Source organism: Oryx dammah, unplaced genomic scaffold, assembly GCF_014754425.2.
Source record: "Oryx dammah isolate SB20612 unplaced genomic scaffold, SCBI_Odam_1.1 HiC_scaffold_28, whole genome shotgun sequence".
Lineage (NCBI taxonomy): Eukaryota > Metazoa > Chordata > Mammalia > Artiodactyla > Bovidae > Oryx > Oryx dammah.
Window position 1 is genome coordinate 104,295,675 of NW_024070212.1, and position 71,017 is coordinate 104,366,691.

The 71,017-nt window shown below is 46.1% G+C and overlaps 1 protein-coding gene, 1 non-coding gene and 1 pseudogene across 6 annotated transcripts; 2 read left to right on the forward strand and 1 right to left on the reverse strand.

Annotated features, from left to right (window-relative positions):
• The first annotated feature begins 21,781 nt into the window (after positions 1 to 21,781).
• PABPC4 (poly(A) binding protein cytoplasmic 4) lies at positions 21,782 to 36,021 on the forward strand. Of its 5 annotated transcripts, none has more exons than XM_040231648.1 (16): positions 21,782 to 22,922; positions 25,601 to 25,794; positions 26,517 to 26,632; positions 27,860 to 27,999; positions 28,340 to 28,434; positions 29,091 to 29,228; positions 29,757 to 29,852; positions 31,589 to 31,861; positions 32,211 to 32,298; positions 32,445 to 32,564; positions 33,066 to 33,152; positions 33,247 to 33,374; positions 34,493 to 34,586; positions 34,713 to 34,843; positions 35,101 to 35,203; positions 35,712 to 36,021. In XM_040231648.1, the coding sequence occupies exons 1-15, from the start codon at positions 22,730 to 22,732 to the stop codon at positions 35,188 to 35,190; spliced, it is 1,983 nt and encodes a 660-aa protein (XP_040087582.1). In that variant the 5' UTR covers positions 21,782 to 22,729; the 3' UTR covers positions 35,191 to 35,203; positions 35,712 to 36,021. The 5 variants fall into 5 exon arrangements, with proteins under 5 accessions (XP_040087582.1, XP_040087583.1, XP_040087587.1 ...); XM_040231649.1 differs by having other exon boundaries at positions 35,101 to 35,160; XM_040231651.1 differs by having other exon boundaries at positions 22,178 to 22,922; positions 32,445 to 32,516.
• LOC120857138 lies at positions 30,123 to 30,257 on the forward strand. Its single transcript, XR_005719608.1, has one exon. It is a non-coding gene; the product is annotated as a small nucleolar RNA SNORA55 (small nucleolar RNA).
• A 22,184-nt stretch (positions 36,022 to 58,205) lies between the features above and the next one.
• On the reverse strand, positions 58,206 to 58,889 carry LOC120856609 (annotated as a pseudogene).
• Between the last annotated feature and the right edge of the window lie 12,128 nt (positions 58,890 to 71,017).

The following is a 71,017-nucleotide window of genomic DNA, read 5'->3' on the forward strand; positions in this document are numbered from 1 at the left end:
GACTCGACTGAGAGACTGAACTGAACTGAACTGAACTGAACTGAAAGCCAGTAGTTTCTGCAGGTAAAATAGTCCAGGGTTCTTGACTCCTTTGGTGTCCTAGATCCTATTAGTCTTCAGGGGCTAAGTGAAGATGAGGCTTTCCCAAAGGGAAGCAGAAAGGACTAGCCCAGATGGGTCCCTCAATGGCAGATTGACTCCAAGGACATGATCCTCATGAAAAATAAGTCACCCTAGGGACTTCCCTGATGGTCCAGTGGCTAAGACACCACCTCCCAAAGCAGGGGGCCCAAGTTCAGTCCCGGATCAGGGAACTAGATCCTCCTTGTTACAACTAAGAGTTAGCATCCTAAACTAAAACATCCCGCATGCCACAACTAAAGATCCCGCGTGCCACAGCAAAGACAAAGATCTTGCAGGCTGCAACTAAGACCCAGTGCATCCAAATTAATAAAAATAAATATTTTTAAATAGATAAATAAAATAAGTTATCCCACCTCTCCATCCAAATGTGCGTGTACTCCGTAGCTCAGTCGTAATCTATTCTTTGTGACCCCATGGACTGCAGCCTGCCAGGCTCCTCGGTCCGTGGAATTTTCCAGGCAAGAATATCTGAATGGGTTGTCACTTCCTATTCCAGGGAATCTTCCCCACCCAGGGATCAAACCCACATCTCTTGTGTCTCCTGCTTTGGCACCCCCTGGGAAGCCCCATCCAAACACACACACACAAAACGGTGGCAGGTTTTACAGTTGAGTTTCTCAGACCTTCCAAGGACATATTCTCCATGAATGACAGTTAATTTTATGTTAACATGGCTGGGCCACAGGATATCCAGATATTATTCTGGGTGTGTCCATGAGAGTCTTTTGGGATGAGATTAACGCTGGAATTGTTAGATCGAGTCAGCAAATTGCTCTGCATAATGCAAGCGGGCCTCATCCAATCAGGTGAAGGCTTGACCTGAGCAAAAGGTCTGAGTAAGAGGGAACTTGGCCTGTCTGACCGTTGGGCTGGACCATAGGCCCTTTTCAGCCTCCAGAGTCAAGCTAAAATGTCAGATCCTTCTGGGCCTCAAGCCTGCTCCTTTTAGACTGGAACTTATACTATTGATTGTTCTGGTTCTCAGGCCTTCAGACTCAGAGTGAAGCCACCAGCAGCTCTCCTGGGTCTCCTGCTTGCCAACTGCGGGTCTTGGGACTTCTCAGTCTCCATAATCATGTGAGCCAATTACTAAGAATAAATCTCTTCCTCTCCTTAAAGATAGATAGATGGAGATAGGTAGGTACACACACACATACATACTGTCGGTTCTCTTCCTCTTTCTCTAGAGAACCCTGATGATTTTATAAAGACTGTTTTAGGAGATGGAATAAAAGGAAAACTACCGAACTCATCTTCTAGTGTTAGTGTGACCTCGACAGCAGACCAAGGCAAGGGCACGTAGGGGCACGAACACCAGAGAATAAGCCTAATTGTAATTATAAGATGCAAAAATCCTAGGTGATAAAACAGAAAGCAGAATCCATATTGTACAAACATATAGAAACATATAGTAGGGTTTAGCCAAAAAAGTGAGGGTAGTTTAGCACCAGAAAAAAATTCCTATATTCTGAACCTTAATATATTAAGAGATAAAAAGCATATTGAAAAAGCCCCTGATGCTGGGAAAGATTGAAGGCAGGAGGAGAAGGGGACGACAGAGGATGAGATGGTTGGATTGCACCACCGACTCAATGGACATGAATTTGAGCAAGCTCTGGGAGTTGGTGATGGATAGGGAAGCCTGGCATGCTGCAGTCTATGGGGTTGCAAGGAGTCAAACGTGACTGAGCGACTGAATTGACTGAAAAAGCATATGATCACTTTAATAAATGTGTAAAAATCATTTGATGAAATCACTCATTTTTTAAAAATCTTAGCAAATTAGGATTAATATGATAATAAGTCAACCTGATAAGATATTCAACAAACATGTAGACATTTTACTTAAGGGTGAAACTCTACCATTCTAGAATAAAGATAAAAAATGAGATAAGAATGCTCTTTATTCTCAACTCTACTGAAACTTCTAGCTAAATGTAGTAAAAGAAAAGAAGAGGTTTAGAAAATAGAAAGGAAGAATTAACTCCATCCTTATATGCATACGGTTTATTCTTTTTCCAGTAAATAAAAGAATCTGCATGTAAAGTATTAGAACGAATAAGAGTATTTAGCAGAATTGCTGAATACTAGAGCATCCTACATAAATCAATGACATTTTATTGAATGCTTACTGGATTAGCAACAGGAAAAGAGAAAATGTAGTTAAAAGGATATCATTTCCTATAGCAACAAAAATTACAAGGCATCTAAGAATATATATACAAAAATTTCTAGATTTTTTTTTCAGAAAACTGTAAAACTTTTCTTAAAGAAATATGAAAATAAACATACTCTTACGTTTAGTTTAATAATAATTTAATAATTTAACAATTTTTCTCCTGGATATTTACTCATCTGAGCTGAAAAAAGCTCCATACAAAAACCTGCACACAGGTGTTTATAGCAGCTTTATTCATAATTGCCAAAACTTGCAAATAACCAATTTGTTCTTTAGTAGGTGAATGGATAAAGTGTGGTACATCCAGCCAATAGAATATTGCTAACTCTTAAAAGAAATGAGCTGTCAAGTTATGAAAAGACACGGAGAAAACGTAAACGTGTAGCATTGCTAAGTGGGAGATGTTAATTTGAAAAGGCTACAAACCGTATGACTTTCTGGAAAAAGTAAAACTATGAAGACAGTAAAAATCAATGGTTGTAAGGTGTCGGGCAAAGGAGCAGGTGGGGAGAGGCAGAGGCCAGAGGATTTTTAGCACAGTGTAACTGAGAGTTGGACTGTGAAGAAGGCTGAGCGCTGAAGAATCGATGCTTTTGAACTGTGGTGTTGGAGAAGACTCTTGAGAGTCCCTTGGACTGCAAGGAGATCCAACCAGTCCATTCTGAAGGAGATCAACCCTGGGATTTCTTTGGAAGGAATGATACTAAAGCTGAAACTCCAGTACTTTGGCCACCTCATGTAAAGAGTTGACTCATTGGAAAAGACTCTGATGCTGGGAGGGATTGGGGGCAGGAGGAGAAGAGGACAACAGAGGATGAGATGGCTGGATGGCATCACTGACTCGATGGATGCGAGTCTGAGTGAACTCCAGGAGTTGGTGATGGACAGGGAGGCCTGGCGTGCTGTGATTCATGGGGTCACAAAGAGTCGGACACGACTGAGCGACTGAACTGAAGTGAACTGAACTGCTCTGTATGATACTATCACGGTGGGTATATATCATGCATTTGTCAAAGTCCATAAAAACAAGGCCAAGGGCGACCGGCTTAGGCTTCCCTGATTGCTCAGGGGTCAAGAATCTGCCTGCCAATGCAGGAGGCACGTGTTCGATCACTAATCCTGGAGGATCCCACCTGCCACGGAGCACCTCAGCCCGTGCGCCACAACTGCTGAGCCTGTGCTCTAGAGCCTGCGGCCACAGCTACTGAAGCCCTCCAACCCTAGAGCCTGTGCTCCTCAAGAGAAGCGCTTGGATTAGTATGGTAATAAGTCAACCTGATAAGAAGCCTAAATATGGTAACCAGAGAGTAGCCCCCACTTGCTGCAACTAGAGAAAAGCCCTGGCAGCAATGAAGACCCAGCACAATCAAAAATAAATGAATGAACAAACACTTTTTTAAAAGGAGTGAACCCTCATGTAAACTATGGATTTCAGATGATAGCAATGTGTCAGTGTAGGTCCACTGATTGTAACAAATGGACCAGTCTGCTGCAGAATGTGCAGATGGGCAGGATGTTGATACTGGAGGAAGCTGTGCATGCAGGGAGGCAAAGAATGTTTGCGAACTCTCTGTACTTTCCATTCAATTTTGCAGTGAACCTAAGTTACTTTTTAAAAAATGAAGTCTATTTTAAAACATAAAGGGAGGGACTTCCCTAGTAGTCCGGTGGCTAAGACTCCCAATGCAGGGGGCCCAGGTTCCCCCTCTGGTCAGGGAAATAAGTCCCATGTTCTGCAACTAAAAAAAAAAGGTCCTGCACGCCACCGTGAAGATCAAAGATCCCACGTGCCACCCTAAGCCCTGGTGTAGCCGAATAAATAAATAATATTTTTTAAAGTAAAGGAAGATCTATATAAATGGAAAGATATTATTTGTTCATAGATGGGAGTTGCTCATAGAGTACAGATGCCAGGTAACTTGCAAGTAAATCTATGATCTCACATCTGTTCCAGTCAAAAATCTAACAAGGTCTTTCATGGACCTAGACAAAGTGATTCCAAATCCATATGGAGGATAAAGATTCAAGAATACTCAAGAAAATACCAAAAAGGAAAGGAAAGAAGGAATAAAGAGAGAAGGAGGGGGACAAAAGAAAAAATAGCTAGAAATAAAGGAAATACTAACACAAATTAAAATGGGACAACCATCAGATAGGTAAAAATCAAAGTTGGAAAATAACAAGGGCTTGGAATACTCGCAAGCTGCCAATGGGTGTGTAACTGATACCACTGACTATATTGTGAAAAGTTGTATTTCCTACAACCCAGCAAAGGTATACCTTAGAGAAATTCTCCCCAAATGGGCCCCAGGAAACTGTCAAGGCTGTTCCTGGGAGCACTGCTTGAGTGAGAAAAAAGAGAAACATTTTATCACCAATAATGCCCACCAGTAGAAATAAATTATAGTATGTTCTTCCAATAAAAGATAGTTTAGTTTGGTCGCTCAGTCGGGTCCGACTCTTTGCGACCCCATGGACTGTCGACTACCAGGCTCCTCCATCCTTGGGATTTTCCAGGCAAGAGTACTGGAGTGGGTTGCCATTGCCTTCTCCAGAGGATCTTCCCAACCCAGGAATTGAACCTGAGTCTCCCACATTGTATGCAGACGCTTTACCGTATATGTAGCAATATCATGCTGAGCAAGTAAACAGGGTGCAGAAATATATCTGCAGTGGGAAATCACTTAGGAAGATATTTTAAAATCATGTTTCTTTTTTCTTTTTACTGAGATAAAAGTCACACAGCAAAATTTACCATATTAACCATTTTAAAGTGAACATTCAGTGATTTTTATTCTATTTACAGAGTTATGCAACCATCATCACCATCTACTTCCAGAACATTTTTATCACCCCAAAAAGAAACTCCATACCTGTGAAAGGTTACTTGTCCCTCCTCCTTCCTCCCCACCTGGTCTCTGGCCACAGTTCAGTTCAGTCGCTCAGTCCTGTCCAACTCTCTGCGACCCCATGGACTGCAGCACATCAGGCCTCCCTGTCCATCACCAGCTCCCACAGCTTGCTCAAACTCATGTTCATTGAGTCAGTGATGCCATCCAACCATCTCATCCTCTATCGTCCCCTTCTCCTCCTGCCCTCAATCTTTCCCGGCATCAGAGTCTTGTCCAGTGAGTCAGTTCTTCATATCAGCGGGCCAAAGTACTGGAGCTTCAGCTTCAGCATCAGTCTTTCCAGTGAATATTCAGGGCTGATTTCCTTTAGGATGGACTGGTTTGATCCACAGTTCATCTCTTATCTGCATCTGTGGACTTACCTGTAGATAAGAAATCATACAATATGTGGCCTTTTGTGTCTGGCCTCTTTCACTGATAATGTTTTCAAGGCTGGTCCGTGTTAGCATGCTACCAGTGCCTTTTTCCTTATTGTTAAATAATATTCCATCATATGGACATACCACATTAGTTTATTGATTCATCAGTTGATAGACATTTGGGTTGTTTTCCACTTTGGGGCTGTTGTCAATAGTCCTGCTATCAACATTCTGTTTTGTGCATAGAAACAGCTTAGGAGGATACACATTAGATTAATAATAACAACTGTGCCTGGGAATGAAAGGGAGGAAGACAAATTGCACCGGGGAGGGGAACAGAGTGACCTTCAGCTTTATCTGTGATGTTCTACTTATTTTATACAAAAAAATCTATCTGAAGCAAAAATGTTAATAGTTGGTTATGAGCACAGGGGTTTTCAGTACATTATTCTCTGGGCTTTTCTGAAATATTCTTAAACGTTTCGAAGTAAAAGACCTTCTGGCATCAGGGGACTGTGGGGGAGGCCAGGAAAAGCCAACACTGAGCAGTGGGGAGAGGCCAGGAGGAAGAAGCCCAGCCTAAGGTCAGGAAGGAGTGACCGGAGGCCCACAGAAGCCTGGGGCAGAAGCCCCTCACCCCTCCTGCAGGTCTCTCCTGGGCCCTCCAGGGAAAGAGCTCAGATCTGGTCTCTAAGACCCCTGGTGGCATAGCCACGGCCGGGGAGAGAGAGGAGGAGACGCCCTCTCTTCCTTCCTTCTCAGCCATACTTGTGGAAGGAATCTCTATACCGGAATCCCACCCCCTTGTCCCCCAAATTCCTCAAGCTCCCACTTGGGGCTTCCCTGGTGGCTCAGGTGGTAAAGAATCTGTCTGCCATGCAAGAGACCTGGATTTGATCCCTGGGTTAGGAAGATCCCCTGGAGAAGGGAATGGCTACCCACTCCAGTGTTCTTGCCAGGAGAATCCTGTGGACATACAAGCCTGGTGGGCTACAGTCCATGGAGTCACAAAGAGTTGGACACGACTGAGCGACTGACACTTTCACTTTCAACTCGGCACCAGCTAATTATGAGGCCCAGTGCACAACGGGAATGTGGGGTACTTTGTTAAAAGACCGGTGAACTGGTGAGGAGCGATTCCTAACTCCACAAAGGCAGCCCCAGCTGGGCAATATCAGCATGCAAGAGCCTCTAGTCACCGGGCTCATTCATGCTCTCCTGCATCTTTAATTCAGATGAGTGCTTAGAACGAGCCCGCTGCTGTGTTAGCTGCTGGGCTTACAGTGGTGAGCAAGGCACACTCAGCTTCAAGAAGCCTACCTTCTAGCAGGAGCCTCGGATTTAATCCAAGACGCAAAATGGGAAATGGTATGAAGGCCAAATAGGGGGCCCTGAGAAATGATCACCACGGGCCCCCGACCACAAGATGCCCCCCACAAGAGAATGACACTAGAGTGGAGGTCTGAAGGATGTTGCTGTTGTTGTTCACTTGTTCAGTTGTGTCTGACTCTTCGCAACTCCATGGACTATAGCACACCAGGCTTCCCTGTCCATCACCAACTCCCACAGCTTGCTCAAACTCATGTCCATCGAGCCGGTGATGCCATCCAACATCTCATCCTCTGTCACTCCCTTCTCCTCCTGCCCTTGATAGTGGATGTTATCTTAGCCAAAGAGGGGTGGGGGCAGTGGTGTGGGGGTGAGGCACAGGGCTAGTAGATAACTGGGTGACATCTTCAAGGACCTGCAGGCAGCCCAGCTAGAGCCAGGGAGGGAGGGACAAGAGGCCAGATGAGACTGGAGAGGGGCCTTCCGGGGCCTCTGCCTGTACTCTCTGCCTTACATTTTTTCTTTCAGTCGGCTCCCCTTGTATCCTTATCCTAGGCAAAAATATGCATGACATCAAAGGATTGGCATACCACGTAGTTTTCCTAATACACAGTAGAAATTTTTTAAAAATGTTCCTCCCTGTCCCACCTAAAATCATCCCCTTTCCCATCTGAGTTTGGAAAATAACATTTTATCACCAGCTGTATCTTAAGAGCCATTGGAAAACTTTAACAGTATTTTGACTGGGTAAGGCCAATAACATGGTCTCATTTACATATTTTTTAACGGGTTCTGGCTGCCAAGTGCAGGGTATATGGCAGCGCCTCCTGAAGGAGACAGAGGAGGAGGCAGGCCTCCAGGGAAGAGCCATGGGGACCTGAGGGGAGAGGGAGCTGGCCCTGCCCACCAGCGCCCACATGAGGCTCATCCTCCGCCCAAACCAAAATCTCTTTCCTTTTATCTCTCTGTGCTGATTCAAGGTTTTCCCAGATAAGTAGACTCTTCTGTGATCCTCCCATTTCATATCAGCCCCAGAATTCTGGACTACTTGCTCATGAGAGCCCAGCTTCCTAGACTGGTTCAGGCTGATCACAGTTAGGATTCTGGGGTCGTGTCTAATCAGGCCCTATGGTCTCCAGTTCAAAAACGAGAGACTGATCACTCTACATGTGCAGGAACTAAGTGGGTTCCATGGTTTCTATCACCTATATCTTGATGGCAAAAGGAGAAGAGGGAGACAGAGGATGAGATGGTTGGATGGCACCACCAACTCAATGGACATGAGTTTGAACAAACTCCAGGAGGTAGTGGAGGACAGAGGAGCCTGGCATGCTGCCATCCATGAGGTCACAAAGAGCCAGACACAACTTAGCAACTGAATAACAACAATATCTTGATGACTCAGGCCCTGCCCTTAACCACTGAACCCCATTGCTTCATTCATCCTCATGCCCTACCCTCCATCAACTGACTGCCTTACTCAAAAGCCTTCTGCCTTCTGGAAGACTTGACTCTCTCTGCCATTGCCTCCTTGAGGGGCTGTCTGCTCATCCTCCCACTCCCTCTAGAAGTGGCCCTTCCCCATTGCTGCTGAAAAACCATGGCTCCTCAAGTCTCCTTTAAAACAAAACTGCCCTCCCTGCCTCCAATTCGTTAACTATTGGATTGGGAAGGGAGGAGCTTTTCCGATGGCTCAGCAGGTAAAGCATCTGCCTGCAACACAGGAGATGCAGGGGACTTGGGTTCGATCCCTGTATCAGGAAGATCCCGTGGAGTAGAAAATGACAACCCGCTCCAGTATTCTTATCTGAAAAATTCCATGGACAGAGGAGCCTGGCAGGCCACAGTCCATGGGGTCACCCGAGAGTCACTCAAGTCGGACACAATTGGAACAACTGAGCATAGCACACAGAGAAGGCGGATGCTCCATAACACCTTCTGCTAAAAACCAGAAATACGGTGGTGAGCAAGACTGACAACCTGGCATTCCTAGGCAGTGGGGGAGGAGGCCTTTCCAGTGTAGCCGCAGGAAGAAGGGAAGGGAGAGAGTTCTGAGCTGAAGATTTCAAAAAGGTTGGAACTATAATGGAAGGTGAAATTCAAAGACGCATCCTCCTTGGAAGAAAAGCTATGACAAACCTAGATGTTGTATTAAAAAGCAGAGATATCACTTTGCTGACAAAGGTCCATATAGTCAAAGCTATGGTTTTTCCAGTAGTCATGTACGTATGTGAGAGTTGGACCATGAAGAAGGCTGAGTGCAAAAGAATGGTTGCTTTCGAATTGTGGTGCTGGAGAAAACTCTTGAGAATCCCTTGATAGCAAGGAGATCAAACCAGTCAATCTTAAAGGAAATCAACCCTGAATATTCATTGGAAGGACTGATGCTGAAACTGAAGCTCTAATATTTTGGCCATCTGAAGCAAAGAGCTGACTCATTGGAAAAGACCTTGGTGCTAGGTATGGCATGAAGTCACTTTAAGATTTGGCCCTCTCTTGGACTTCCCTGGTGATCCAGTGGTTAAGAGTCCACCTTGCAATGCAGGAAATAAGGGTTCGATCCCTGGTCAGGGAACCAAGATCCTACATGCTGTGGAGCAACTAAACCCACACTCTGAAACTATTAAGCCAGGGCACTACAGCCAGAGAGAGTTCAAAAGATCCCTCATGACACATGAAGATCCTATGTACTGCAACTGCAACCAGCACAGCCAAAAAAATAGATCTGATCCTCTGTCCATATATCCAGCTTTTGTTTTTTTGTCTGTTTTATTCATGGCTGTGCTGGGTCTTCATTGCTGCGAGGCACTGGGGATCTTCCTGGACCAGGATCGAACCTGTGTCTCCTTCACTGGCAGGTGGATTCTTCAGCACTGAGCCACGAGGGAAGCCCAGATTGATCTGTTTTTGTTGCTGTTATCTTGTCGATAAGTCATGTCCAATTCTTTGCAACCCCTTGAACTGTAGCCAGCCAGATTCCTCTGTGCATGGTATTTCCCAGGCAAGAATACTGGAGTGGACTGCCGTTTCCTACTTTGGAGGATCTCCCCAACCCAGGGATGGAACTTGAGTGTCTTGTTTGCAGGCAGATTCTTTACCACTGTGACACCTATCGACACTGCGACCTGGGAAGCCCTATCCAGTTTTTTTAAGGTATGTCCATTTTCATTTCTTCTCAATTGTTTGTTTTTTTTTTCTTCTTTTTCCTCCATACCTTTCACCTTGTGGGATTTTAGTTCCCCGACCAGGGATCGAACCCACATCCCCTGCAGTGGAAACTCGGAGTGTTGACCACTGGATCCCCAGGGAAGCCCCACATATAGCCTGCCATTTCATCGTTTTATTTCCTGCCATTCTCATCATCCTGCAAAGTTTTCGACGTTAAACTACTCATAATTCTCTCAACAGATTTCCTCCGCAGCTCTTTGCACAGACTCTCTGCATGGAATGTCTTCTGCTAAGTGTCCCATTTACTTTCTCAATGCCACTTACTTAGTTCAAAGCCAGGCTCAGTCACCTCACAAATAAAGACATGGAAATGTCAATAACCATATGAAAAGGGAGTGACCCTAGTAGCATCGACAGCACAACAAAGAGATACCATTTTGCCTATCAGCTTGAGGAAAATGTTTTAAATTGATAACATTCAGAACTGGCACAGATGCAGAGAACTGGGCCTTTTCATACATTTCTCTTGGGAGACTGAATTAAAGAAAGCTTTTGGAAAACTCTGGTAGTGCCTCTTGAAATTTAAAATACATGTGCTCGTTGACCCTTGTAATCCTTTTGAGACTCTGTTCAGTCAAATTAAAAGCCCTGCTAATTAAGGTCAAGATGTTCACGCAATATTTTATCGTGGCTCCAACCTGGAAACACTGTGTGTTTGTGAATAGAGAATGTTTGAGGAATCATGGTTCACTCTTATTGACGAGGAATAGGTTAGATCTACCTGGGTTGATCTCAGTGTATGACGATCTCACATGACACAGTGCCAAGTAGATACACATTTGTGTGACCACAGAGAGAAAGTATAGAAGGAATTCACAAAACCATGATTCCACTGCGGAGAGGGAAATTTGCCTTCGTCTTTATTCTGTTCCTTACAGTTTGGCTTATTTCAATAAGCAAGCATTGCTCTTTAGTTTGAAATGATAAGGAGGTTATATCAGAAACAAAGAGAAGGGCCCAGCTGTCCCCTTTTGGAGAGAACTTTTCCGTCTTTTTAGTTAGTCAGTTACACCCATCTTGGACTTACACTATGTCTTCTCCAAGGCATTTACCATTCTATGATGGAATGTATATGTTTGTGTGCCTACTTCTTATACTATTCATCTCTGCTCCCCATATCCAGCTTATAATAGGTGTCAAGCAATTGCTGGGTGGATGGATGCATGGATGGATGGGTGGAAGGACGAATAAGCAAGTTACTTCTCTCTTTTATGATCTGCCCAACATGGTATCTATTCCTAATTTAGAGATCATTGTCCATTCATTTCTGGATTTTTTATATCATATGCCTTTGTCATTTATTTCACTAGACTATGAGCTACTCAAAGATAGGGTCCGTGTCTCCTCCACAGTAGCTACTCTTGCAGAACCAAAACTCTACGCACATGAGTGTGTTATTGAGTTCTCATAACAATTCTTTGAGGCCAGACCTTCTCACATATATCCCAGCTTCACTGAGCTATAATTCACAACTCATGGAATTCACCCATTTAAAGTGTACAGTTTAATTGTTTTGAGTATAGAGTTGTGCAAGCATCATCACAATCAAGTCTAGAATATTTTTAATCACCCCAAAATGAAACCCCTTATCCCTTAGCAGTCATTCCCCATTTCCTCCTACCCATCTCCCTCTCCTAGCCCTACATACCACTAGTGCACTTTCTATCTCTATGGATTTGCTTCTTCTGGACACTTCACGTAAATGAAATCCTACAATATGCTGTCTTTTGTGACTGGCTCTTTCACTTAGCATGATGTTTTCAAGGTTCTTTCATGGAGCATGTAACAGTACATTATTACTATTTTTTTTTATTATTAGCTGAATAATATTGAATTGTACGGATATCCCAAGGGCCTGATCCCTGGGCAGAGCAGAGTGGTGGTAGGTGGGCACGACAGTATATAGCTTCTCAAATTTTAATGGTGATCTTGATAAAATGCAGATTCTACTTCAATAGGCAGGGAGTGGGGCCTGAGATGTTATACTGCTAGGAAGCTCTCAGGTGTTATTGAGAGATACAGAGGATTTCTACCTGTTGGGCAGGGAAATTGGGTTCTTTCTCATAGAAGGCATCCACATGCCTTTAATCCTGTTAGCCACCAAGATCACCTCTTTCTGTGGGTGGGTGGTGGGTGGGTGAGTTCTTTCCAAAATCAGAGCTGTCAGATGAGAAGTCAGCATGTACATGTGCCCTTGGTTGCTCAGTCGTGTCCGACTCTTTGCAACACTATGGACTGTAGCCTGCCAGGCTCCTCTGTCCATGGGATTCTCCAGGTGAGTGGGTTACCATGCCTTCCTCCAGGGAATCTTCCAGGGATCAAACTCATGTCTCCGGCATTGCAGGTGGATTCTTTATCACTGAGCCAGCAGAGAAACCCATTGCTGGACATGTTTCTTGTCAACACAAAACAATTAGTCTGTGTGAACTGCTTTGTCACCCTCAGGGGTCATCCACAAGAGACAGGGTTGTTGAGAATCTATAACATGTGTTCTGTCTCCTAGTCCTTCAAGAAGCAGACACTAAAATGGGGTTAAGTATGCAAGAGATTGATCAGGAAAACATCAATGAAGGATAAAGGAGATGGGTGTGGAAGCAAGCAGGGAGAGCCTTCAGACCAGGAGGTAGATCTGATACCTGCTGGGGGAGCAGGAAGGAAGGCCTGGGTAGGAAAAGCTTCACACTACAGCTTTGAGAGAATCTTGGCTAGACAGATGGTGAGTCCTCAAGCCAAGGACACCCAGTAGAAGAGTCTCATACCAGGCGGCAATAGGCCAGCACTCAGACCTCCACTATGTTTGTCATTGGCTGTGGCCTCTCGTGGACACCATGGTGGAGCCAAAGGGACAGCAGCTGTCAATCAAGTGCACCCCCACAGCAGGCTCTCCAGAAGGAATTAGGTTGGCACATTTCCACGGCTCCCAGTGTCCCATCAGCTACCAGTGATCAGGCTGCGGACAAGTCACCCATTCTCCCAAGCCTCAGTTCCTTCATCTGCATATTGATGGATGATAGCGCTTTCTGTGACTGTTGTGAACATTAAATGAAATAATGTGTGTAAGTCTCAATACATGTTAGTTATCATGATTAGTATAGGCAGATTTTGGAGATAACGGTGGGTTCTGTTCCAGACCACTGCAATAAAGCAAGTCTCACGATAAAGCCAGTCAAGTGAATTTTTTTGCTTTCTCAGTACATACAAAATATTTATTTTTACACTATACTGTAGTCAAATGTACAATAGCATTATGTCTAAAAGAACAATGCAAGGAGTTCCCTGATGGCCTAGTGGTTAGGATGCCAGGTGTTCACTGCCATGGCCCAGGTTCAATTCCTGGTTGGGGAACTGAGATCCACCAAGTCCCACAGTGTGGCCGAAAATTTAAAAAAAGAAAGAAAAAAGAAAATATTAATAAAAAATAAATAAATAAAAATAAAAAAAGAAAGAAAAGAACAATATACATACCTTTAATCAAAAAGTACATTATTGCTAAGAAAAAAAGTACTTTATGGCTAAAAAATTGCTAACCATCAGCACATCATATAATTTTTTGGCCATAATGACATCAAAGATCACTGATCACAGACCACTATAACAAATACAATAATGATGAAAAAATGTGAAATATTGCGAGACTGGCCAAAGTGTGACAGAGAGACCAAGTGAGCAAAGGCTATTGGAAAAATGGCACTGATAGGCTTGCTTGATGTAGGATTGCCACGAACCTTCAGTTTGTAAAAAACACAGTGTCTGTGAAAGCAAAGTGCAGTAAAATGAGATCTGCCTGTGCTGTTTTAGATAGCATGAGATTTAGAGCAAGAAAAAACTTAAGCCTCAACCCACTCTCGTCAGTTTTTTGATCTTGGCCAGCTACTCTACAGAGTGTAGAATAGTGCTTACGGTGTAGAAAATACCACGTGGCATTAGCTATTAATGTCATTATTTCCAAATAATAGTCTTCATTGGATCAATTACTCCTGGGAAATGCTACACTCTAGAATGGTATTCAAAACCTCTGAAAGATTTCAACTTTATTTTGCAGTTCCCTTCCCTACTACACACACAGACACAGACACACACACACTCCAAGTTCTAGCCTCACTGGGCCACTCATAGCAACCTTGAAAATGTCATGTTGTAATAATACAGTATTGTATTATCCACTGTCTACCAAACGCTCTTTGTATGCCTGGTACTGTGTACAAAGTTTACGTATATTATGTCATACCATTTGTATTCTGTCAATGAGGAAACTGAGGCCCAAACTTCATTACTAAGCAAGTAAATGTTTTATCCATCGCTGGACTTTTGTCTGTAGAATGATTTCCTGGCCTCCATTCCATTTCTACCTTACAAAATGCCACCTTCTGTTAAAGGTTCAGCTCCACTGTTACCTCCTCCAGAAAGTTTTCCTTGGGAGGACAGAAAGGAAAGCGCATCCTCCCTTTAGCGGCAGATTCTGGGTCCCTCTTCCTTAAAGGGCCGACTGAGCCCATCACACGATGGGGGAGGCCCGCAGATGGGACAATGGTCCGAAGTTGTGAGGTTCGTCTTTGGCCTGAACCAAACCTCCATGATCTCAGAGACCCTGTCTGTGGATGAGGAAGGGTCTTCCTTCCTGAGAGGCAGAGGCTTTGTTGCTTATAGGAAATGGAGCTTTTGTAGGTGGAACGATCTCCTGCTGGGAGGATGGGGCTGGGTTTCCCCTGCTCTTACCCTCAAAAAGTTTCTAGATTCAAAGCACATTTCATAAGTTCCATACACACACATATTTGGTTGCTTTTTTCTCTCTCTCCTTCGTATGGGCAGGACATTCCGTGAATGTTTAGCTCACAGGTTGTCCCCAGCACCAGGAACAGAGCAAGCCTGGCTCTTAGATATGCCATAGGACCTTGATTAAATGACAAATGAATGACTCCAGAAAGCAAAGCTCTGACATTCTGCTGTACTACAGAATCCTCAGTTGCAGAGATGTCCCCTGCAGCCATGTCGTCACCATGAAGTTTTTTTTTCCCTTCCTCTTCCCACCCTGGACTCATTCTTTCTCTTGACACATCATACCATCTTTCAAGTATAGACCCGCTGAGAGTAAGTTCTGCCCCAGTGGAAAAAAAAAAAAAAGCGCACCCCTTCCCGTTCCAGCAAAGGTAGATTTGCACTTCTGTGCTCAGGCCTCCTTCCCAATCACCAGTCTGGTCATCTGTGCAGCCTCTACCCATCCTACCAGACCCTGACCCAGTCCTGTTTGGATTTTGCAGGCCTGGAATCCAAGAGTCTCCTTTGGTGGCTTTGCTTCCCTCTAAGACTTATTATTAAGTGATATCCTTGTGTTGACATGTGGGGAATCTAAATTTTTTTCCCCATTTTCCCAGAATTTTTATTATTTTCTTTGACTCTTATTCTCTCAGTTATCACACCCGACTAGTCACAGATTAGACTGACTAAATTTTTTTTTAATCAAGTCACTTTCTCCATCACCACGGCCACCACCTTAGTGGCCCTCACCTCCCAAGTCTCTTCCTTGCAATCACCCTCTAATCCTTTTATATTCTGTAGCCCAAAGGGTTTTTTTTTTTTAATTAGTTAATTTATTTGGTGCATCACGTCTTAGCTGCAGACTTGAGATCTTCATTGCACCATGCAAGATATTCCTTAGCGGCGCACAGACTCTGTGATTGCGGCACGTGGGCTTAGTTGCTCCATGGCATGTGGGATCTTAGTTCCCGCATCAGGGATCCAACTTGCGTCCCCTGCATTGCAAGGTGGATTCTTAACCACGGGATCACCAGGGAAGTTCCCAAAAGGTTTTTTAAGAAATGTAATTTGAACCAAGGCAGCTGTCTCTTAAAATCCTTTAGCTCTGCCCTTTGATCTCAGGAAAAAGTCCAAAACGGTTCAAATCTCCTAGAGCCGGCTGTCTCGTCTACCTCTCACAGCACCAGTCTGTCCTTCAGACTCCACTCCAGTCCACTCTATCTCAGGGCCTTTGCACAAGCTGTTCTTCCTGTCTTCACTTAGGTAACTCTCCTCTCTTCTCACTACAAATGTAGCTTGATAATAATAATTATCATTTACACAAGCGATTCATGTGTATTTATGTGTATTGTCATGAAAACCCGACTAAGTAAGCACGTTTATTAGTGTACTTTGCTGTTCAGTCACTAAGTTGTGTCCAGCTCTTTGCGACCCCATGGACTGCAGCACTCCACGTCTTCTTATTCTTCACTCTCCCGGAGCTTGCTCAGACTCGTGTCTATTGAGTCAGTGATGCCATCCAACCATCTCATCCTCTCTCATCCCCTTCTCCTCCTGCTGCAATCTTTCTCGGCATCAGGGTCTTTTCACATCAGGCTGCCAAAGTATTGGAGCTTCAGCTTCAGCATCAGTCCTTTCAAAGAACATTCAGAACTGATTTCCTTTAGGACTGACTGGTTGGATCTCCTTGCTGTCCAAGGGACTCTCAAGAGTCTTCTCCAGCACCACAGTTCAAAAGCATCAATTCTTTGGTGTTTAGCCTTCTTCATGGTCCAACTCTCATATCCTTCCATGACTACTGGAAAAACCATAGCTTTGACTACAGACAAAGCGTAGACAGACATTTGTCGGCCAAGTGATGTCTCTGCTTTTTAATATGCTGTCTAGGTTGGTCATCACTTCTGTCTCAAGGAGCAAGTGTCTTTTAATTTCATGGCTGCAGTCACCACCCGCAGTGATTCTGGAGCCTGAGAAAATAAAGTCTGTCACTGTTTCCCCATCTATTTGCCATGAAGTGATGGGACCGATGCCATGATCTTAGTTTCTTGAATGTTGAGCCTTTTCATTCTCCTCTTTCACCTTCATCAAGAGTCTCTTTAGTTCTTCTTCGCTTTCTGCCATCAGGGTGGTGTCATGTACATATCTGAGGTTATTGATATTTCTTCCAGCAATCTTGATTCCAGCTTGAACTTCATCTAGCCTGGCATTTCTTATGATGTACTCTGCATGTAAGTTAATAAGCAGGGTGACGATATATAGCCTTGACATATTCCTTCCCCAGTTTTGAACCAGTCCACTGTTCCATGTCTGATTCTAACTGTTGCTTCTTGACTTGCACACAGGTTTTTCAGGAGACAGGTGAGGTGGTCTGGTATTCCCAGATCTAAGAATTTTCCACAGTTTGTTGTGATCCACACAAAGGCTTTCTCATAATCAACGAAGCGGGAGTAGATGTTTTTCTGGAATTCCCCTGCTTTTTCTATGATCCAATGGATGCTGGAAATTTGATCTCTGGGTCCTCTGTCTTTTCTAAATTCAGCTTGTACATCTGGAAGTTCTTGGTTCACACACTGTTGAAGCATAGGTTGAAGGATTTTGAACATTACTTTGCTAGCACGTGAAATGAGTGCAATTGTGCGGTAATTTGAACATTTTTTGACATTGCTCTTCTTTGGGATTGGAATGAAAACTGACCTTTTCCAGTCCTGTGGCTACTGTTGAGTTTTCCAAAATCACTGACATATTGAGTGCAGCACTTTAACCACATCATCTTTTAGGATTTGAAATAGCTCAGCTGGAATTCCATCACCTCCACTAGCTTTGTTCCTAAGGCCCACTGGACTTCACACTTCAGGATGTCTGGCTCTAGGTGAGTGATCACACCATCATGGTTATCATTAAGACATTTTTTTGTATAGTTCTTCTGTGTATTCTTGCCACCTCTTCTTAATATCTTTTTCTGCTGTTAGGTCCTTGCTGTTTCTGTCCTTTATCGAGCCCACCTTTGCATGAAATGTTCCCTTGGTATCGCTAATTTTCTTGAAGAGCGCTCTAGTCTTTCCCATTCTGTTGTTTTCCTCTATTTCTCTTCATTGTTCACTTTAGTTCAGTCAGTTCAGTCACTCAGTCGTGTCTGACTCTTTGCGACCCCATGAATTGCAGCACGCCAGGCCTCCCTGTCCATCACCAACTCCCGGAGTTCACTCAAACTCACGTCCATCAAGTCGGTGATGCCATCCAGCCATCTCATCCTCTGTTGTCCCCTTCTCCTCCTGCCCCCAATCCCTCCCAGCATCAGAGTCTTTTCCAATGAGTCAACTCTTCGCATGAGGTGGCCAAAGTACTGGAGTTTCAGCTTTAGCATCATTCCTTCCAAAGAACACCCAGGACTGATCTCCTTTAGAACGGACTGGTTGGATCTCCTTGCAGTCCAAGGGACTCTCAGGAGTTTTCTCCAACACCACAGTTCAAAAGCATCCATTCTTCGGTGCTCAGCTTTCTTCACAGTCCAGCTCTCACATCCATCCATGACCACTGGAAAAACCATAGCCTTGACTAGACGGACCTTTGTTGGCAAAGTAATGTCTCTGCTTTTCGATATGCTGTCTAGGTTGGTCATAACTTTCCTTCCAAGGAGTAAGCATCTTTTAATTTCATGGCTGCAGTCACCATCTGCAGTGATTTTGGAGCCCCCCAAAATAAAGTCTGACACTGTTTCCACTGTTTCCCCATCTATTTCCCATGAAGTGATGGGACCTTAGGGAGGCTTTATGTATCTTTGCTATTTTTTAGAACTCTGCATTCAGATGGGTATATCTTTCCTTTTCTCTTTTGCCTTTCACTTCTTTTCTTTTCTCAGCTATTTGTAAGGCCTCCTCAGACAACCATTTTGCCTTTTTGTATTTCTTTTTCTTGGGGATGATTTTGATCACTGCCTCCTGTACCATGTTATGAAGCTTCATCCATAGTTCTTCAGGCACTCTATCAGATCTAATCCCTTGAATCTATTTGTCACTCCCACTGTATAATCATGAGAGATTTGATTTAGGTCATACCTGAATAGCATAGTGGTTTTCCCTACTTTCTTCAATTTAAGACTGAATTTTGCAAGAAGGAGTTCATGATCTGAGCCACAGTCAGCTCTCAGTCTTGCTGACTGTATAGCTCTATATCTCCTTCTTCAGCTGCAAAGAATACAATTACTCTGATTTTGGTGATGCCCATGTGTAGAGTCATCTCTTGTGTTGTTGGAAGAGGGTGTTTTCTATGACCAGTGTGTTCTCTTGGCAAAACTCTGTTAGCCTTTGCCCTGCTCCATTTTGTACTCCAAAGCCAAACTTGCCTGTTATTCCAGGTATCTCTTGACTTCCTACTTTTGCATTCCAATCCCCTATGATGAAAAGGACTTTTTTTTTTTTTTTGGTATTAGCTCTAGAAGGTCTTATAGATCTTCATAGAACTGTTCAACTTCAGTTTCTTTGGCATTAGTGGTGGGAGCATAGCCTTGGATTGCTGTGATGTTGAATGGTTTGCCTTTTTGTTTTTGAGATTGTACCCAAGTACTACATTTCAGATTCTTCTGTTGACTGTGAGGGCTACTCTGTTTCTTCTAAGGGATTCTTTCCACAATAGTAGATATAATGGTCATCTTAATTAAATTCACCCATATCTGTCCATTTCAGTTCACTGATTCCTAAAATGTCGGTGTTCACTCTTGCTGTCTCATTTCACCACTTCCAGTTTACTTTGATTCATGGACCTAACATTCCATGTTCTTGTATCATCGGACTTTACTTTCACCACCAGACAAATCCACAACTGGGGATCGTTTCTGCTTTAGCTCAGCCTTTTCATTCCTTCTGGAGCTATTTCTCTGCTCTTCTCTGGTCGCATTTTGGACATCTACTGACCTGGGGGCTTCAGCCTTCATTGTTGTATCCTTTTGCCTTTTCACGCTGTTCATGGGGTTCTTAAGGCAAGAATGCTGAAATGGTTTGCCATTCCCTTCTCCAGGGGACCATGTTTTGTCAAAACTTTCCACCGTAACCAGTCCATCTTGGGTGGCCCTGCATGGCATGGCTCATAGTTTTACTAAGTTATACAAAGCTGTGATCTATATGATCATTTTGGTTAGTTTTTTGTGATTGTGGTTTTTATTCTGTCTGCTGTCTGATGGATGAGGGTCTTCTTCTGGTGGGCAAGGCATGCTCAGTAAATATTTAATCCAATTTTCTGCTGATGGCTGGGGCTGTGTTCCCACCCTGAATTGCTCAGTCATATCTGACTCTGTGACCTTGTGGAGTGTAGCCCACCAGGCTCCTCTGTCTATGGAATTCTCCAGTCATGAATACTGGAATGGGTTGCCATTCCCTTCCCCAGGGGATCTTCCCAACCTAGGGATTGAACACAGGTCTCTTGCATTGCAGGCAGATTCTTTACTGTCTGAAGCACCATGGAAGCCCATTAGTTTGCTTACAGATTGGAAATCTGAGTCAGAGATGTAAACTAGCTTGCTCAAGGTCACACAGGTAGTAAGTTCCCCACTAGATAGCTACACAAGGTTAGGGACTATGCAAGGTTTGCTTATGGTATTCATTTGTTTAACAGATATTATTATTTAGTATGTGCCATGTAGGCACTGGTCCATGCTTCTGCTCTCATGAAGCATTCTTATAGTGGGAAACAAACCAAACAGGCAAACACATATGTGAATGACATGATTTCAGATAGTGAGCCTTGAAGATAAGAAGACAGAATGGTGTGCTGAGATGTACAGTGCTGGTAAGCTACTTTAAACGACATGGTGGTCTAGGAAGGCTTCCCTCAGGAGGGGATCTATCTATAGATGGAGTGCTCCATAAATGTTTCTTGATTTAATACACTACCCCCCCCAAAAAAAAATACACTACCTCAAGTATAAATGTCAAGAGAGAGAGGGACTTCATCTGCCTTGTCTGCCATGGAATCCGCTAGCACCTTTATCTGGTGTTGACATAGAGTGAGCCCATTTCTTTGAGTAAATGTGTAAATACTATTGGCTGCGCTTCCCTGGTGGCTCAGAGGTTAAAGCATCTGCCTCCAATGCGGGAGACCTGGGTTTGATCCCTGGGTCGGGAATATCCCCTGGAGAAAGAAATGGCAACCCACTCCAGTATTCTTGCCTGGAGAATCCCATGGACGGAGGAGCCTGGTAGGCTACAGTCCACGGGGTCGCAAAGAGTCGGACACGACCGAGCGGCTTCACTTTCATAAATACTATTATCTCTTCATTCATTTAATTAAATCAATGGTTTTCAATGAGAGCATTTGTGTGCCTTTTAGTAATGTCGTTTTCAGTGTCCTTAAATATCAACTAAATTTCCAGGAAGACCACAACCTTGTAAATAGAGGGATGATTGTGTCTTGTTTTATTGAAGCTTTTCCAAACTGTGTTCATCTTTCCAGAGCATTTCATCACCCACGGGTACTACTGCAGGAGCAGCTGTCGTGCTCCCGATGCTACGACCTTTAGGTCCAGTAATCTAAAAGCTTCTTTATTTGGGCCCAATCCTGTGCCTGGAGCACCTATTATATAACTATAATTTACTTTATATCATCTTTATTTTACACTTCGGCAAGACACTGATTACAAACATGAAGCGCGCGAGCGGGTGACATTATCCTTGCGTTCTAGTCGCAGATGAGCGGGTGGTTTACACTGCAGCCTTCCGTAGGGAAAGCAGCGCTCGGGTCTGGCCGAGGCCCCAGCGGAGCGGTCCTCCGAGCGCCAGGGGTCGCTGTGGCGCCGAGCGGCCGCGCCGGGACGCTCTCGTGTGGCCGCCCCGCCTCGGGCCCCCGGGCCGAGTGGGCGGGCACGACTGCGCCCAGGTCGCGAGGCGCCCTTCGACCAGCAGCGCCCGGGGCGGGCGGGTATAAATGGAGCGGTGGCTCCCCCGGCCGCCTCTCTCCGCCCCGGGTCGCCGCAGTCTCCGCCACTTTCGGGCCTAGTAGCCTGAAGAAAAAAAAAAAAAAGAAAAACCCGAAAACGCTTTAAAATTTAAAAAAAAAAGAGAGAGAAAGAAAAAGAAAAAAAACGAATCCTCTTCGGAGAAACCGCGGGGAAGTCACTTTCGCACGCTTCCGGCCTGCCCGCCGCTCCGCACCTAGGCGTCTGTCGGTCCCCGTCCGTCGGTCCGGTGGTGAGCCGCCCGCGCGCCCGCGTCCACGCGCCGCCGCCCGGTTGCGCCGCGTGGCAGCCCCGCGCCCGCCGCCCTCGCCCCCCGCGCGCCGGCCTCCCCGCACCACGTGTCCGCGCTGCCCTTCGCCGGCCCGGCGTGGGAGGCGGCTGCGCGCTCGGGCCGCCCGGGGCTTGCCGAGTCGGCACCGACAAATATTTGGTTTCCCTCTTCCTCGGGCTGCTGTAATCTTAAACCGCCGGGAGCCCGAGGCCTATATTTATAGAGAAACGCGCGTCCCGGAGGCCGCCGTGGGCACCGCTGGGTTGCCTCTGGAAATTTTTTTGTCATTCGGAGGGGAGTCCCCGTTTTAATTTTTTTCCTTTTTTTTGAAATTGGGAGCTTCAGACCAGGACAGCTGAAAAATCAAAAACTCCTAGGGAGGGCCATATTGTTTTTGAGAGCCTTTTGTCTGCGGTTGGGCAGTCTCGTCCGAGCCGTCCCCGAACTCCTCTCCGGCCCTCGGAGCCGACTCCCAGCTTCTCCGAGCTTCACTGCCACCTGTGAGCCGCGGCGTGGGCCACGGCTCCGAGCGGAGCCCCCTTTGTCCTGTGCGGTCCCTCTTAAGAAGTCCTCCTGGCGGGGCTCGGGGTGGTGGGGGCTGGGGAGATGAACGCTGCGGCCAGCAGCTACCCCATGGCCTCCCTGTACGTGGGTGACCTGCACTCGGACGTCACCGAGGCCATGCTGTACGAAAAGTTCAGTCCTGCGGGGCCTGTGCTGTCCATCCGGGTCTGCCGCGATATGATCACCCGCCGCTCCCTGGGTTATGCCTACGTCAACTTCCAGCAACCGGCTGACGGTGAGTACAAGCTGTGGCCACAAACCTGTGGGCTCCCAGGAGACCCTGGGGTCCTTCTCCAGGCGGGTCCCCACCCCCGGGGAGGGGCATCGCCAGAGGGCACAGAAGCCTTAGTGGGGGACGGGATGCGGGGGTTGAGAACCTGGGATCTTGGCATCAGATGACCAGAGTTTCAGTCTTGCTTCCACCACTTGCTAACTGGGTGACCTTGGGCTAATCAGTGGTGGGAGGAGGGGGTGTTGGAGCCCAAGGAGGACCAGAAGGAAGTTGCTGTCATTCCGTGTGGGGGTAGGGGGGCTGCTCTGTTAAGAGAGCCTTAGGTGGCCAGGGGCTCCGGCCCCTCACAGGCTTGAGGAAAAGTTAGGAGGATTGAAACACAATTTATAACAAAATTTTACATGGCAAAACTGCTGTCCCCTCCCCTCACTTGACCCTAAACTTAAGAATCTTTGGTTTTGTGCTGGTGGATCTTTCAGGGCAGGTAGGAAGCAGGGGAACAATTCTGTGTGTTGAGCTTGAGCAGGCACTTGTGTTAGCACCACCAGAGTGTGTGGTGCCAGGCCAGCTCCCTGGGCTTTGGAGCAGGTTGCGCAGGTAGTCAGGGAGCCGCCCCTTGGAAATCCATTAGGCTGTTGGGGATTATCACCTCACCTGTGGACAGTGCTTTACACGTGTCAAAAACCCTTTCACTTCATCTCATCTGAAAAAGATAGGACCTCCGAAGAGGAAAAGGAACTGGGAGAGGCTGGAGGCTAAGCTGGGACTGTGGGTGCAGTGCCCTGCCAGCCCTGACTGGGGGGCTGGAGCATGCTGAGGCATGCTGCAGGCCTGGCCTTAGTGGGGCCTGAAGAAACCTAATCGGGGGCTGCACGTGACTCCAGAACAGAAGGGGACAGCCGTAGAGACAGACCACTGCTGGGAGAACAAGCCGTCCTGTGGCAGAGGGTCTCAGGTCCCTACTTTTGCCCCCACTTGGTCCACTGTCCGTGAAACCCACAGAATGCCACTTGCCCAGGATGCAGCTGAGACCAGAGAAGTGGATTTGAGAGAGACAGCACTGCTCTGGTCAGTTCAGCGGGCTCTGGGTGTTTTCTGGCCACAGGGCACAAGGAAGTAGCTGAGTGTGGCCTTTTTAGGGGGGAGTAGTGGGCCCATTGGCTCTTGTCAGCCTCCTTGACTCTTCTGAACAAAAGTCCTGTCACTTAGAGATAGTAGCACAAGCCATTGGTTAGTGTGTCTGCCAACACATACCTCTGCAGGACCTCTCTCTGCTATAAATAAGTGCAGCCAGATTTGTCAGACTAAGCCGACTTGCCTTGTGCAGTGCTGTCTGGAAATAGACAGGAGCCGTGTTGAAACGGGCTTCTTTCTTGCTAATTCATGAAACACAGTTTGGGGTCACAGGCTGTGGATCAGAGTCCTCACAAGTGAGCCCTTCTGTCCTGGACATTTGCTGACTTGGACATGCCGTCTCCCCTTTCCCTGACCACCTTCCCTTATACTGAACGAATCTAGCTGAGAACAGTGGGAAAGGTGGTTGGAAGTACTGAAAAGGAGCTACTCTGCTGGCTGACTGGACAGATGAGCTTGTGCAGGGGCAGAGTTAGGGATCTTGTCCCTGTTTTAAGTGAGATGGTGCCTTGAGGCAGAGGTAACACCCCCTACCCCTATCCTTTCCTGGAGGAGATTCTGGGTGATGTCAGTGCATAAGTCAGGACAAGTGGTTCTGAATCAGTTTACTGCCAGTAAAGAGAAGTGTTCTGCTGACAGATGGTGTATACCTGGATTTGGTTGAGAAGTGAAGGAACATCCCAGAGCACTGGGTTGAGAACTTGATTGGGCACTGGGACATCTGAAATTCCTGGAATTCCCTGGAACTCAGATGGAGGCTTGATAGCCTAGAAACCACTAGGTGCAGGGCCTGACTGCTCTGGCAACCTAGGCGGCAAGGTGTTGCGGTTTCATCCTGCTCATTCTGATAATACAAAGGACATTTCCATGTGTGACCATCGTTTTGATAATTAAGGTTTTTTGTCTGAATTTTCCCGGAAATTAAAAATACAGGAAACTGGGCTGAATTCAGAGATAGCACATTTTCCCCAGTTGATTGTTCACAGGATTTTTTTAGTCATTCGTCCAATAGACGAGTTGTAAACTAAGTGACAGCTAGTTGATAACGCTGATGCAATATGTTGCTGAAAAATAATCAGAAAGTCTGCCATTAGTTTCTTAATCGGTAGTTAGCTATACTGTTTAGCCATCCTGATCATAAATTTGTCCATTTGATAAGATGGATCATTTCACCTCTTCCACCTCCCTCCCTGTGGGTAGTAGGCTGCATAGGCTGCAAAGTCTCTATAGATGATAAAGCTTTATCAAATGTAAGGTGTTATCATTTGATCCTGGTGCCGTAAATGCATTTAGATTATCTTGCCTAACTGCCTTAGCCCAGAGGAACTGAGACTTCTGCCATGAAGGAGGACGATTTGCTAGAACTTCTATCCTCAGTAGTGTTGCAGGCTAGAGGAAACGGACGTCGTTTAATTTTAATAGAATTCCCTGTATCAGAGTGCTTACCTTGAAAAGTCCTGGAGCTATCTGTTCCTGGGATGGTGACAATCATTTAAGTACGCAAGGTGACGTTTTATATCTTCGACGGGAATGTTTCTGTTCTGCAGCTGAGCGGGCCTTGGACACCATGAACTTTGATGTAATTAAGGGAAAGCCGATCCGGATCATGTGGTCTCAGAGGGATCCGTCTCTGAGAAAATCTGGTGTGGGAAACGTCTTCATCAAGAACCTGGACAAATCTATAGATAACAAGGCACTTTATGATACTTTTTCTGCTTTTGGGAACATTCTGTCCTGCAAGGTAAACACTGATTAAATGATTTCCAGCAGAATAATTAACTGAATCATAAAAACAAATATTAAGTGGGGAATTGCCTTGGAAGTGGGAGGCCGGGTATGATAATTTTCAAAATGCTGGAAATGGCTCAGAAATCTAAAAGTTCCCTGTAGATAATCTCAGTGCCACAGCCCAGCATAAACCAGAAGGTGCTTTCTTGTCTTTGTTTATTCTTCCCTTTGCCTGAAATATCCTTCCTGTTTCCTAACTTTGGAAGGCATCAAAAGGTTCTCTTGGGTGGGGAGGGTGGCAAGTACCCGAGCAATGCCTGGTCTCCAGGAAGCTGTACTTAGTCATTTTAGAAGCATGAATTCACCCTCTTGCTTCTCCATGCACCTGTTTCTGTGGGGGCATTTTGTGCAACTTGTGTGGTGGTGGTTTGCATAGCTGACTCCACACTAGAGTGAAATTCTGTTGTGGGCTTGGAATATGGTTTGTCTTTCTGTAACCTTGTGGTTTTGTACCCAGATCTCAAAATATTTTTTTAATGATATAAAACTTTTGGAATAGAATGCAGCCTAATGGTGGCTACCATTTGTAAGTGGAACATCACTAGGTACCTGCTGTAATCTCCTTCCTTTTGACGATGGATGGGCTAGAGGCCTCTCAGACTCAGGAGCCCACATGGCTCTAGAGTCCTTGGAGCCGGGCAGTGGTGCTGAAGTGGCTCGCCTTACCTTTGACAGGTGGTGTGTGATGAGAACGGCTCTAAGGGTTATGCCTTTGTCCACTTCGAGACCCAGGAGGCTGCCGACAAGGCCATCGAGAAGATGAACGGCATGCTCCTCAATGACCGCAAAGTGTGAGTGTCCCAGTCCGGAGCAACAGCCATCGCATGAGCCAGCCGTGGCCCCACCTCGGTATTAACTGGCACACACAAGGCGGCTACTGGTTCTCTCGGCCCAAGTGTGGCCTGCTCCTACCTCTCCACTCCAGGGCTGGTGAGTCTCCCTGCCTGAGCCGTGGCAGCCCTTTTGACTCGCCAGGGCGGGCTTCCAGCCCAAGCCATGGCCTGCCTGCCGCCTCTCCCTTAGAAGCATCCGTCTGTGGGTTTTGTGAGCATTGGCAACAGGGGCTGGCTGGAACGCAGCTCTTGAGCCCACTCTGAGCAGGGGTCTTGGCCAGCGGCAGAGTGGAGAGGGCCTGGGACTGACCAGAAGCTGTACTAGCCATGTGACTTTGACCTTCCATGACTCAGGTCTATCTGTGGGGTCACTCGCTAGGAGTTGATGCCAAATTGTCCCCTCCACTTGGCTAACTTATGAGTCAGTGGCCTTCAAAATACTGGGCTGGCTCCACAGTAGTACTTTAACAGTGAAAAATCTCATCCCAGTGCAGAAGACTGCTCATAATAGACCATGTTGCTTTGGTGTGGTTACTTTAGAATGGAGAGATGGTGATCTTAGTTAAGTCACGCAGAGAGAGAAGGGACCATACAGTAAATCTTAGTTATGACAAGCAAAAGTCTTTTCTGTCCATTGTGTTATTGAACAGACCAGGGAATGGGTTGCCCCAGTGGTCAAGTCTTCTAAAGGTATCACTAGAAAGAAATCTAAAAGATTTTTAATGTAAGGTTACCTTTTCCAGTTAACTGTAAGCAGCACATTAACGAATACAATAAAAAACAAAGGCTGCCTCTTAGTTTACTCCAGCAATCTCACTCCTAGGATTAACCACTGTTAACAGTTTGGTTTGTATCCTTCCAGACCTTTTCTATGCATTTACATAGATGTACAGAAATGAACGTTTTAAAAACATGGTCATCAGGTTTCTTCACGAAGGCAGTGTGATGTGGTAGGAGGGGCCCTGGCCTGAGCCAGGAGCCCTGGGGCTGATCCTCGAAGGATAGTCCCGCCTCTTTCTCTTTCTGCTGGGGAGTTGGGGCATCTCTGAGCTTGCTCTCTTGGTGGTTGGAGGGGGACTCGTGTTTTAACCTCTCCTGTCAGCCTTTAATCTGCATTCCTTTGGGCCCCTGGAAATCGTGTTTTGTTCCTCTGAGTGATCAGTACTTTTCATGGTTTCTTTTTAGGTTTGTGGGCAGATTCAAGTCTCGAAAAGAGCGGGAAGCTGAACTTGGAGCCAAAGCCAAGGAATTCACCAATGTTTACATCAAAAACTTTGGGGAAGAGGTCGATGATGAGAATCTGAAAGAGCTATTTAGCCAGTTTGGTAAGTCAGGGTCCCTTGCCCCTCTGTGTCCCACCAGACCTGGAATTCATCTTTTTACTTATTTAAGAGATGAGGGCATCTAGACCCAGAGGTAAAATGCCTTATATGACAAAGGCTACAGGGTAGATAGGAACAGAGCCCAGGCCTCAGCTCTTGGCTTCATCCTACTTTGTCCCATTCCCAAGACCATCTCTGCAGCTTGGTCAGAATTAGAATGCCAGGCATGGTGCCTCTTGAATCCGTCTGGCCTCAGCAGGAGTGTCAAGTGAGCTCCCAAAGAAGCCTCTCTTTGAGCTGTGGTAGAGATGCTGTTACTAATAGTTCTGTCCTTTGGCAATAGGTAAGACCCTAAGTGTCAAGGTGATGAGAGATCCCAGTGGGAAATCCAAAGGCTTTGGCTTTGTGAGTTACGAAAAACACGAGGATGCCAATAAGGTGAGAGTAATATGAGGGTTGGGGAAAATTTGTAGGGAGTGGCCCCAGCGTGTGGGCAGGGTCTTACCATCACATAGGGTGGAGCTGTCATTCCCTGAGAATCTAGTAGTTATGTGCAGTCTCTGGGCTCTGGAGTTACCTTCCCGAGGCATTTCACGTAACTTTTCAAAACGTTTGGCATGTGCCTGTCACCTCAGCTCTTCAGGCCTGTAGGTTGAAAGTATAAGGCAGGGGTTTGTTCCCACTTGTAGGTGAGGGAACCAAGAGCCCAGAGTTGCCAACGTGGGCACAGTAGCCACTTCTGGGGAAAGCTTTGTGCTAGGCCCTCAACACTCAGTATCACTCAGTATCCTCGAAAGAACCTGAGAAATATAGTGACAGCTAAATTATCAGCCTAGGCTCATGTCTGCTCTGCTTGTATTTATACAGCTGTACGACTTTTTCACTGTATTATCTCGACCAGTGACCCATTTAAATATTAACCCTATTTTACTGATGAGAAGGTTTGGTTTGGCTTAGCTGACTTCAGAGGGAAATTAGTTTTTAGCCCTATAGGGAATATTTCTTTCTCAGAATATTTGGTGGGAGTTAACATACCTACAGAGCAAGGCCCCTGCCTCTGCATCTTGGTTTAAAGTCATGTATTTCCTCTTCAGGCCGTGGAAGAGATGAATGGAAAAGAAATCGCTGGGAAGGTCATTTTCGTTGGCCGTGCACAAAAGAAAGTGGAGCGGCAGGCCGAGTTAAAGCGAAAATTTGAACAGCTGAAGCAGGAAAGGATTAGTCGCTATCAGGTGAGAAGTGGTCTCAGCCCAGCCTACCAGCAGGGATGTACCTCAAGGTATTGGCAAAAGCATCCTTTGATTGGTAGGCTTTCTCTTTGGAAACCATGAGTTTGCTCTTCTGATTTCTCCCAAGATCATCAGGTTTAAAAGGATATACCTACCAGATACAGCAGCAATTCTAGGACAGGGACAAAGATTTAGATTGTTTAGGGACTCTGTTCTGTTTACTTAAATGATAGCCATTTGTCTGGAATGGTGGTAAGGCGAGCCCTGCTGGGGTCAGTGGTGAGCCTGCGCAGCTGTGAGGAAGGCTGGGACCGCACTGATGGTCCCGTTGAGTCTTCAGGTGGTCCTTCCTCAGCTTTGATCCCGCATCAGAATCCCCAGCAGAGCTTGGGAAGACAGAGCTGGGCGCACAGCTTCTGCCTCATTAGTGGCAGGTGCTTGCCTGAGAATTCACATTTCTAACGAGTCTGGGGATCAAATTTTGAGAACCAGAGTTTCAGGGCGTGTGTAACAGAGATCTTTCTGCTTCAGGGGGTGAATCTCTACATTAAGAACTTGGATGACACCATTGATGACGAGAAGTTAAGGAAAGAGTTTTCTCCTTTTGGATCAATCACCAGTGCTAAGGTATTTGATACTGAGGTTTGGGGATTGAAAAACAGAAGTTATAATCCTGTAGAAGTTTATTGCATTCATTTCATTGAAGGGATAGGATCTAAATTTTGTTCATTTCTGAGAGTAGCTACAACATTGGCCTAGGAATTTCTCCTGTCTTCACTTGCCATCTGAGTATATGCTCTGGAGAAGGACAGTTCACTGGGTTAACGTTGCGCTGTCTCCCAGGCACCGGCGTGTGGAGGTGAACCTGACTCAGTCCCTCTCTTCCAGCACCCGAGAGCACCTGAATCTTTCCCATTCTCTGCTGCTTTGTGCTGGTGTGGGGACAGAGGGTGCTACAGTATGAGCAGAGGAAATCCAGACGGGCTGTTTTCCATTTGTCTTGGGGCCTGTCTCTACAACTCTGCTACACTTCTTAAACGGAGGTGTTTTGAGGATTTTGGAATTGGGTCTCGTAAGAAGGAGAGCGGAAAGTTTGTTTTTCTGTGTTTTGCATCTGCTTGATTTTCCTTGTTAATTATATCAACTGAGTTAGCCAGGAGGAGTAACTGCAAACCCCCTTGCAAAAATAAGGAGCAAGAGAATACTGGGTAGGTGAAGATGTTACACCCCATGTCCTAAGTGCTCTGGGTTTGTGGTGGGAACTGGTGGCGCCTGAAAGTTTGGGGCAGAGCCTCATACGGACTCTCTTCCCACTTCATAGAGGTGTAGCCCACATCACAGAGTCCTTCAGGTGACGAGAAGGGAGGCCAGTGGGCCAGTTAAGATTTGGCAACCCTGCCCTGGCCCTTAGCTTGTCACTCACAGCCCAGGAGCGTTATCAGTGGTAGCAGGGTGTTGGCCAGAGGCCACCTTCAGGAATTTCCTCAGTTCCTCGCCTCCTCCCTCTTATCACCCTCTTGATGGGCCTCCAGCAGTGTAACAAATGATAGATAGTCTCTTCTAGCTGACCAGCACAGGAGTCGTGATGGTATTTGCAAGAAGCGAGCAGAAGCACCGTGTCTTAAGTTTCCTGGGTGCCGTTTCCAAGATGAAGACGGCATAGTACTTCCATGTGCATTTTTTGTCCACCTTGTTGGTAGCCAGTTGTTGGGTGGTTACATGTCTTTACTCCCCAGGCCTCCTCTTTAGGAGATTATCCAGGCTGTGAGCTAATGATCCAGCTAATGATCCAGCACTGCTCCCAGTGCTTCTGAGGAGAGAGGTTGGGAAGAGCAAGAAAGGAGCTGCTCTGGCGAGGAAAAAGCCTTTTTTTTTTTTCTTTAAGCACTGTAGCATAGCGATTACAGAGCAGGGCTTGAATCCAGCTCTCTGTCTCCTGGCTGGTTGTCTTTCTGCTGTGTTTATTCCCATTGAATTGAGGGTGGCACACGTTGATTTTACAACTCCTGAAGTTCAGTTCACCAAGGTCTTGGGCAGATGAGTTCTACAGATAAATTGCTTGACACTGCTGTCCATATCTCTGAGTTCCCAGAGATAGCTATGCCTCTGGGTTTCAGGAAACATCTTTGGGTTTCTGCTTCAGCCATTAGGCATCTCATGGTATTTGGGAACTTCAGTCACTTGGGGATCTAAAAAGGCAAAATGCTTAGGTTCTCCCTTTGAGGTGGTGACTCAGTTGGTCTGGGGTCCATCATGAGACTGGGCTGAGATGCCCTGACTAGACCTGGCAACTCTCACAGTGGGGAGCCCAGGTTTTAACACATGGACACCTTTGTTCTAAGTGGCTGGTCTTGTTTTTGTAGGTGATGCTGGAGGATGGGAGAAGCAAAGGATTTGGCTTTGTCTGCTTCTCATCCCCTGAGGAGGCAACCAAAGCAGTCACGGAGATGAATGGACGCATCGTGGGCTCCAAGCCACTGTATGTCGCTCTGGCCCAGAGAAAGGAGGAGAGAAAGGCTCACCTGACCAACCAGTATATGCAGCGGGTGGCCGGGATGAGGGCACTGCCCGCCAACGCCATCTTAAATCAGTTCCAGCCTGCAGCTGGGGGCTACTTTGTGCCAGCAGTTCCACAGGTGGGTGTGCTGTCTGTTCACGCCTCTTTGGAACCTGCCTGCTGACAGCTGCTCCTACAGTCCACAGTGGTGGGGGAGATGGACTTCTGGATATTGGAGCTTTAGAATGTCAGAGTAAAGATCCTTCAAATAAAACAAGGGAGGACTTGACTTGTGGTCGTGCACACCCAGTGGCAGGGGTAGAGTGGAAGAGTCCCTGTTAACTGCCTGCCCCTCACCCACACCCTGAGTAGAGAGTGCCTCTGTCCCAAATAATCAGCCTAGAGCCCGGGACGGAGATGAGGTGAGATGCTACTCTAGTGTGGCTTCAGGTACTTAAGTAAAAGGGCTTGGTTGCTCTTTCTTCCAGGCTCAGGGAAGACCTCCATATTACACACCTAACCAGTTAGCACAGATGAGGCCTAATCCACGCTGGCAGCAAGGTGGGAGACCTCAAGGTAGGTGGTGGGGAACAGTGATTTGATCCCCCAGGATGTACCTGTCCTGGGCTCCCCCACCTCCCCTCCCTGCCTGCTCTGGAGTACAGCGTAGGTTCAGGTCCATGTTGTTCATCAGTGATGCGCGATTTTTGTCTCTTCACCAGGCTTCCAAGGAATGCCAAGTGCTATACGCCAGTCTGGGCCTCGTCCAGCTCTTCGCCATCTGGCTCCAACTGGTAATGCTCCGGCCTCTCGCGGCCTCCCTACTACCGCTCAGAGAGTCGGTGAGCAAACTGGCCTTGAAGTGTGGCCCGGGGAGGAGGGAGTCAGGACGACTAGGCACTGCCCAGGGTTGGTCCGTTCGTTGGGCTCACCGTGTTGTCCGGTCCTGGTTCTGTAATCTTAGCTGTGTGCTTAGGTAGGTACTTGAGCAGCAGGAAAACAACCTGTGTTCTGTGTGTTGGTTCCTTTTAAGATTCTTTGCCTCATCGGTGACTCTGTGTGAAAAAGTTTAATTGTAGAAATGTGTTAGCTGAATGACTGCAGAGGCAGCCTGTTCTTTGGGTGGGGTTGGGAGATTCAGGGCACTTCTTCGCAGACTTATGTCCTGTATTCCAACCAAGAGGTGGCAAGAGTTGTATGTTATCTGTTGGCTTTTCCTCGAAAGTAGCGCTAGTGGCCCCATGTGTGCTGTGTGAACATGCTTTGGAATCGCTCCTTCCGTGGGACGTGGCCAGTTGGACGTCTGCCGCCAACACTGATGTGCATTTGCTGGTCTGTTGTAGGGTCTGAGTGCCCGGACCGCTTGGCTATGGACTTTGGTGGGGCTGGTGCCGCCCAGCAAGGGCTGACTGACAGCTGCCAGTCTGGAGGTGGTATTGGATGCACAGAGAATGGGGAGAGATGGGATTTGACGGGTCTTTGCCCAGACCGCTGGGCCTTAATCTCACTTGTCCTTCTCCTAAGGTGTTCCCACAGCTGTGCAGAGCTTAGCGCCTCGTGCTGCTGTTGCTGCCGCTGCTCCTCGGGCTGTTGGACCTTACAAATATGCCTCCAGCGTCCGCAGTCCTCACCCTGCCATCCAGCCCCTGCAGGTGAGGTCCACCAAACAGAACCCGAGAAGGGTTTCCCCTGTCTCCCCTTGATTTCAAAGCTGCCTTGCTTGGATTCCTTTATTAGGCATTAAATGCCTGCTCTGTGTCAGGGGGCTGTGCCTGTGGGGGACTCTAGTGGGAGAGAGGGGGCTTGCAGGTGTTCTTCCTGATGAGAGTTGACTCAGCAGTGCCCCGGAGGAGAAGCCTGCTTCCTGCTCTCTTCCTCACCATGTGCAGGGGGCTCTCGCAGCTCTGAGCTTCCATTTCACTTTCATGTCCAGCGGCTGAGTTGATCCTTAGTTGCTCTGCAAGGTAATGGGGTGAGCATCTTACAGATGAAAGGCTTGGCTTCAGAGGTATTAGGTTGGGTTGGAGGAATTGGACCCGGATCCCAGGTTTACTGAGCTGGAACTGCTGTCTAGAGCTGGACCCCTCAGGCAGGTCAGACAAGGAGCTTGTGATAGAACTCTGCAGTTTGCTCGGGGGAGTGTTGTTGGGCCTTGTTTCCTCCGGCTCCATGCTCTAGGTTGGAAATTTCCCAGGAGGCCCTATGTGAAATACTTTTTGTCTACAAGGCCCTTCTTTTAAATGACTGGGACTGGTATTGACATTGCGTGTTGACATTCCTCAAGCGTTTGATATAAACAGGAGGTGCAGTAAAGGAGATGCAGGATGCAGTTATAAGCATTTTGCTGTTTCTGTCCTTTGACCCAGTTTCTACTGGGAATTCACCCCTAACGGCAAACTTTTAGCAGGCAACTGCACGTAGCAGTGTTCACAGGACCTTGTTTATTATCAAGGCTTTGATGTGTTAGGTAAATTATGATCACTGGCCTTGAGTCAATTAAAATTATTTGGTGGATGACTGCCTAGCACTGTAGGTTTTTCTTAGTCATTTCCCTTCGCTTCGAGTAGCATGCCGTTTTAATTGGTTGTTGGTTTTTTCCTCACACCACTCTCTTCCTCCCTCTCAGTCCGCCAAGACTGAAGTCAGTTCCCCGAGAGCAAGGACCGCTGCTTCCGTCTCCTCTTTCACTCAGTAGACTTGAGCGGTTGGGCTCATAACCACTGTCACTGTCCTTGCCATGTGTTAACCTGCCGCCTCTCCTGGTTCCCAGGCCCCCCAGCCTGCGGTCCACGTGCAGGGGCAGGAGCCGCTGACCGCCTCCATGCTGGCTGCAGCACCCCCCCAGGAACAGAAGCAGATGCTGGGTAAGGGATCCATGTGTTTGCAGAAGTTGGGGGGCGGTGGGGGGGACGCTGAACTACTGACCTAGACGCCAGCATCCATCCTCTACTGGGGTTCCACTGGGTTTTTCACGGAATACCTTCCCACAGGTGAACGTCTGTTCCCACTTATCCAGACGATGCACTCGAACCTGGCTGGGAAGATAACTGGGATGCTGCTGGAGATCGACAACTCGGAGCTGCTGCACATGCTGGAGTCCCCCGAGTCTCTCCGCTCCAAGGTGAGCAGGTTCTCAGATCCTCTGGCCTCTGCTCACTGGGTTCAGGAGGACGAGGGGTGGCTGTGAACACTCAAGAGTGGCAGAGAGAAGATTCTGCTACCCCCATGACTACTTCCTTGTGCCTCACCTGAGACGTAAGGACTGCTGGGTTGTGGGGAAAGTAGTTACCACCAGGAGACGCCCCATGGGGCCTGGCTCCAGGGAGGGGCTGGGGAGCTCTCCTCAGATGTCACTGACCACCCAGACATTTCTCACAGGTGGATGAGGCTGTGGCGGTCCTTCAGGCTCATCATGCCAAGAAAGAAGCTGCTCAGAAGGTGGGCGCTGTTGCTGCTGCTACCTCTTAGACAAGGACGAACCGTATGTTTGTCTATTTTTCTTTTCTGCAATGATTTTAACTCCTGAATATCCCCCTGAAAGATAAACATGGGCAGAGGCATGGGAAAGAGCCCACGGTGAGGGCCAGGGCTGGAATGTTGGTAGGGCTTGTCCTGCTTGTTCACGGCCTGAGCCCTGTCATTTGGAGTTGGAGTAGGGATGCCCAGGAAAGGTCAAGGGTGGGGCTTTCCATGCAGTAGCTGCAGAGTCACTGGTTCTTTACTAGGGGTGCCTCCTCAGAGGACATGTGGAGACATTTTGGTTGTCACAACTGGGAATGTGTTACCGGTATCTAGTTGAGTAGAGGGCAGGGATGCAGCTAAATCGCCTAAAATACACAGGAATATCCCCAGCAGAATTATCTGGGCCAGAATGTCATTGGGCACCAAGGCCGAGAAACCCTACTCTGCAGTATTTCTAGAAGAGATTTCTGTAAGTCTCTGAGGTTTTTTTGATTATGTATTTATTGTGTTGGTGCTTTTCTTTTCAGGATTCAAAAGCCAAATAAACCCTCATGGAATTCAGCTCAAGGTTTGAAGACTTCCTAGCTTGTCCTATGGACCTCAACACCAAGAACCACAATTGCAAATTTAATAGGTCATTTTGTATCAAAAGGTCAATTATGAAGCACCTAGAATTTTTCAATTTAAAGAATATATTCTCTGGGTTCTAATATGGCCCAGACAGTGTTAATTTTTTTTCTATTGTGGGTTTTGCTTTTTTCCCCCCAGAAATTGGTTTTATTTGATGTACCCAAGTCTTAAGTTTCTCAATAAAGAAAAAAATCTCCGTAAAACTGACTCTGTTTTTCTCTGACCAGTTTTCTGTAAATTGCAGTGTTTGCTGAAAATAACTTTTGTATGTAAATAAGGTCAAATGAAGTTCTGTGAGCAGATTGTTTTGGGTTAACAAGGTATGTAGAACTGGGAGGATGTAAACAGAAGTCTTTGGGATTGGAATGAAAACTGACCTTTTCCAGTCCTGTGGCCACTGCTGAGTTTCCCAAATTTGCTGGCATATTGAGTGCAGCACTTTCACAGCATCATCTTTTAGGATTTGAAATAGCTCAACTGGAATGCCATCACCTCCACTAGCTTTGTTCGTGTATTCTTGTCCCCTCTTCTTAATATCTTCTGCTTCTGTTAGGTCCATACCATTTCTATCCTTTATTGAGCCCATCTTTGCATGACATGTTCCCTTGGTATCTCTAATTTTCTTGAAGAGATCTCTAGTCTTTCCCATTCTATTGTTTTCTTCCATTTATTTACAACTGATCACTGAGGAAGGCTTTCTTACCTTTCTTTGCTATTCTTTGGAACTCTGCATTCAAATGGGTATATCTTTCCTTTCCTCCTTTGCTTTTTGCTTCTCTTCTTTTCACAGCTACTTGTAAGGCTTCCTCAGACAGCCATTTTGCTTTTTTGCATTTCTTTTTCTTGGGGATGGCCTTGATCCCTGTCTCCTGTACGATGTCACGAACCTCTGTCCCTAGTTCATCAGGCAGTCTATCAGATCTAATCCCTTGAATCTATTTCTCACTTCCACTGTATAAGCATAAGGGACTTAATTTAGGTCATACCTGAGTGGTCTAGTGGTTTTTCCCTACTTTAAGTCTGAATTTGGCAATAAGGAGTTCATGATCTGAACTGCAGTCAACTCCCCATCTTGTTTTTGCTGACTGTTTAGAGCTTCTCCATCTTTGGCTGCAAAGAATGTAATCTGATTTTGGTGTTGACCAGCTGATGATATCCATGTGTATAGTCTTCTCTTATGTTGTCGGAAGAGGGTATTTGCTATAACCAGTGCATTCTCTTGGCAAATCTCTATTAGCCCTTGCCCTGCTTCATTCTGTTCTCCAAGGCCAAATTTGCCTGTTGCTCCAGGTATTTCTTGACTTCTGCTCTTGCATTCTAGTCCCCTGTAATGAAAAGGACTTCTTTTTTGGGTGTTAGTTCTAGAAGCTCTTGTAGGTCTTCATAGGTTCAACTTAAGCTTCATCATTGCTGCTCGGGGCATAGACTTGGATTACTGTGATACTGAATGGTTTCCCTTAGAAACAAACAGATCATTCTGTCATTTTTGAGATTGCATCCAAGTACTGCATTTTGGACTTGTTGACTACGATGGCTGCTCCTTTTAAGTGATTCTTGCCCACAGTAGTAGAGTTAAATTCACCCATTCCAGTGCATTTTAGTTCACTGATTCCTAAAATGTCCACGTTCACTCTTGCCATCTCCTGTTTGACCACTTCCAATTTGCCTTGATTTATGGACCTAACTTTCCAGGTTCCAGAGACATTACTTGGCCAACAAAGGTCTGTCTAGTCAAGGCTATGGTTTTTCCAGTAGTTATGTATGGATGTGAGAGTTGGACTGTGAAGAAAGCTTGAGCACCGAAGAATTGATGCTTTTGAACTGTGGTGTTGGAGAAGACTCTTGAGAGTCCCTTGGACTGCAAGGAGATCTACCAGTCCATTCTGAAGATCAGTCCTGGGTGTTCTGTGGAAGGAATGATGCTAAAGCTGAAACTCCAGTACTTTGGCCACCTCATGAAGAGTTGACTCATTGGAAAAGACTGATGCTGGGCAGGATTGGGGGCAGGAGGAGAAGGGGACGACTGAGGATGAGATGGCTGGATGGCATCACCAACTCGATCGATGTGAGTGTGAGTGAGCTCCTGGAGTTGGTGATGGACAGAGAAGCCTGGCGTGCTGCAATTCATGGGGTCGCAAAGAGTCGGACAGGACTGAGCAGCTGAACTGAACTGATGCAATGTTGCTCTTTACAGCATCAGACCTTGTTTCTATCACCAGTTACATCCACAACGGTATTTTTGCTTTGGCTCGGCCTCCAGTAGCATCTTGGCCACCTACCGACATGGGGAGTTCATCTTTCAGTATCCTATATTTTTGCCTTTTCATACTGTTACGGGGTTCTCAAGGCAAGAATACTGAAGTGCTTTGCCATTCCCTTCTCTAGTGGACCACATTTTGTCAGAACTCTCCACCATGACCCGTCTGTCTTGGGTGGCCCTACACGGCATGGCTCATAGTTTCACTGAGTTAGACAAAGCTGTGGTTCTTGTGATCAGATTGGTTAGTTTTCTGTGATTGTGGTTTTCAGTCTGTCTGCCCTCTATGGTGGAGGTAATGAAGATAATGGCGACCTCCTTCAAAAGGTTCCATGATGCACTGCTGCACTCACTGCCCCCAACCCTGCAGCAGGCCACCAGCGACCCACGCCTCCGCTGGAGACTCCTGGACACTGGGGCAAGGCTGGGTCAGTCTCTTCTGGGGTCACTGCTCCTCTCTGCTGAGTCCTGGTGCACACAAGGTTCTGTTTGTGCCTTCCAAGAGTCTATTTCCTAGTCCTATATAAGTTCTGGCAGCTTTATGGTGCAGTTAATGGCAACCTCCTCCAAGAGGGCTTATGCCATACGCAGGTCTGCTGCACCCAGAGCCTCTGTCCCTGCGGCAGGCCACTGCTGGCCTGTACCTCCACAGGAGTCGCCCAAACACAGTTCTGTCTGGGGGGTCCCTGGGTCCTAGTGCGCACAAGGTTTGTTTGAGCCCCCTGAGGATCACTAGCAGGAATGGGGTTTGGTTCTAAATGCAAATTCACCCCTCCTACCATCTTGCTGGGGTTTCTCCTTTGCCCTTGGGTGTGGGGTATCTCATGACCGCTCCAGCACAACTCATGACCTTGGTTGGTGGGATATCTTCTCATGGCCACTCCCAAAGAAAGGCAATGCCAAAGAATGCTCAAACTACCACACAATTGCACTCTTCTTACATGGTAGTAAAGTAATGCTCAAAATTCTCCAAGACAGGCTTCAACAGTACGTGAACTGTGAATTTCCTGATGTTCAAGCTGGTTTTAGAAAAGGCAGAGGAACCAGAGATCAAATTGCCAACATCTGCTGGATCATGGAAAAAGCAAGAGAGTTCCAGAAAAACTGCCTTATTGACTATGTCAAAGCCTTTGACTGTTTGGATCACCACAAACTGGAAAATTCTGAAAGAGATGGAAATACCTGACCTGCCTCTTGAGAAATTTGTATGCAGGTCAGGAAGCAACAGTTAGAACTGGACATGGAACAACAGACTGGTTCCAAATAGGAAAAGAAGTACGTCAAGGCTGTATATTGTCACCCTGCTTATTTAACTTATATGCAGAGTACATCATGAGAAACGCTGGGATGGATGAAGCACAAGCTGGAATCAAGATTGCTGGGAGAAATATCAATAACCTCAGATATGCAGATAATACCACCCTTATGGCAGAAAATGAACTAAAGAGCCTCTTGATGAAAAGTGAAAGAGAGCGAAAAAGTTGGCTTAAAGCTCAACATTCAGAAAACGAAGATCATGGCATCAGCTCCCATCACTTCATGGGAAATAGATGGCAATGGAAACAGTGACAGACTTTATTTTCTTGGGCTCCAAAATCACTGCAGATGGTGACTGCAGCCATGAAATTAAAAGACGCTTACTCCTTGGAAGAAAAGTTATGACCAACCTAGTTCACTTCACTTCAGTTGCTCAGTCATGTCCGACTCTTTGTGACCCCATGAATCGCAGCACGCCAGGCTTCCCTGTCCATCACCAACTCCTGGAGTTCACTCAGACTCATGTCCATCGAGTCAGTGATGCCATCCAGCCATCTCATCCTGGGTTGTCCCCTTCTCCTCCTGCCCCCAATCCCTCCCAGCATCAGGGTGTTTTCCAATGAGTCAACTCTTCGCATGAGGTGGCCAAAGTACTGGAGTTTCAGCTTTAGCATCATTCCTTCCAAAGAAATCCCAGGGCTGATCTCCTTCAGAATGGACTGGTTGGATCTCCTTGCAGTCCAAGGGACCCTCAAGAGTCTTCTACAACACCACAGTTCAAAAACATCAATTCTTCGGCGCTCAGCCTCCTTCATAGTCCAACTCTCACATCCATACATGACCACAGGAAAAACCATAGCCTTGACTAGACGGACCTTAGTCAGCAAAGTAATGTCTCTGCTTTTGAATATGCTATCTAGGTTGGTCATAACTTTTCTTCCAAGGAGTAAGCGTCTTTTAATTTCATGGCTGCAGTCACCATCTGCAGTGATTTTGGAGCCCCCCAAAATAAAATCTGACACTGTTTCCACTGTTTCCCCATCAATTTCCCATGAAGTGATGGGACCGGATGCCATGATCTTCATTTTCTGAGTGTTGAGCTTTAAGCCAACTTTTTCACTCTCCACTTTCACTTTCGTCTGAGGCTTTTTAGTTCCTCTTCACTTTGGAGGTTATTGCTATTTCTCCCGGCAATCTTGATTCCAGCTTGTTTCTTCCAGCCCAGGGTTTCTCATGATGTTCTCTGAATAGAAGTTAAATAAGCAGGGTGACAATATACAACCTTGACGTACTCCTTTTCCTATTTGGAACCAGTCTGTTGTTCCATGTCCAGTTCTAACTGTTGCTTCCTGACCTGCATACAGATTTCTCAAGAGGCAGGTCAGGTGGTCTGGTATTCCCATCTCTTTCAGAATTTTCCACAGTTTCTTGTGATCCACACAGTCAAAGGCTTTGGCATAGTCAATAAAGCAGAAACAGATGTTTTTCTGGAACTCTTTCGCTTTTTCCATGATCCAGAGGATGTTGGCAATTTGATCTCTGGCTCCTCTGCCTTTTCTAATACCAGCTTGAACATCAGGAAGTTCACGGTTCACGTATTGCTGAAGCCTGGCTTGGAGAATTTTGAGCATTACTTTACTAGCATGTGAGATGAGTGCAATTGTGTGGTAGTTTGATCATTCTTTGGCATTGCCTTTCTTTGGGATTGGAATGAAAACTGACCTTTTCCAGTCCTGTGGCCACTGCTGAGTTTTCCAAATTTGCTGGCATATTGAGTGCAGCACTTTCACAGCATCATCTTTCAGGATTTGAAACAGCTCAACTGGAATTCCATCACCTCCACTAGCTTTGTTCGTAGTGATGCTTTCTAAGGCCCACTTGACTTCACATTCCAGGATGTCTGGCTCTAGGTGAGTGATCACACCATCGTGATTATCTGGGTCGTGAAGGTCTTTTTTGTACAGTTCTGTGATTCTTGCCACCTCTTCTTAATATCTTCTGCTTCTGTTAGGTCCATACCATTTCTGTCGTTTATCGAGCCCATCTTTGCATGAAATATTCCCTTGGTATCTCTAATTTTCTTGAAGAGATCTCTAGTCTTTCCCATTCTGTTGTTTTCCTCTATTTCTTTGCATTGATCTGTGAAGAAGGCTTTCTTATCTCTTCTTGCTATTCTTTGGAACTCTGCATTCAGATGTCTGTATCTTTCCTTTTCTCCTTTGCTTTTCACTTCTTTTCACAGCAATTTGTAAGGCCTCGCCAGACAGCCATTTTGCTTTTTTGCATTTCTTTTCCATGGGGATGGTCTTGATCCCTGTGTCCTGTACAATGTCATGAACCTCATTCCATAGTTCATCAGGCACTCTATCTATCAGATCTAGGCCCTTAAATCTATTTCTCACTTCCACTGTATAATCATAAGGGATTTGATTGAGGTCATACCTGAATGGTCTAGCGGTTACAGCATAGTAAAAAGCAGAGACATTACTTTGCCAACAAAGGTCCAGTCCTTTCCAGTAGTCGTGAATGGATGTGAGAGTTGGAGTATAAAGAAAGCTGAGTGCTGACGAATTGATGCTTTTGAATTGTGGTGTTGGAGAAGACTCTTGAGAGTCCCTTGGACTTCAAGGAGATCCAACCAGTCCATCCTAAAGGAGATCAGTCCTGAGTATTCATTGGAAGGGCTGATGTTGAAACTGAAACTCCAATATTTCGGCCACCTGATTGGACTGTGAAGAAAGCTGAGCGTTGAAGAATGGATGCTTTTGAACTGTGGTGTTGGAGAAGACTCTTGAGAGTCCCTTGGACTGCAAGGAGATCCAACCAGTCCATTCTAAAGGAGATCAGTCCTGGGTGTTCTGTGGAAGGAATGATGCTAAAGTTGAAACTCCAGTACTTTGGCCACCTCATGTGAAGAGCTGACTCATTGGAAAAGACTCTGATGCTGGGAGGGATTGGGGGCAGGAGGAAAAGGGGATGACAGAGGATGAGATGGCTGGATGGCATCACCAACTTGGTGGACTTGAGTTTGAGTGAACTCCGGGAGATGGTGATGGACAGGGAGGCCTGGCGTGCTGCGATTCATGGGGTTGCAAAGAGTCAGACATGGCTGACTGACTGAACTGAACTGAACTGATGTGAAGAACTGACTCATTTGAAAAGACCCTGATGCTGGGAAAGACTGAAGGCGGGAGTAGAAGGGGATGAAAGGATGAGATTGTTGGATGGCATCACCAACTCAATGGACATGAGTTTGGGTAAGCTCTGGGAGTTGGTGATGGACAGGGAGGCCTGGCATGCTGGGTCACAAAGAGTCAGACACGACTGAGCGACTGAATTGAACTGAAACAAGTCTAGTATGATCAGAACAGACCTTGGCCCTGGCATGGGAAAATTGGGTACAGGGTGGTGATGGCATGCGTTCCACGGACACACGATGTAGAGATGGAGCGGCTACCTATCCTCCCCCTTGTTGGAGTGTGTTGCTTAAGGTTTGCAAGTCCCCTCTTATCTCCACTGTCAGTTTATCCTGCAAGCTGGTCCACTCTTCCAGATTGTGCAGCTGTGATTGCATTAGCAGTGGGAAAATATTCCAGAGATCTGAGTGGCTGAAATGCGTGGTTCCTTCAGTCCTCAGAATGACCTTAACCTGGTCAAGGTCACCCACTCTACTTGCCCTCCTGTCCACCAGCAACACTTTTCCCTCTTTCTTGAGATTTGGCAGGCTGTTCTCAGATGTACTCAGGCAGTCGCTTTTCCCTGGATTGTTCTCTGGTTCATGCCTCTTGGCAAGTTCCCCCTTTTCCTCAAGGTATGGTTTCACCTTTAATAACTGATGTAAAGGCCCAATCTAAAGTAGATTCTCCTATTTCATGATGTCCCCAGTGTGTTGCAGCTATTTAACATCAGACTGTCCCATCAAACCAGCTCCCTGATACCCGAGCTGTGTGGGAGCCTCCGAGCGAAACTGGTGAGGGGGTGGGGCCATGGGGGGGCCTGAGGGCTGGTTTCCAGTGGAAGAGCTGGGGAGCAAGATGGCTGCCTCCAGGATGGTTCTCTACTTGGGTGAGCTGGAGTAAGGGCAAGGCGGTGTGCCGACTGAGTTCAGCTTGGGGTCGGCGTGGACTGGGTGCAGACCCGGGGCCCCATACAGCATGCAGTGGCCTGGGCCAGGGTCTCTTGTGGGCCTTTACCCCCTTAACTTGTTAACAGTGCCTGCGAGCTAATGATTTTGCTGGCCCTAGCTCTTCCCAGGTGGCAGAATGGTAAAGAACTTGCCTGCCAATGCATGACAAACCTAAACAGCATATTAAAAAGCAGAGACATTACTTTGCTGACAAAGTTTCATCTAGTCAGAGTCAAAGCTATGGTTTTTCTAGTAATGTATGGATGTGAGAGTTGGACCATAAAGAAAGCTGAGTGTGGGAGAACTGATGCTTTTGAACTGTGGTGTTGGAGAAGACTCTTGAGAGTCCCTCAGTCAAAAAGATCAAACCAGTCAGTCCTATAGGAAATCAGTCCTGAATATTCATTGGAAGGACTGATGTTGAAGTTCCAATACTTTGGCCACCTGATGCAAAGAACTGACTTACTGGCAAAGACCTTCATGCTGTGAAAGGTTGGTGGCAGTGGATGAGATGATTAGATGGCATCACTGACTGGATTGACATGAGTTTGAGCAAGCTCCGGGAGTTGGTGATGGACAGGGAGGCCTGGCATGCTGCAGTCCATGGGGTCACAGTCAGACATGACTGAGCAACTGAACTGAACTTCAGGGGTTAGTGAGCTCTTTGATGCTACTGTATGGCAGACAGTGTTTACAAGAGCTGGGCTGAGGGTTTCAAGAAATGACTTGTCTATCTAAAGAGGTGAGATCAAGCTTCCTGAGGCCCAGAGGCTAGAGCTGATTTTAAAAAATCAGGAGTTTAGCAGGTAGCTAAGATGGGAGAGGCTGTTCTTAAATGGAGAGCCACAAGAGCAAAAGCTGAAAGGAGTGAAGTTGTCTGGCACTTGGGGGCAAGTAGTCTGTGTTGGGGAAGCAAGGAGAGAAGAGGCTAGAAAGGTGGGCAGGGCTCAAGTTTAGGTCTTGCATGCCATGCTAAGAGTTTGGACTCTGTCCTGTGGTCAGTGGTGAACTTTTGGAGAACATTTGGCAGGACAGTGATGTAATTAGACTTGCCCTTTCTTGGAATCATTCTTGGGGAAGGAAATGGCAACAGAGGAGAGAAACTGGAAGCAGTCAGCACATTTAGGAAGCTGTCAAAATAACCAGGGGCTAGATGTAGGTCTGAAGAAGAATGTCCCTTCCAAGGACAAGAGGCGTGTCCCTTACAGGTCATTTGTATACCCCAAAGACTGTGGGGACCCTTCCTTTCCCTCCCTGTGGCTGTCTCGCTGGCAGGGTGCTGCAGAAGCTGTACCAAGGGTGTGGAGGACATCAGTCCAGAAGGCACTTGGTGTCTTTGTAGGTGGGTTGGGAGAGGAGATGAATGACAAAGTTCTTCATGCTGCTTTTATTCCTTTTGGAGATATCAAAGGTATTCAGATTCTACTAGATTATGAAACAGTTGTGTCTTTTTGGTGTCTCTCGTGTTCAGCTGCCTAATGCCAGGAAAATAAACTGAAAAAAAATTTTAAATTGTGTACATTCTGTGTATGGTTGGTATGTATTGAAGATCAGGAGGATATTTCTCTAGGGCAGGATGACTGTGATTTTGGATGATGAAAAGGAATGTTCTGAGGACATCAAGGGCAGAATGGTGGTGTGGTTATGGGCTGAAATTTACAGAGGTTGACAGTTTGTTGGATTTGAGGAAAGGCTTTCTTTACATTGGAATCATTTGGGGGGTTTGATTTCTGATCTGTTAATATATAAACTGTATAGTAAGAACCAGTAGGAAGATAGTCTTAGAAAAATCTTAGACGGTCTGGGGGTTGTTTCACCCCCCACACCTGTTGACAAGAGCTCCCTTCTCAGCAGCTATGCTTTTATTTTATCTGTGTATTTTTGGCTGTGCTGGCTCTCTGTTGCTGCCTGGGGGCCACTCTCTAAAGTTGTGGCGCGTGGGCTTCTCACTGTGCTGGCATGTCCTGTTGCAGAGCACAGGCTCTAGGGTGCCTGCGCTCAGTAAAGTCGTGGCTTGCAGGCTCTAGAGCATGGGCTCTCTAATTGTGGCTCTGGGCTTAGTTGCTCCACGCCATGTGGAATCTTCTCAGATCAAGGATCGAACCCGTGTCCTCTGCATTGACAGGCAGATTCTTAACCACTGGACCACCAGGGAAGTCCAGCTTTGGTTTTAAATAGCAGAGGGCAGTGGGCATGATTTCCCAGTAGTCATGTATGGATGTGAGATTTGGACTGTAAAGAAGGCTGAGGGCTGAAGAATTGATGCTTTTGAACTGTGGTGTTGGAGAAGACTCTTGAGAGTCCCTTGGACTGCAAGGAGATCCAACCAGTCCATTCTGAAGGAGATCAACCCTGGGATTTCTTTGGAAGGAATGATGCTAAAGCTGAAACTCCAGTACTTTGGCCACCTCATGTGAAGAGTTGACTCATTGGAAAAGACTCTGATGCTGGGAGGGATTGGGGGCAGGAGGAGAAGGGGACAACAGAGGATGAGATGGCTGGATGGCATCACCGACTTGAAGGATGTGAGTTTGAGTGAACTCCAGGAGTTGGTGATAGACAGGGAGGCCTGGCGTGCTGCGATTCATGGGGTCGCAAAGAGTTGGACACGACTGAGCGACTGAAATGAACTAAACTGAATTGAAGTGGGCAATCTGAGCCTTGACAGTGGAGCCTTGGCCTCTGCTCACTTCTAAGATAGGAGTTTCAGACCCAGCCCTGCCACTAACTTTGTGCAACACGTATATGCTCTGAGCCTTCATTGCTTCAATGCGTAAATGAAAGGATAAGATCAACTCTTTGGTCCTTCTCCTTCTGAGTTCTATAAATTAATAAGTCCTATTGTTCTTGCTCCTCCTCAACTAAAATAACTTTTCCTGAGGACAGCACTATGCCTTAATAGTCACCTAACCCAGTAGTGAAGTCGGAGCTCTGTACATAATTGATGCTCAATTAGAATGAATAACTGACAGATCAACAACTTTTCCATGTTCCATAAGTCTTGTATATAAAGATTACCAAATACTTGAAAAGTTACTTATGGTTTCAATTCTGTAGGGGTGAAATTGAATACCACAAAGTTTAAAAACTTAGTTCACTATTTAGTATGTTTATTTAAAACAAAATGACTTCAATATTTCTGGAAGCATTGTTGAATAAGCCAAGAAAAATGTAAAAATTAGATTTTTGCTTTTTGAATGGCATCTGGAAATGGCATGTTTCCTCCCATTACCCACATGTTAACCACCCAATTCTGCTATTATAGAAAAGCACCGAGGATTTGCTTTTGCTGAATCTGAGTTGGCAGAGGTAAGCAATTTCCCCTGTTTAGTATTTGACTAGTGTTGCTGTTGTCATTGGTTACAAAAGGTGCCACTCTCCATTTTCTGGGCCTGCCATACAAATTACTACAAACTTTGTGGCTTAAAAACCAAAAATTCATTCTCATAGCTTGGAGGCTAGAAGTCTGAAATCAAGGTACTGGCAGGGCCCTGTCCTTCTGAAGAGTCTTTCCTTGGCTCTTCTTAGGAGCCCTCAGCAGGTTTTGGCTCATAGCTGCATCACTTCAGTCTCTCCCCCTGTCTCCACATGGCCCTTTCCACTGCATGTATCTCTCTGCGTTTTCTCTTCTTATAAAGACACTAGTTATTGGAGTTAGGATCCACTCTAATTCAGTATGATCTCAACTAATTACATTTACCAAAGCTCTGTTTCTAAATAGGATTACATCCTGAGGTTTGGATAGACCTGAAATTTGGGGGGGTCTGTCCAACCCCTACAGTGTCTTCGTGATGACAGTTGCAAGGAGACAGGAAGTTCTGGCTGAAGGAAAGCCCACCAGGCCTGGCTCAAAGTCCCCCGCGTGTAGTCAGAATGTGAAAGACAAGGTCCTGCAGAGCCCTGAGCTTGTACATAGTTCCTATGTATATTCTTATTTCCATAGCCCAAGTGCATGTCTTTATACCACCAGCTCTAACAAGTACATGCTCTTTGTTAAATACACCCAATCTAAGTAGTAGGAAGGAAAGGAGCATCTTTCTTTCCAGTGCTTGTGGTACTGAGATTTTATTTGAGTGCTAACTATACCCTGAGAAAACCAAAATTGAAAAAGACACATGTATCCCAGTTTTAATTGCAGCACTATTTATAATAGCTAGAACATGGAAGCAGTATAGATGTCCACTGACAGCTAAATGGATAAAAGTTGTGGTACATATACACAGTGGAATATCAGCCATGAGAAGAATGCATTTGAGTCAGTTCTAATGAGGTGGATGAACCTAGAGCCTGTTATAAGTAAGTCAGAAAGAGAAAGATAAATATCATATACTAATGCATATATAGAGAATCTAGAAAGATGGTACTGATGAATTTATTTGCAAGGCAGCAATGGAGAAACAGACATAGAAACAGATGTGGAGAGGGGAGGAGAGGGTGAGATGTATGGAGAGAGTAATATGGAAACTTACATTGCTATATGTAGAATAGATGGCCAATAGGAATGTGCTGTGTGTCTCAGGGAGCTCAAACGGGGCTCTCTATCAACCTAGAGGGGTGGGATGGGAAAGGAGATGGGAGGGAGGTTCAAGAAGGCAGGGACATATGTACACCTATGGCTGATTCATGTTGATATTTGACAGAAAACAACAAAATCCTGTAAAGCAATTGTCCTTCGATTAAAACATAAATTAATTTTTAAAGTTGAACTGCAGACATCAACTTTTTCCTGGTATTCTTTTGGCAGATGCAAAGTAGCTATTAACAATATAGTATGGCTGAGAATCTTTGCTTTTCACTGAAGCTGTTATCTGGTGCTACTTCACGGTACATGGGACCCTGATGAACAAATTGTTTCCAGTTTTCACAGTTTCAAAGTCATAGAGGAAGCAAAAATTGCCATTATTTGGAAGTATTCACTAGGGACTGGCTACTTTTAAAATTAATTATTATTCAGAAATTCTCTCCATTTAACGTTTGTGTAAAATATCAACCATGTTTATTGGGCCAGTCTCTCCCTGACATTTAAAAAAGCATTTATTATTTGGCCACACCGGGTCTCAGTTGCAGCATTTGGGATCTTCAGTCTTCATCAAGGTATGCGGGATATTTTAGTTGTAGCATGCAGGATCTAGTTCCCTGACCAGGGATCGAATCCAGGCCCCTTGCACTGGGAACGTGGAGTCCCGGCCACTAGAGCACCAGGGAAGTCCTCTCCCTGACGTTTTTTATATCAGAGGTCAGAAAACTACAGTCGATGGACCAAATCTGTTCTGCAGCCTGTTTTTTGTGTGGCCTATGAGGTAAATGGTTTGTATACTTTTAAAGGGTTGTTAGGGATAAAAAAAAGAAGAGGAGGAACACGCAGCAGAGACTGTATGTGTCCCACAATACCTAACATATTTACTATCCAGCCCTTTACAGAAAGTTGGCCAGCCTGTAGCCTAGGGCAGTCCACTGCAAATAGAGTGTACACTGGTTGCAGGGTAAAATGGTGGACCTTGTGTGAAAGGCAGGGTTTCACGCAGTGTATGGAAGGGATTGTGGAAAACTGATGTAGTTGTGTCTAGTCAAAAAAGTGAGGCTTTTTTAAGCGATTGGAGAGTAATGGCCTCATCAAGTTAAATCAACTAACAACGGACAAAGAGAAAACCTACAAAGATTATAACAGGTTGGGTACTTCAGAAGAAAATGATTTGAATTCCTATTGCTGAATTACCACAAATTTGTTGACTTAATACTAATGTATGATCTTACAGTTCTGGAGGTCTAAAGTCCAAAGTGGGTCTCACTGAGCGAATATGAAGATTTTGGCAGAGCTATGTTCCTTCCGGAGGCTCCTGGGGAGAATCTGTTTCTTGCCCTTTTCCCAGCTTCTGGAGACTGGCTGTACCCCTTGGCCCTTGGCTCCTTCTATCAAGCTGGCGATGGCAGGATGTGTTTTGTCACAGTGCATCTCTCTGAAACTAACTCCTCTGTCTCCCCCTTCATATTTAGAGGATTACATTGGGCCCATCTGAATAAACCAGGATATATGCTTATTTTAAGGTCAGCTGACTAGCAACCTTATTTCCTTCTTGCCATGTCACATAACATATTCATAGGTTCTGAAGGCTACCCCAGTGGCTCAGTGGTAAAGAATCCACCTGCAGTGCAGGAGACATGGGTTTGATCTCTGGGTCAGGAAGATCCCCTGTAGGAGGAAATGGCAACCCACTCCAGTATTCTTACCTAAAAATTCCCATGGACAGAGGAGCCTGGGGCGCTAGAGATGAAAGAGTTGCAAGAGTCAGATGCGACTGAGCGCGCGCACACACACACGCGCACACACCCGCGCACACACACGCACACACACACACACTCACACACACGTGCGCGCACACACACACGCGCGCGCGCACACACACACACACGCGCACACACACACACACTCACACACACACACACTCACACACACACAGGTTCTAGGAGTAGGTGGACATCTTGGTCAGGCCATTATTTGCCTGTCATAAAACCCTTAAATGTTTTTCCCGTTTTAAAAATCCTTATGATCACTCTTCATGAATAAATGTGAAGTAAGGATGTTATTTCATGCTGTCATTCAATTTTTTTCTTAATCGCTGGAAATAAAATTAGTACTTTATTCATCCCAGTTTCTGAGAACAAAGGCATAGCTATAATTATAACCTAAATCTTATTAAATTAAGGGATCCTTTTTTTCCTTTTTTTGTCTTTCAGTTTTCATGAAAAGGCCCCAAACAAACCTTTTTGAAAAAGCTATTTCCTTACCTTTTCCTGGTATCAGTTATTCTTGGATAATGAAATATTCCTAGATATCATTCTGTGTTCTCTGTCCTCCTTTAATCAAACATTCTTTAATCAACAGTCAGCAGGGCTGGTTTTTTCCAGTTCAGTACTGATCTGATCTTTTTAAGGCGGACTCAGGTACTTGGAAACTGCACTTACCCTTTTAATTTCAGAGTCCTGAGCTCAGATCCAAAGATTATGCCAGCACAGACCTGTCTGTTGGTGGTGGTGGAAGAAAGGAAGTGTATGGTATCTCAGGGGCTTTCTCCGTTGAGCTCTGTGCTTAGCTTGCTGCTGGGGGTTGTGGGCTCCCAACTTAGGATCTGCGAGTCTTGGTCTACTTAGAAGCTAATGGAAGGCTGCCGGGCCTTCTTCTTTCAACCTAACAAGGTTTAAGCAGCTGAGTAATGCACTTTTTTCAGAATGAATCTGAACTCTTTGGGCAGACAATCCGTGTCACATTGGCCAAACCAGAGAGAGTTAAGGAAGGCTCTTCCAGACCAGGTATGTTGGGACCAACCATAGACTCCCCATCATGTCTGGAACTGTGGCCTCTTTTGCGTTTTTATTCCTGTCTTACTTCCTGCTGTGGTGGTAACATTTACATGAGTAGAGAGCGGTGTATATTGGAGAAGAGAATGCAGTACCTGCATGGAAATAAAGAATTTGAGATTCTCAACAAAGCTAGAGGCATCGTTCCTTTGAAGGTCTTGCTTCAGAACATAGACTGTCCTTCCAGCCTTAACAGGGGCTGGGGCTTCCTCCTGATTCTCACCCACCTCTGCTAAGAGCTGGACTTGAAGGCCTGACATTTCCCAGTGACAGTTTTCATCGCCCTGGGGAGCTCCTAAGATGTCCCATCTTCTCTGTGTCCTGTGAGAGCGACACAGTGGGTCCTCATAGTGAGTCCACATAGTGTTGACCGAAGCAGCAATGAACTGGATCTGGCTAATGGGCAGTTGGCTGATAGCTTGAATTTCTTAACATGTGTTTGATTCTTTCCGTTCAGTTTGGTCAGATGATGACTGATTGAAAACATTTTCTAGGATGGACTCTTAAGAGAGTAAAGAGGTAGAAGGGTCAGAGCCTCCCAAACTGGAAACCCAGGAGGCAAGATTGTGCTTCCAGAGAGCTCTGCACCCAGGGCACTTTTGATGTGGGTGGTGTTGGATGAATCAAACAAGTGAGTGTCTTGTCCTTGTAGGGCACTGGGTGAGAAGTACCTAATGTGTGCTTGGGTGTCAGTCTGTGATGGCTGCTGAACAAGGAGGTGTCCTAGAAGAGGAAGGACATGACCTGCCCCTCCCCCCATCTTCCCCGCCCCCTCACTGAGGACTTTGGCGCTAGACTCCCTGTCTTCCTCCTGCTGCCCTGATTTCAGGAAGATCACGTCCCCAGGTCCAGGGCTCCCCCTTCCTCAGCTCCTTCTTCTGCTTCTCAACACACATCCCAACCCTGGCTGCTCAGAATAACCCAGGGGCTCCTCCTCCTGTGTCCGCGCTTTGCATGGCGGCGTCGCTCGGAGTTCCCTTCCCCACCTCCTCTCTCCACACTGTCCTTGTGTATTTCGCTGCTTTTCTTCCTTGTCTGAGATGATTGCAACCACTCAGTGTTCTCGTGATTTCTTTATCTGTAGTCTCACCCTGACCTCTCTCTCGAGTTTCACATATTTCTGCCTGAATATTTCACAGTCCTGATAAACAAAGTACACTTCGAGTGGATTTCCTCTTTCCTTCACTCTGATCTCCCCTGTGCCCGATTTTAGCTAATTTTGCCGTCTTCTGGTCAAACCAGAAGTTTCAGTTGATTATAATTCATACCTGATGCATTGCCATATTCTGCTTATTTTAAGTTTCTCTGAATCTTTCCTCCCTTGTTAGTTCCTACTGCTTGTTTGTTGCTACTGTCTTGGTTTAGCCCCCATCTTCTGTCCTGTGATTAATGCTGGTAGCTTCCTAACTGGTCTCTCTGTCACAGGCTTGCTTCCTCCTGATCTGAGTAGCCAGGTAGGGCTTTCTAAAGCATGATTCTGAGGATAATTGTTCTCCACAAGCATTCTAAGGACCTGCTCATCTTGAGGATTGAGTCTGGGCTCCATCAGAGGCACAGAAGGACACTCCATGTTCTGACTCTGCTCATGTTTTTTGTAGCCCCATTTTATATTCTAGGAAACAAATCTGCAGTTACCTACAAATCTCTTATATGTGGATTGTTGTTGTTGTTGTTTATAATTTGGCCACACTGTACAGCTCGTAGGATCTTAGTTCCCAGATCAGGGATTTAACCAGCACCCTTGGCAGTGAAAGTGTGGAATCTTAACCACTGGACCACCAGGGAATTCTCAAATCTCTTGTGTTTCAGTGTAAGCAGTTCCTTTGCCTAAAAGGACCTTTCCAATGTAATCTAGCTAATTCCTACTCACCTTTCACAGCCCCTTCTGGGTTTGCATGACCTCTGGGCTTCCATGGAACCCTTTATGCTAGCATTTACTGCATTGTTTTGACATAGTTTTACTTAGCAAATTTTAAATGTTGCTTACTCTATGCCAGGCACTAATGGCTTTACACATATTTAATCCTACTGGCAATTCTTTGAGATAAGTACTATTATTATCCCAAAGTCAGGTGACAAAACTAGGGCACAGTGAGGTCAAATAACTTGTGGATGTCACACAGCTCACAAGTGGCAGGGCTGTGGTTTGAACCAAGGCTGTCTGACTCTGGGATCTGTGTGCTCTCACAGTGTGGCTGCTCCTCCCTTGCTGGATGGGCAATTTTCCAAGGGCAGATGGTGACAGTGTTAGTTGCTCAGTCCTGTTTGATTCTTTGCAACCTCATGGGCTGTAGCCCGCAAGGCTCCTCTGTCTATGGGATTTCCCAGGCAAGAATATGGGAGTGGGTTGCCATCTCCTTCTCCAGGAATCGAACCCAGGTCTGCATTGCAGGTAGATTCTTTATCATCTGAGCCACCCAGAGAAGCCCTATCTTATTTGATAACCTGGGGCTTGGCCTGAGAATTTATATCTATATGTTGACCTAATCCACACTAAAGAGGCCAGACAGACAGACTTACATAATCATAGTACAGCTATCAAAATCAGGAAATTTAACATCAGTACAACACTGTTAACTAACCTTCAGTTCATATTCAAATATCCCTTATCCCAGTATTGTTCTTTACACTAATTTTAATAACTTTTCTTCCCTGACAAAGTTTCATACATTGCATTTAATGGGCAAGTCGTTTTACTTGGAACAGCTTCCCAATTACTTGTTTTTTTTTTTAAGGTTTATTTATTTAGTTTTGTAGGCGCTGAGTCTTCGTTGCTGTGTGCAGGCCTTCTCTAGCTGTGGCAAGCGGGGGCTGCTCTTCACTGTGTGCAAGGGCTTCTCATCTGCAGTGGCGACCCTTGTTGCAGAGCACAGGCTCTAGGGCTCGGGCTTCGGTAGTTCTGGTGCACAGGCTTAGTTGGCCTACAGCATGTGGAGTCTTCCCGGACCAGAGATGGAACCCGTGTCGCCTACGCTGGCACGTAGACTCTTATCCACTGTACCACTAGGGAAGTCTTTTATTGTCTTCCTTGATCTTGACATCTTTGAAGAAACAGGCCAGTTATTTCTAAGATTGTTTCTCAGTTTGTCTTTGCCTGGCACTTCCTCATGATTCAATTTAGATTATGCGTTTTGGCAGGAATCCCGCAGAAGAACATTGTTTCCTTGTTAGTGCATCATATAAGGAAGTACTTTAAAGTCGGTTCCAGTGTTTGTGATGTTAACTTGGGCCACGTGGTTAAGGAGATCTCTGCCAAGTTTCTCCCCTGAAAAGGTACTATTTTTAGGGTTATAAATTAAAAGCTAAAATTTTTCTCCTCATTATCTCCAGCCCATCTCCCAGAGGTAACTATATTGACAGCTGTGCATTGCCTATTTTAAATATTCATAATTACACTTTTTACCCATAATCCTTTTTTGTTTTTTTCAACCTAGCTTTTTAAAAAAAATGCTTATCATAATTGCATATAGTTTAAAGATAAATTGTTCCATGGAATTTGTTACAAAACATGACATTCTTCTGCTCCCCAATTATCATAATTTTCCTGCCCTGCCAGAGGCAGCATTCTTTTCTTTTAGGCGATTATTTTGACTTCTGTTGCTGTAGCTCTGAAAAATACATTCATGTTACTGCTACTTGATCTTTCTCAGTTTTTGGCTGATTTAGGTCAGTTTTTCTAGGAAACAGACTCCTAGAGAGTTGGATACAGGAAGTTTATTGGATAGTGATCTCAGGAATAACTCCTGTAAGAGAAGGAGAGGAGCAGATTGGGCAGAGAGAGTAATTGAACAGCCTTGTAATCACACGAGTGAGACTGATCCCAGGGGGAGTTTGGGAGCTTGGATGCCCCTTCAGAATGTCCAGTTTTGAACTGAGGCCAAGTGCCAGCCTGTTGTACCTCACATGGGCCAATCGTACATTCTGGCTAATTCTCAGGAGTAGTGAAGCTGCTCTCTTTGGCCAAAGGCATTTCCTGGGTGGGATTCATCCTGGGGCTGGTAGCATACAACACTCCTGGGAGGCGAGAAAATGAGGGTCTTTCTTGGTCTTGGAAAGGATCTGTGGGTTTAACATCCATTGCAATCCACCCTTTGAGCCACTCAGATCTGCTTACCTCACCTGGAAATGCCTTCTCTGGAACTCTGGTTGGTCTCTTTTTCTGGGGGAATTTCCAGAGGAATGTTAGTGGAATGAGCTAATCCCATTGCTGCTGTTGGTCTCAGAACCACAAATGATACTGGTCATCTCCCTTACTTTATTCCAGATTCCTCTCACCTTAATCTCAACTGGCTTCTCTGCTTGTCTACATGGCTTACCTGATGAAGTGACCTAGACCTTTATCCAAGGGGATCTGAGCCTTTCCCAGGCCATGTCTGCCCATCCAGGTTGGGCAGGAGAGTACAAGAGACCCCATGGGTCCCCTAAACATATTCTGACCCGGTTTATTGTACAAACCTGCCTCCTAAAGACCACGGTCAAGTATCCTGCCAAGATGATGACGACTCTTCTTACTGGGTTGTCTCCCGGCACAAGGAGCCTGATCAGGCAGCAATGTAGTGTAACGGGACTCTAGTTGTCTCCACTAGCGAAGGTGTGGCCCCCGGGAGCCAGGATCTCTAGACCCATAGAGCCCTGAGTGTCAGGAATGGAAAGCAGGAGTGACGGTAACCAGGGCCACTCCAGCTGCTGCTTCTTGGTTCCTGGACCCCCACTTGATAATGATCGCTGATTTAGGGCTGTCCTCGTGGGATATCAGGTCTGATATCCTAACACTGTCCTTCATAGAAACCTTTCTCCCCCTGAGCCAGAATCATGCATCGTGTTTGTTGTGTCTGTTTAGTCTCCTTTAATCTGGAACTGTTCCTCAGCCTTTGTCTTTTGTGACACTACCATTTGTGAAGACTCCAGGGCAGTTGTTTTATAGATTGTTCCTCTGAAGAACAGAAATCTGAGTTGCTTTCCTCATGATTAGATTCAGGCTATTTTTGGCATTCTTTGCAGTACTCCAGAAGTGGCATGTCTGTCCCCATGTCACTAATGTTAGTTTTTCCATTATTGGTGCGGATTACTTGGTTAAGGTTGTGTCTGCCAATTTTTCCCACTCACTAGGTACTTTTATTCCCCTTTGTAATTGATCAATGACTTTTAGGGAGACACTGTAAGACTTTTCACCTGGTAACTTTTAGTGTCCTTTTTATGATTCTAGATTAAGTCAATTATTATCTTGATGGTAACTTTCTAGCTATTGCACTATGTTTTTAAAAAATTAGCTTTTCTACATTTATTGTAGTTTGCATTCTGCTATGAAAAAGAGTTTTCTTCCTCCCCTTTTGTTCTGTATTAGCAGCTTGTGTGTTATTGTGGACTCATGAGTCTTTTGATTCAATGTGTTCTACTCCTTTACAATTACTCACTCGTCAGTTGCTCAGACAGTCCTAAGGCTGGCCATCAGGACCCCCCTCAAGCCTGCTTCTACATCCATCTGACACTCACCGTCTTTTTGGAACATTTCCTTACTTTCTGGTATTAATATAATAATAAGATCTGGACTTACCTTGTACTCTCTCTGCTCTGACCCCGGAATCAGCCGTTTGTCTTCAGAAGGTCCTGTTCCTTTTAGTAGGAAATAATAATTAGAAATCAGTGTCTGGATCCTGGGTAGGTACACTGCTTTTGGGGTGTTATTCACTCTAGGCCCTTTCAGCAGTAGGAGGTATGTCTGTATGTATCTTTAAATTATGAATTCATACTGATACTCTAATTTCTGTTGAATACTACATATTTATATCTCCTTTTCCCCACAGTCAGAGCCTTGGCTCCCTATATCAGTGTAGCCACTTATCTGCTCAACACTACAGTACAAGATAGTTTCAGAATTGTTACAGCTATACCACTACCAGCAAACAATTTTTTTGCAGCTCTTTTTCTTTCTTTTTTTTTTTTTATTGGAGTGTAGTTGCTTTACAATGTTAATGTTGGTTTCTACTGTACAGCAAAGTGAATCAGCTATACGTTTACATATTTCCCCTTTTTTTGAATTTCCTTCCCGTTTAGGTCACACAGAGCATTGAGTACAGTTCCCTGCGTTATACAGTAGAGCGGTCCTTTTTCTTTAGTCTCTAAAGAGTCCAAATACTGTGCTCAAATATCCTTAGATTCTTATTTTTCCTTCTCTGTAGTTAAGTTGTCCATTTAACTGAAGTTCTCATTTGTTTCTCTTTGTATTCTGCTTTAGGGGTTCCACTCCCAGTCTTATTGATTGAGCTTTATTTTTTTGAATAAACACTGACAGGCTTCAAAAGTCAAAACTACACCAAGAAGTATACATGGAATGTGTCACTCCCTGCCCCCTCCCTCTGCCCTGTTCCCACCCACCTCCTATGATGAACCAATTTCGTTAGTTTCTGGTTAATCATTTTGCTTCCTTTTGCAAAAATGAACAAATACAGAAATATTTCCTTCATTCTTTCACAACATCTAGCATATTGTATATTCTCTTTTATACTTTGCTTTTTCGCTAAACAACATATCCTGGAAATCACTCCATATCAGTCCACAGAGATCTCGTGTTCTAGTTCAAAGTGGGTCATAGGGTAGACATAACATAGTTTAGTCAACAAGATTCTTTTGCATGGGCATTTAGGTTATTTGCTTTATATTGCAGTTACAAATAATACTACACTGTGTATATGGATTTCATATTGTTGGAGGTATATCTACCTCCAATATGAATGGAGGGTCATTCATAGAAGCAGGGTAACAGGGTGAAAGGCTAAATGCACAGGTCATCTTGTTAGATATTGCCAAATTCTCCTCCAAAGAGGTGTCATTTTTGTATTCTCTCCGGAAATGTATGGGACTGCCTGTTTCCCTAGCTTCACTCATAGTTTATGTTTTTAAGTTTTTGAATGTTTGCCAGTCTGGTAGGTGAGAAATGGAGTCTCACAGTATTTTAATTTAAATTTTTCTTATTATGGTTGTTGAAGAATATCTTTTAATGTATTTAATGACTTAAAAAATCATTTTTTGAGAATGGTTTTCTGTTATGTGTCTTTTGTCACTTTTTCTATTAAGTTTATCCTTTTTTTCCTTAGTTTTTTTTCATTATAAGTATTGTTGAAATGAGCATCCTCTTTACATATAATTAAATATAATTTTTTTGTTATATATTCTCTACATATATATAATATGTAAAATTCAAAATTTATATATATTTACTTGTATTTGTGCACATATTTCTATGTGCCTGATTGATTGTTAGATAAAAGGAAATGCCCTTACTCGTTTGCCTTTTTCTAGGTAACAAATTTCTGACAGTTTTACTTGTTAACTAAGAAATGACTTCAGTTTCAAAATATGCCAATGTGGTCAGCTTTAGGTAGCATACACTACAGATTAGGACCTGGTGAACTTGAGGACTGAAAGGATTGCTTGGCCTGCCTGTCTGGAAAGTGTAGTGGTCCCTTGTAGACCTTTTGAAATCTGTGATCATTGGTTGAGTGTGGGCTTCGTTGCAGCATCCTGTCTCCAGGGTACACACAGCTGCCTTGAGGTTGACAGCACTGCACACGTACAAAGCTAGAGGACCGATCATAGAGGCCAGGAACTCAGGCATCACTCCAGACCCTAAGCCTACTTTGAGGCATATTTCCATTCCGGTGAGTTTGACTGCCGCTGCTTTGAGTACATCCAGCAGCAGAAACATGTCCTCCGCAGGCTCGTACCTGTCACTAAAGGCGCCGTGGCCCACATGCCTGTGCAGCTGGTATGAGGAATCTTTCTCTTTTTCCTTCCAATTTTTTAGAGTTCTTCATATATTAGTGATATTAGATATTCTGTGATATATATATTGCCAACGAATATTTCCCCTGGTTTGCCATTTTTTGTTGTTTTAACTTTGCTTGTTTTTTTTTTTTTTTTTACCATGCAAAAGTTGTTGAATATTTTTTTAATTGCACTTGGGATTTTGAATAGTTGGAAAGTCTTAACTTATACAGAGGTTATAGAAGAATCCAACCTATGTTGTCCTCTAGTATTGGTAATTAATTATTTTTCTTTACAGTTAGATGTCTCACCCATTTGGAGTTTATTCTTGCAGTGAGGTAAGTTGTGAACCCAAATATTTGTTTGTTTGTCCCAGCACCATTTTGGAAAATGTCCCTTTTTGCCCCAACAATTTTAAGAGGCCAACTTTTATGACATGCTGAATTTCTATATGTACCTTGGTCTGTTTCTGGACTATCCTCTTCCCTTGGTCTGTTTAGTCTCTTGGTGTGCCATCCCTCTAGTAAACACTTACTTCTAATGAAGGTAATATATACTTTCTTAGATTCTGAGAGCTGGAGGTTTAACTATCCAGTTAGATATTTTTAATCAGGCGCCTTTTCCTTTCTCCCAGAGAACTTCTGCTGCCTGTGCACCCATGAGAAGGGCTTTGGCTTCAAGGGCAGCAGCTTCCACTGCATCATCCCCCAGTTCATGTGCCAGGGCGGTGACTTCACCAACCACAACGGCACCGGGGGCAAGTCCATCTATCGGAAGAAGTTTGACGATGAAAACTTTATCCTCAAACACACGGGACCAGGTGGGATCCAGCTGGTGGGTGATGGTCAGCGGGCTGGGCTGGGGCAGGATGGCTGTGCAGGGGGGTGACAGGTGTGGTTCTGGTCTCCTCCAGACCCCCACCCAGGGAACAGAGGAGAGGCATTCGGCCTGGCTGGAGCTTTAGGCTTCTAATGGGTTGTTTTTTCACTTTGACATAGTCATTCTTGCCTCCTTTTATGGGAAAGAGGCATATAGCCCGGTCCTGCTGCTACAGTGGTATGTTGTTATTAACTTTTTATTTTACGTAATTTCAAATTTGCAGAAACTTTACAAGAACAGAACAAGGAGCCACCGCCCATAAACCTTTATATGCCTTTTGTCCACATTTCCCAGTTGCTTACCACTGACATTTAGCAGTTGTTTACTGGTGACCTTTGTCCCCCACTTATTCTAGTCTGGGCTTACTAGTTGTGGCTTGCGAGTCTAGTTGCTTCGTAGCGTGTGGGATCTTCCCCGCATCCCCTGCGTTGGCCAGCAGATTCTTAACCACCGGAACACCAGGCAAGTCCATACATTTACTCTACTTAATGGTTCTTAACCCGTTAGCCTTGTGCCCACCTTTTACACTTTACTATGTGCTGAAGTGAAAGTCACAGTTATTATAATATATTCTGCCAGTATATAATTTAAAAAAAAATAGTATTATAACAAAAAGAAAGTATTTAGAATAAAGTAATATGCATTTCAGTATTTAGATACTTGGACACAACTGCATAGATGGAATATTTAAACACTTGCACTTCTGCCTGGAGCAGGTTGACAGTGTAGACTGACTTGACTCTGCTGTGTTATATCTCCAGAGTCATGGTAATATCATTTTCTGAAACAGTGAAAAATCTCTTGGTAAGATTCTAAACAGGGCTTCCCAGGTGGCTCAGGGACAAAGAATCAGTGTGCCAAGCAGGAGATGCAAGTTCGATCCCTAACCCAGGAAGATCCCCTGATGAAGAAAATGGCAACTCACTTCGATAATCTTGCCTGGGAAATCCATGGACAAAGGAGCCTGTCAGGGTACAGTCCATGGGGTTGCAAAGAGTCAGACATGACTTCATGACTTAACAACAAAGATTCTGAACAGAAAGAAATTGAATATTCCTTCAGTTTACATGGTAGGTCCCTTTCTAAAAAAAATTTGAGGCAAACAATAAATCTTTGGATTTATTAGGTTGACCGAAAAGTCAAATGGAGTTAGTTTCTAGGCTCAGATCATTATAAACAGATTTTTGTTTGCCTGAATGCTTGTTGAAAGCCTAAGAGGTTTAGAATGATTCTTCATTAGATGGAACATTGCAGGGCATCCCTGCTCCCTCAGTATTCAGTTCAGTTCCGTTCAATCGCTCAGTTGTGTCCAACTCTTTGCGACCCCATGGACTGCAGCACGCCAGGCCTCCCTGTCCGTCACCAACTCCCGGAGTTCACTCAAACTCATGTCCATTGAGTTGGTGATGCCATCCAACCATCTCATCCTCTGTCGTCCCCTTCTCCTCCTTCCTTCAATCTTTCCCAGCATCAAGGTCTTCTCAAATGAGTCAGTTCTTTGCATCAGGTGGTCAAAGTATTGGAGTTTCAGTTTTAGCATCAGTCAACCAAAACCACACCCTGAACTTTCCAAATAGCCTCCAGGGGGCAGCAGTACCCTATTTAGAGCCACTGCCCTAGCCAATCCCATCCCATCCCGGCGCCTTTCCATCCTGTCTGCTGAATTCATCCTGCCCCCATGTAAGGTGTGCACACTGCTCTCCTCCTGTGTCTTCCCTGGACACCCCAGCGGGGTTGCAGACTTCACTTGCCCAAGCAGCTCTTGCTTCTCACCTCCGAGCGCTTCCTCCCGTCTCCCCTGTTTTCAGTCAACAAAGCCACCATCCACCTGTCTGCTTGGTCAGAAGCTTAAGACTCAGCCTTGCCCCGCCTTTGTCACTTGGATGGCAGTTCCATCTGTCTTAAGTTAGCCTCCAGGTCCAGCCACGGCTCTTCACCTTCTTCCACCTCCACCAGCATCCCCAAGCCAGTCTGCCTCCTCTTGCCCTTGCCTCTTCCCCGTCATGGTCTAGTCTCTGCAGGATGGTCAGAGTGGTCCTTTCTAAGCATATCTCTCATCACATTGCTTTCCTGCTGACATCCCTCCCGTGGTCACCTCTCACTCTCGTAGGATCCGTCCTGCAGGCTGGCTGACCTGGCTCATGGACTGTGCTGCTCACCCTCTGTGCCCCCTCTTGCAGCCTAGCTGTTCCTCAGACACCCAGAGCTCATTCCTCGCAGGGCGGTGGCAGACACTGGCTCCTCTCCTGGGGCCTTCTTTCTCCAGCACCCACAGGTGTCACCCCTCACCTACTCCAGGGGTCACCACGGGTCATCTAGCCCAAGAGGCCTACCCTGACCTCTCTCTCTAAAATGGGCTTTCCTATTATCTTGCTCTTCTTTTTATTTATTTAAAAAAAATATTTATTTATCTGGTTGCGCTGTGTCTTAGCTGCGGCACAGGGGATTTTGATCTTTGTTGCAGCGTGCAGGATCTTTAGTTGCGGCATACAAGATCTTAATTGCAGCATGTGGGGTCTAGTTCCCTGACCAGGGATCAAATCCAGGCCCGCATGCATTGGGAGCGTCGAGTCTTAGCCACTGAACTACCAGGGAAGTTCCTCCCTCTTCTTTTTAATCAGCTTCTTTTTTTCTTCATGCACTGATTACTTGAAATCATATTATAAATTGACTCTTTGACTTATTTATTTTCTTAATTCTCCTGAGAATGTCAGCCCCGTGAGGGCAGGATTTAGTCTGTCTTTTTCACCATTATACTCTGGAACGGTATCTGACCCACAGTAAACCCGCGGTAAATATTTGAATATTTAAATATTTGAAACAGATATTCACAGTGCCGGTTCATTATGTGTCAGACACTCTGATCAACCCCGGCCTGAAAGTAGAGTGGGACATAGTCCCCGTTTGAAGGGACGCCCAGCCACGAGGGGTGGCGTTTCCTGTCCCTCAGCCCCTGTTAAACCTGGGCCTTCTAGACTAAACTCAGATGTCAGTTCCTCCAGAAAGCCTTCCACGATACTGTCACCAGTGTCTGTGTGTCTGTTGGAGGTGACTGTCTTTTGTGTGTGTCTCTGCCACTGGGGTTCCCTATTTTGGAGCGTGATCATCTTTTTTGTTTTTTTTTTAAAACATTTTTATTGAGATAGAATTCACATACCATTCAGTTCACCCATTTAAAGAATACATTTTGGGAAAATAAATAAAATACACATTTCGGGACTTCCCTGGTGGTCCAGTGGTTAAGATACCATGCTCTTAACGTAGGGGTTTTGAGTTGATCCTTGGTTGGGGAACTAAGATCTCACATGCCAAAAAAACAAATAAAGTATATTTCAGTGGTCTTTAATGAATTCACCGAGTTATGCAGACATCACCACATATAATTTTAGAAGATTTTCATCATCCCCTCAAAAGAAGCCCCACACTCTTTAGCAGTCCTTCCCCCAAGCCCTTTATACCCCAGCCCTAGGCAAAGTCTAATCTACTTTCTTTCTTTCATAGATTTGCCTATTCGGGACACTTAATGTAAATAGAATCATACATTATGTAGACTTTTGTGACTGGTTTTTTTCACTTAGCATAATGTTTTTAAAAATGTTCGTCTACAATATAGTGTGAATTAGTCTCTTTTATTGTCACTTAATAGTCCACTGTATAGATATACCACAGTTTATTTATTCATAAGTTGGTGGACATTTCAGTTGTTTCTCTTTTTGGCTATTATGCTGCTGTGAACATTCATATACAAGTTTTCGTGTGGACATTTGTTTTCACTTCTCTCGGGTATATACCTAAAATTGAAATTGCTGAAACATTTGATGACTCTATTTTTAATGTTGTAAGGAACTGCCAAACTCTCTTCCAAAGTGGCTGCACCATTTTGCATTCCCACCAGCAGTCTCGGAGGATTCCAATTTCTCTACATCCTCACCAGCATTTGTTATTATCTGGCTTTCGTATTATAGTTTTCCTAGTGATGTACAGTGGTATCTCATTGTGATTCTGATTTGCATTTCCCTGATGCTTGATGATATGGAACATCTTTTCATGTACTTGTTGGCCATTTGTGTATATTTGGGGAAAAGTCTGTTCAGATCCCACTTTTAATTGGGTCATTTGTCTTTTTATTACTGAATTATAAGAGTTCTTTAAATAGTCTGGATATAGGTCCCTTATCAGGTGTGTGATCTGCAAATATCTTATCTCATTCTGTGGATTGTCTCTTCACTTCCTTTATGGTATTCTTTGAAGCAAAAAAGTTTTGAATTTTGAAGAAGTCCAGTTTATCTGTTTTCTGGGAGGAGGGGAGTCACTGTACTTTTGGTATTGTATCTAAGGTTTTACCTAACCTAAGCATGAAGATTTACTTCCATATTTTCTTCTAAGAGTATTATGGCTTTAGCAAAGACCTAGGTCTTTGATGCATTTTGTATTAATTTTGGGGTATAGTGTGAGAGAATGGGTCCACTTTCATTCTTTTGTATGTGGACATTCAGTTGTTTCAGCACTGTTTGTTGAAAAGGCTGTTCTATTCTTGTTTAATTATCTTGGCATCCTTGTTAAAAATCAGTAGACCATAAATGTAAGGGTTTATTTCTGGACTTTAATTCTGTTCCCTTCATCTGTATATCTATCCTGTGCCGGTACCACACTGTTTTGTCTTCTGTAGCTCCATAGTAAAATTTGAATTCAAGAAATGTGAGTCCTCATACATTATTTCTCTTTCTCAAGGCTATTTTGGCTATTCTGAGGCTCTAGCATTTACATGTGAATTTTGGGATGAGCTTATTAATTTCTATAGAAAGGCCAGCTAGGATTTTGGTACAGATTACAATGAATATGCAGATCAATTAGAGAAGTGTTACCATCTTAACAATACTATGTCTTACAACCCATGAACATATGATGTCTTTCCATTCGTCTAGGTCTTTTTTAGTTTCTTTCAGTGGCTCAGATGGTAAAGCGTCTGCCTGCAATGCGGGAGACTTGGGTTTGATCCCTGGGTCGGGAAGATCCCCTGGAGGAGGAAATGGCAACCCACTCCAGTACTCTTGCCTGGAAAATTCCATGGACAGAGGAGCCTGGTCGGCTACAGTCCATGGGGTCACAAAGAGTCAGACACGACTGAGTGACTTCACTTTCTTTCTTTCAGTACTGAAAGTTTGTTCAATAATTATCAGGGTATACATTTTATATTTCTTTTGAATTTATTCCTAAGTATTTTATTCTTTTTGATGCTATTGTAAGTGAAATTTTCTTAATTTCATTTTCAAATTATTCATTGCTAGCATATAGAAATACAATTGATTTTTGTATATTAATCTTATATCCTGCAACTTTGCTGAATTTGTTTACTAGTTCTAATAATTTTCTAGTGTATTCCTTAGGGTTTTCTAAGATTATGTCATGTGTAAATAGAGACAGCTTTACAGTTTCATTTCCAATAGGATGGTTTTTTTTTTTTTTTTTTGGTTGGGGGAGCTCTTTGTCTTATTCTTTATCTTACAGAGGAAAATATCTAGTCTTTTACTGTTTTTTTTTTTTTTGTAGAACCCTTATCAGATTGCGGAGGTTCCCTTTTATTCCTGGTTTGTTGGATGTTTTTATTTTGAAAAGGTATTGGATTTTTTTTCCTGCATCTATTAAGATTATTATACAGTTTTGTCTTTTATTCTGTTGACTGGTTTTTGGATAGCAAACCAACCTGAGATGAATTCCTGAGATGAATTAATAATTTGTGAGTGACTCTTTTCTGCTAGACTGTGAGCTCCACCCAAACTTGGACTAGTATCCCCAGGGTTCAATAGGTGCCTGGTTATGAAGTAATAAGTATTTGTTGAATGAATTAATGAAAGAACACACCACTATAAAATGATTGAAACAACCGTGCTGAGTGCTTCACTATCAGTTGAGTGGAAGACAAGGCATCCAAGACTCTGTAGGTCCCGGAGCCTGAGCCTGCCTGACTGAAAGGCTGACAGCGGTGTGCACAGACACGGAAGGTGACCACCCGGGCCCCTGGTGCACAGCCCTATGAGCGGGTGGCAACAAGAGTCCTTGGACCTGGAGACAGAAGCCATGGCGGCTGCTGCTGCTGGGATGGGTGGGTAGGGCGGGTACCCACTTACTCTCCACCCTCCCTCCCTGATTCCTCCTCTTCTGTTTGGCCCGCAAAGGCCCAGGGCAGCAAGGACGGGAAGCCCAAGCAGAAGGTGATCATCTCCGACTGTGGGGAGTACGTGTGAGAGGGGAGCTGTCAACCCGGGGAACCGGCACCCAAGGTGTCCCATTGGGAGCAAGCAGGGCTTTGTGTCGTGGCCCTTCCCCGGGGTCAGCGTGGGGCAGCTCCTCTGCAGGCACAGCCTGCACCTCCTCTGGTCTTCCTCAGGTGTGGCCTTGGGCCCAGGGCCGCCCTCCCCACCGTGGACGGCTGTGCGTGGTCTTTCCAGGCCTTTGCTGCCAGGGCTTCTCTGGGCCCACCTAGTGTGGATACTGGGTGTGTCTTCTGGTAAAAGAAATCCTAGTTCTTATACTGCTGCCATGCAGCCAGGTCCCAGGTGTTTTCAGAGGTTGCAACTATGACTCACCTGTCCTGCTGCAACAGACGACAGACTGTAGCACCCCCTGTGCGGCCTCCCTCCCCTCCAGGCTGCCCGAAAAGCAGAAAAGCACCCCCTGGTCTGATCTCTGCAGGCAGCAGCGCCTCTTGTCTTCTCTCTCTCACCTGCTACCAGGCAGGCCAGGTAGATGAGCCAGGCTCCAGTCTTAGCCCCACACCTGCTGCTCTTGGGCTAACAGGCACTGTAGTCAGTCTCAGCAACCTGTTCACGTGCTCAGCATTCATTGGACCAACAGAATTGTATCATGGCAGAGTTCAGGGCTCTTCTTTGGCCAGGCCCTGTGCTGGGTGCTGGGGAGACATAAGAAGCCAGAGGTGGTTCTTGCCCTGCCCCTGGCCCACTTGGAAATTGAACTCTGGTGCCATGGTTTGTCACCTGCTCTAGGCTAGCTTCTCACCCTACACCTGTGTTTGGCCAGCCAGGCCACCTGACAGCAACTCAAACGTACCAAGGCTGAGCCCCATCAGTCCATCACTGGAAACCTCCTCCAGGACTGCCCCCTGCCCCCCTGCCGCCGGCTGGTGGTTGTCCGGATCGAGTCTGGATGTTCAGAAACCGCTGGGCTGGGCTCATTCTCTCAGCCTGTGTTCTCATTTTGGGTTTGGTGATGAGGTTGAGTCGGGAGGTTGGGGTAGCCTGCTGGTCCCTGGCCCCAGTGCCCCCAGGCCAGATCCTGCAGAGGGACAGCTGCTAGCCCAGCTCTCTGCTTTCACCTGGGGCTTCGTCCTCTGTGGCTGGCTGGGGCCGCTCCTGTGGCTGGGACCCATTGCCGCAGTATCCCAGCCGGGACCCTCACTGCTTAACATAGGCGCCTTCTCACTTCACATAGGTGGTCAGCTGTGGCTGTCAGCACAGGCAGCAGCCACTCGGGGCTGGTGTGATGTCCGAGCGACATGGGGAAGCACTCGGACTCAGCACGGTTGGTCTTGGGGGTGACATGCGGGCAGAGAGCAGGCTGGCCTGTGGCCCCAGCAGAGAGGACTGGTCACAAAGCCTGTGAAACAAGGGAAGGGTGGGGGTGGGGTGACTTGGTCACTGTGTTTTCCTGATTGCCCTGGAGAGGTGGGGACCAGCAGACTGGCCGGAAAGGCTGGCTTGGGAGGAACCATCAGGTGGCGATTGCTTACCCTGTCCTGTGCAAGGGCTGCCCCAGAAACTATGCCATGGTGATCACCTGTGAGCCTTGTACAGGTGGCAACCTGAGCCTCAGACCTGGTCCAGGTTTTCTGAGCTACTGGCCAGCCTGGGAGCCATGCCCTCGCTACCTTCCTTCCTTCCCATTGCTGCAGATGATAGGGTTGGGGGCCCACCACCACCCTCTGGGGAAGGAATAGTAAGCCCTGGTTTGTGAGTAACAAAACCTAAGGCAGAAATCAAACGATGGAAGGCTACTGCAAATTATGTTCCCAAGGAGTATTTAATAACAGAAATGTTCAAAATATGTCATAGATTGAATAATTTAGATCACGAAGCAGTGCACAGAGTATGATCCTAACTGTAAAGTAACCCATGTATTATGTAAAAAGACACATATGCCACAGAAAAACGACTGGAATGATTAACAATGATTGTCTCCATGTGGTGAGATTATGTGTCTGTATTTTTATTTTCAAGAGCATCCCCGACACATGTAATATTTTTTGAAAGTGAGAAAAGAGGGCCAAATGCTTGCTCAAAGCTTCCCAGTAAGAACAAAACCCCCAGAAAGTTCCCCTTTGAGCTGCACTTGCGAGCAGGGCCATGGGATGGGTGGGGGTGCAGTCTTGCCCTGACCTCAGGAGAGACAGGATCAAGCTGTCACTGCCAGCTGGGACCCCCTCCACAGACGGGGCAGTGGTGTGCAAGTCCACACCTCACCCCAGGAGATTACCAAGTTTCTATTTTTTAAGGAAAAGCCCAGTGAGTACAGTAGCACCTCCAAGGACACATTCTGAGAGGACTGGGTTTTAACAGGAAGGTGCTTAGGACAGGCCTAAATTTGCGAGTTTATTTAAAATAAGGCCACTGATAACACTGTCCATTCAGCACACGTGTGCAGAATCAGTGCCAAGTGCTCCGGACAGACCTGATCCCCACGCTGGCTCCACCGGGGCAGAACCCGTAGCCCATTCATTCTGCAGAGAGGAAGTCGCTGGCTCTGAGGTGCTCGTGTGCTCCCATCAACACAAGGCACAGCCAGGATTTGTTGCTGGCAGGTCTGCTGGCTGCCACAGCTACCCTCTCCTGTCATCGCCTCCTTTCCTATGAAATTGTAGGGAACTTTTTGAAGCACGTCACCCACTTCCCTACATAGGAAATAAGAAGAGGGCTTTGTCCGATGAGCTGATGTCTGGGCCAGGCTGGCTGTACAGTCATGAGGATGTGCTTGGGGTGAGGTGGACAAAGCAGTGCCCTCCACAGCATGGGCCCCAGGCACCGCTTCCTTTGTGCCCACCCTCCACATCATCTTTCACTTTGCTGCCAGTGGGCCTGAGTTGATGGCCCTTATTTATGCTTCTCATGTGCAGCCTTAAATGTGACCTGCACTGCCAAAGGGAACCAGGTAAACGAGATGGCCCTGGTAACTAGCCACTGCCACCTCATCAGCTTTCTGTCTTAAATTACCTCCCTTCTCTGAAGCCTTTTCCCGTTGGATTTCATTCGGTGGCCAAGTGGATAGTTGAGGGTGCTAGAAGTGTCAGGAAGGCCACAACCACTGGACACCTCACTTTACTGCACGAGAAGGGAGTCGTGTCATGATCCTGTGTTCCTTATGTTCCGCACCTCCGATGGGCAGGGCAGTCACATCTTCAAAACATTCACTTCATAAATTTTCCTGGTGCCTCAAACCATACCAGGTTATGTGCTTAGGCAATGAAGAAACCTAACACTGACATCTGTCAAAAGTTTCCAGGCCTCCACCACCCATGATGTTGGGAGGAGAGAGCTCTGAATGAGGCCCTGAAGCAGCAGGCTTCAAGTCCCAGGGCCGCTGGGCACTTAGACCACATCTTGGCTCTGGGAGAGGAGAGGCCCAGAGTTGTAGGTGGATTCTCTGGCCAGAAGGGCCTTGGGAGATGTGAGAGTCCTATGTATGTCCTTATGTCAGAGACAGGAAATTGAAGCCTGAATAGAAGGGCATTTGCCCAGACATCAGGCAGGTCAGTGACTGTGCTGAAGCCAGAATATGGGTCTACTGATATATGTGCTGGTACTTGGTCCTCTTGCTGCCAGCCTGAGGTCAAAGCCCCAAGCCAAAAGGGAGATCACCGTCTTCCTGTGTCCATGGAGGGGTCTCTTCCTGTGCATTGGCTCCCAGAACCCCTCCTAGGTCCAGGCGGAGGGGCTGCTGTCCTGAAGCAGGGCCCCCTCCAATACCCCTGCTGCACTCCCGGAGCCCCTCCAAAGGGCACAGAATGAACTCCAGGGGTGTCATCCTGGGCTGGGCCTGTGGGTTGGGGCAGGCCCAGGATCTGCTTTTAATGATATTTTGGGGTTCGGGCAGCTGGGCTCTGTCTGGTCCACCAGGTAAATTACAGGCTTACCAAGTCAGAAATCAAATAAACACTCCAGGTGGCCGCTCCAAGCAGAACAGTGGTTTCCGGGAACCTCCCCACCCAGCTTGCCCTAATTGCCACCTGTCACTCCCCTGGCACCAGGGCCTTTTCTTTGGCTCACAGGCCCCAAGAAACAGGATGAGACTCCAGGGTGCAGAGGGTGACTCAGACTTGGGTGATCAGCCTGTTGTTACCTCTGGGCGCTGGCTGACGCAGTGCCCACCCTCGCCCTGTGCCTGCATGCCCTGGACTGCTCCTCAGCGCAGCAGGAGAGAAGGCAGTACGCCGGACTCAGGGCTGCTGGCTGCCTGGAGTCACATGCTGAGTGCCTTGAGGCCCTGTTCAGGGTCCATGGAAGATGGTGACTGATGGCTGTGGGCAAGGGGCTCAGCTGTGACATCTGTGCTGTTGGCCTGGACCTCCCTGTAGCTGTGCCCTTGTTTGTGCTAAGAGTTCACTTCATGTGTAAGTGCAAAGCACCACACAGAGAGATGGAGGGACCTGGAAACCTCCAAGGTTCATTGCTTCCCCGGGGGTCACACCTCTTCTCCAGGTAGGAGATGTTCCCACCAGGTTCACCCCTAAGCAGAAGGCCCATTGTTCCTTCCCAAAGTGCTAACTGCCCAAAGGCCAAGTCAGGAACCACTAATACACTATACCCAGAGCATCTGCACCTCTGACTGCGCTGTGCTGGCAAGGGGCAGAGCCACACCCAGACCCCTGGTGAGTGGGGCAACCCCCGGCTGCTAGCCTCAGGCTCCAGGTGCTCTCAGACCATCCTGGATCCCACGCAGTTGGAAAGGGCTGGCCAAGGACAGGTCCTAAGTTGGGACTTCTGTGCTAACCACAGCCTGCATCAGCCATGTGGGGTTGGGTGGGACAGGCTACCACACATCCCAGGGCAGGGGGCAGAGGGTCTGGGGAGGACCAGCCCCTGGCAGGATGTGGGCAGAGGAGGGGGCCCTCGCTGCCGTCCTGCCTGAGCTGGGACGGCGTTGGGGGGTCTCTGCCTGAGCTGGGACGGCGCTGGGGGGTCTCCGCCGGTGGAGGCGGGGCTTCAGTGGCAGCCGCAGGCGCGGACCACCATGTTGCGGTGCTTGCGCAGGATGACGTTGTTGCTGCTGTCGTAGTAGAGCACGGAGGTGGCGCTCAGCTTGGTGGGCGCGCAGCACGCCTTGGGGACCGCGTCCGGCTTCAGCAGGTGCACCTGGCGGGGAGGGGGCGGCGGGCAGAGGCGTGAGAACCTCGGGCTCCTCCCGGGACCCCAGTCCCAGCGCCCAGCTCCTGCCTCCTGGGGCTTCGCCGCTGGCCCCTTCCCAGCTCCATCTCCTCCCCGCCCCCTCCCCCCGTAGCCCGGCCGGGCGGTGCTGGCCTGAACTCTGCCCCGGCCCCGCCCCCTTGGCCCCCG

Coding starts and splice junctions, on each gene's coding strand:
- PABPC4 (XM_040231648.1), top strand. CDS start 22,730: ATGAACGCTGCGGCCAGCAGCTACCCCATGGCCTCCCTGTACGTGGGT. Junction 28,000..28,339: donor AGAGCTATTTAGCCAGTTTG/GTAAGTCAGGGT, acceptor CTTTGGCAATAG/GTAAGACCCTAAGTGTCAAG. Junction 34,844..35,100: donor CCGAGTCTCTCCGCTCCAAG/GTGAGCAGGTTC, acceptor CATTTCTCACAG/GTGGATGAGGCTGTGGCGGT.